Source organism: Sciurus carolinensis, chromosome 2, assembly GCF_902686445.1.
Source record: "Sciurus carolinensis chromosome 2, mSciCar1.2, whole genome shotgun sequence".
NCBI lineage: Eukaryota > Metazoa > Chordata > Mammalia > Rodentia > Sciuridae > Sciurus > Sciurus carolinensis.
Genome location: NC_062214.1, coordinates 168,644,001 through 168,716,089, shown reverse-complemented (window position 1 = coordinate 168,716,089; position 72,089 = coordinate 168,644,001). Strand labels below are relative to the sequence as shown.

General features: G+C 41.1%; 3 protein-coding genes and 1 pseudogene across 6 annotated transcripts; 1 reads left to right on the top strand and 3 right to left on the bottom strand.

Moving 5' to 3' along the window:
• The first annotated feature begins 35,508 nt into the window (after positions 1-35,508).
• Slc10a1 (solute carrier family 10 member 1) lies at positions 35,509-51,655 on the top strand. The gene is made up of 5 exons (XM_047538997.1): positions 35,509-36,025; positions 43,233-43,443; positions 47,406-47,584; positions 49,114-49,310; positions 51,294-51,655. Exons 1-5 carry the CDS (start codon positions 35,670-35,672, stop codon positions 51,398-51,400), a joined length of 1,050 nt encoding a protein of 349 aa, XP_047394953.1. The 5' UTR covers positions 35,509-35,669; the 3' UTR covers positions 51,401-51,655.
• LOC124976171 (40S ribosomal protein S29-like) lies at positions 41,085-41,362 on the bottom strand. Its single transcript, XM_047539003.1, has one exon. It carries the CDS (start codon positions 41,345-41,347, stop codon positions 41,177-41,179), a length of 171 nt encoding a protein of 56 aa, XP_047394959.1. The 5' UTR covers positions 41,348-41,362; the 3' UTR covers positions 41,085-41,176.
• LOC124976170 (adenosine 5'-monophosphoramidase HINT1-like) lies at positions 44,109-50,431 on the bottom strand (annotated as a pseudogene).
• A 2,475-nt stretch (positions 51,656-54,130) lies between the features above and the next one.
• Srsf5 (serine and arginine rich splicing factor 5) lies at positions 54,131-59,103 on the bottom strand. Of its 4 annotated transcripts, none has more exons than XM_047538999.1 (8): positions 58,948-59,103; positions 57,873-58,017; positions 57,486-57,556; positions 57,263-57,361; positions 56,915-56,984; positions 55,612-55,685; positions 55,045-55,155; positions 54,131-54,942 (listed from the first exon to the last, which is right to left on the bottom strand). In XM_047538999.1, exons 2-8 carry the CDS (start codon positions 57,996-57,998, stop codon positions 54,681-54,683), a joined length of 813 nt encoding a protein of 270 aa, XP_047394955.1. In that variant the 5' UTR covers positions 57,999-58,017; positions 58,948-59,103; the 3' UTR covers positions 54,131-54,680. The 4 variants fall into 4 exon arrangements, with proteins under 4 accessions (XP_047394955.1, XP_047394954.1, XP_047394958.1 ...); XM_047538998.1 differs by having other exon boundaries at positions 58,944-59,100; XM_047539002.1 differs by having other exon boundaries at positions 54,131-54,939; positions 58,944-59,100.
• Between the last annotated feature and the right edge of the window lie 12,986 nt (positions 59,104-72,089).

Genomic DNA, 72,089 nt, shown 5'->3' with positions numbered 1-72,089 from the left:
AATCTATTATTAAAAGGTGGGGGTAAGAGAGTGGATCCAGGAAGATGGTGGATAGTTTTTGATCTCTCATAACCTCCCTTAAACATAGATGGAACAACCAAGACAGCAAAAGCAAGAGCCCACAAACAATATTACAGTATTAGGTGACATAGTATCCCCATAAGGCAATAAGTACATGTACATGGGAACAAAGCTTCAATAGCACAAGACTGACTTGGCATGCGTTTCAGCAGGAATGAAGGAGAGAGAATGCCAAAATTCACTGGAAAATTCAGCAAGACAATCTAAGAAGAATAGCTGAAACTGAAGAGGAACTTCAGGCTCCAATTTATGGGTCAGACTGAGGGGACCACAATGCAGTGCTGGGGCAGCCTGGGCCCTATTAACTCTCAGAACTGACAAGCCTAAGCTCCTTTCCAGAAAAAGCCATACTAAAGAGAAAATACTGGAAATAGTATCCAAATAGAGCAGGACTAGACAATAGGAGCAAAGAATAGAAAAGTAGGGAAGTGGGGCAGAGAAAACAGATCCCAGAAAACACTTTTTTGTGTGGTGCTGGGGATTGAACCTAGGGCCTTGTGCATGAGAGGCAAGCACTCTACAGCTCTACCAACTGAGATATATACCATGTCATTTTTATCACTTTGCAAAAAGAACAGAAGAGGGAGCTCTAGAGCATAGAAACTCTCTTGACACTGTCCCCACTCCAGATTTACTCAATTCACTGGGGGCGGGGGTAGCAACAAAAAGTGATAGTTTGAATATCCAAGCAAAAAGACCAAATCAAAACCCTGGGACACTTAATCACTGAGCCACCCCCAGCCCTTTCTCTGTTTTATTTTGAGACAGGGTCTCGTTAAATTGCTGAGAGTGGCTTTGAACTCGAGATCTTCCTGCCTCAGCCTCCCGAGCTGCAGGGATTATAGGAATGCTCCACCGTGCCTGGTGCCCATGTTTCTTTTAAATTGAATCTTAACATTAGCTTGAAGTCAGATCCATTCCACAGATTTTTGTTTCTCCTGGTTGTTTTGGTTTTGTAGTACTATCTTATACCTGTTTCTTTCTTTTGTGTGTGTGATATTGTCAGCCATTAATGACCATTACTTAATAGATTCATTCATCCATTTGGGGTTATAAAAGTATTCTATCCATCTTTCTTTGTTGTTTGCTAGAAAAGCATTAGGAAGAAAACTATCTGGAACCAACAAATTAGCCACCACACCAGGTCCAAATCACTTTTAAGGGAAAGAAAATGATATTGTCACCAGACTTTTTGACAGAATGTTGTTTTATACCAAAACCCAATGGAATAATATATTTAAGATAATCAAGAAAAGAACATGTGAACTGCAGATTTTATATCCAGCGAAACTGACCTTCAATTAGAAAGGGCACCAGCAGACTTTTTTCTTTTTTAAACATTTCTATGGATCAAACAAACCCAGGGCCTCCCGCACACTAGACAAGCACTCTAGCACTGAGCTACTTCCCAGCCCTACAAACAAACTGTAAATACAAGAATTCAGGCATATGTTTGTTATGGTTCTTTCTAGAAGAAACCACTAGAAAATTAGTTTCAAAAAACAAAATAGATAAGCCAATCTCAAAAAACCAAAGGACGAATGATCTCGCTGGTAAGTGGATGATGACACATAATGGGGGGTGGGAGGGGGGCAAGAATGGAGGAAGGAGGGAAAGAAAAATAGGGTTGGGGTTGTAGCTCAGTGGTAGAGCACTTGCCTAGCATGTATGAGGCACTGGGTTTGATTATCAGCACCACATACAAATAAATAAAACAAAGGTCCATCAACAACTACAAAAATATTTTTTAAATAAATAAATAAGAAATTTTAATAAAACAAAATAATTGGAAAGCACTGGCAGTAAATATTAAAAATATCTGTAAACTTAAGACCAAATGGTGGTTGTGAAATAGGATAGCATATGATGATCGTATGCTCAGGCAATGTAAATAATACAACTGTCACACAACGGGGAAAATGCAGTGTATATAAAAAGAATATGCTTGCTGATTGCCTTGTAAGTAGATCTGAGTGCAAGAGTGTATCACTTCTAATGCTGGTGGAAAAGGAAGAGACAGGGAAGAGAAGTTACTACCTAATTTAAATGTTAATCATATTATGGCACCAAGAAATAGCAGGCCACCTCCAAAAAGAGAGAGAATCAGGTACTAGGGAAATTATAGAAAAGTATGAAAAGATAACTTTTTGGACAAAAAAATTTCCTAAATAAAAAAAGATATATATGAGAATGAAAAAGTTCATATCTTTCACTATGTGAAAGATATGTAACCAGATAAAAGAGATAAATTGCCTTTATCATAATAAAGCAGAATTGAGTCAAACATACTTAGCATGTCAATAGTATAAATATTCATAACTTACCTATTAAAATATTTTTAGATTGTGTAACAAAGCAAAATAAAAACCTACAATAGACACAAAAAACAGATTCAGATCTCTGAATCTTTGTCTTGGATGGTTAACAATTTTTAAATGAAAAAATGTAAATAATACAACTATTGCACCATGGGGAAAACGGAGAGTGTATATAAAAAGAATTAGCAAAGTGAAAAGACAAATAAAAGAATGAGAAAAACATTTCCAAATGATATCACAATGGGTTAAAAATTTCTAAAATGTAAAAATCTTCTAAAAATAAAAGAAAATGCCAACAGTTCAATAGAAAAAATAGGCTAGAAGTATGAATAAAATATAAAAAGAAAAGAAAATGATTCCTCCCCATTTAAAAATATGTACAACCTGCTCATAATGAGAGAAATATAAATTGGTAGTACACAGGGATAACATTTCTCATCTGTCATTGCAGGAAGAATCCAAAGTGTATCATCTACATTAGTTATCTATTGCTGTGTAACAAATAACCCCCAAACTCAGTGGCTTAAAGCAACAATTATTTGTCAGGGTTCTACAGGGATGGCTCTTCTCTACTCTATGTGGCTTCAGCAGTGGCTGTTCCACTAGGGGCACTAGGGCTAAAGAATCTATTTTTAAGATGGCTCACTCATAGGCTAGCAAGTGGTGCTTGCTGCTGCCTGGGAGCTCAGCTAAGGCTGTAGGCCAGAGACTCGATTCCTCTCTATGTGGGCCTTTTCATGGGTTGCCTAGGTTTCCCCTTAGGATGGTAACTGGGTTCCAAGAACAGCATCCCAAGAGAACAAGGCAGAAGTTCATGGCAATTTTATGAATCAGTCTCAGAGTTCATACAGCATCACTTCTACCATGCTGCATTGGTCAAGGTAATTAAAAGGCCCACCCAGTTTCAAGAGAAAAAGAGACTTCACATCTTCATGAAAAAGTGGACTCCAGAAAAGCACTTATGGGATGGGGGATATTGTTGCAGCTGCCTTTGAAAATTCTGTCACACAACCTTTTCTGTTGGCGAAGCTGTGGGGAAGGGCATTGTTATCAGATACTAGTGGGAAAGAAAGATGGTGCAGTCTCTATGGAGGGAAACATGGCAGTATTTAATGAAAGCCATTTAACCATTTGACTCAACAATAACAATCCAGAATTTATCTCAAAGATGGGCTGGCTAAAAGATGAAAAGACATATGCACAAATCTTTTGTTTGCAATTCTGCTTGTAATAACAAAAGATGAGAGGAAGAGGAACATTCATCAATAAGGGACTGCTAGTATAAACCATGTGATATCCACATGGTGAAATACCATTCAGCTGCAAAAAGGAATCAAAATAACAGTACGATAGTATGTAGTGGTCTCTAGAATGTGACATAAAGGGAGAAAAAAGAGGATTGAGGAATGCTTACAATGTTTCAAAAAAGAGTAGAATGCAAATACACATATTTACATATTTTTAATGGAAGGATAAATCATAACACTTTTTAAAATTATTACCCACGTAGCAAAGGAAACAATTAAGGAAAAAAAAACACAAAGAGTGTGAAAAGAGAGACTAAAGATTAGGAGAAAGGGCTGGGGATACAGCTCAGTTGGTAGAGTGTTTGCCTCGCAAGCACAAGGCCCTGGGTTCAAATCCCCGGCACCCCAAAAAAATAAAAAAACAAGAATAGGAGAAAATCTTTACCAGCTACTCTTCTAATAGGGTATTAATATCCAGAATATATACATAACTCAAAAACCTTAACACCAAAAAACCTCAAATAACCCAACTGATAAATGAGCAAATAAATACAACAGATATTTCTCAAAAGAAGAAATACAAATGGCCAGTAAATATATGAAAAATTGTTCGACATCCTTAGCACTCAGGGAACTGCAAATCAAAACTATACTGAGATTTTATCTCACTGTAGTTAAAATGATAATCATAAAAAATACAAGTAAAAATAAATGCTGGCAAGAATATGGGGGGAAATGTACACTTATACATTGTTGATGGGACTGCAAATTGGTACAGCCACTATGGAAATCAGCATGGAAATTCCTCAAAAGATGAGGAATGGAACCACTGTATGACCCAGTTCCACTCCTTGGTATTTATCCAAAAAAACTAAAATCAGCACACTACAGTGATATATGCATATCAATGTTTATAGCAGTGCAATTCACAATAATCAAGTTATGAAACCAACCTGGTTGTCCATCAACATATGAAAAGATAAAGAAAATGATAAATATACACAATGGAGTTTTACTCAGTTATAAAGAACAGCAAAATAATGGCATTTGCTGGTAAATGGGTAGAACTGGAGAACAACATGCTAAGTGAAATAAGCCAGGCTCAGAAAGTCAAGGGTCGAATGCTTTCCCTCATAATCAGAAGCTAGAGAGAAAAAAATAAATTGAAAAAAATGGATCTCATGAAAATTCTAGAAGACCAGTAGAGTAGAGGAAGGGGATTAAAGGAGAGGGAGAAGTTGGCAGGGTTGGAAGAAAGTCCTGCCAGGCACAGTAGGACATTCCTGTAATCCCAGCAATTCAGGAGGCTGAGGCAGGGGGATGGCAAGTTCAAAGCCGGTCTCAACAACTTAGTGAGGCCCTAAGCAACTTAGCAAGACCTGTTTCAAAATAAAAAAAGGTTGGGGATGTGGCTTAGTGGTTAAGGGCCCCTGCGTTCAATCTCTGGTATCAAAAGAAAAAAGGAAAAAAAAAATTAAGTGAACCAAATTATGCTTTGTGTATGTATGAATATATCACAATGCATCTCACTTTTAAACATAATTATGATGCATAAATTTTTAAAAGTAGGAAGGAGACCAGTAGAGTAAAGGAAATAGACTAGGAGAAAAAGGAGAGGAGGTACTGGGGAATGAAATTGATCAAATTGTTATGTTCTTGTATGGATATGTCACAATGAATCCCACTATTATACATAATTATGGTCTGCACTTATTATACATAATTATAATACACCAATAAAATATTAAAAAGAGCACTGCCTATGGAGGAAATGAGATTGAGATATAAAATTCTTTTGACAATATCTTCATTTATCATATTTGTGGAATTACAAAATTTATATAAGCATAAAACAAAAATATAGCTATAAAGTAATACCTAGAACTCAAACGTAAAATATAACAAATGAACCCTACTATGTAATCAATTGATAGCCTAAGGAAGGTCTAAACAGTAATACAGAAATTCATACATTCCTAGTGGGATGTACCCTAAGGACAAAACAAAACTTACAAAAACCCTTTTAAGTGGTTCTCAGTATTCATAATATTGGTATTTAACTTGGTATTCATGAGATTGGTCTGTGGCTGGTGTGTGTGATAAAAAATAAACCAAATAAGTAATTTGTTGATGTAAGATTAATAAAGTTGTCTGAAAAAACATAATCTTGAATTTGAAACAACCCATGATTAATTTTACCATAATTACATATATATACACTCATCTTTTGCAGTCTGTCTACTCAGAAGGCCTAGCCATCATAACCAACTCAACAGTGACGAGCACCCAGGCACAGATTGTGATGACTCTTGGGAAATGATGATTCCAATTCTGAGGCAGGAAATGTACAAAATAAATCTGGAATATTTAATGGTACCCCATAGCAAGGAAACCATTAAAGACTATTTTGAGATTGTGGCAAAAAGACTCAGGAGACAACCTGAATTTATTCTCCCTGGTCAAATATGGGGCAATTTGACCACTGGTAAAGACAATGACTGTAGGATTGAAACACATCAAGTATATTTAATTCATGAGTTCATACTGATACTAAGAAAATCACTGCGACCTTTGGAAAATGCAAGGGAACCAACTTATTATCTTCAAAATTATGAATAAATGGAGGGCTAGGGTTGTGGCTCAGTGGTAGAGGGCTTGCCTTGCAGGGGGAAGGCACTGGGTTCAATCAGCACAACATAAAAATAAATAAATAAAACAAATGTATCATGTCCATCTACAACTAAAAATATTTAAAAATAAATAAATAAATGAAAAGTAAAGTGTTCATCCTACCTTCCCTATAAAATTTATACCTAGGGTAGTTAATAGTTTATTAGTTCCAGATAGTTTTCTGTATAGTATTATTCTAGCTAAACAACAAAGAAAGATGGACAGAATATTTTGCAACCCTAAAGGATGAATTAATCTATAAAGCAATGATCATTAATGGCTGATGATATCAAACTCACAAAGAAATAAGCACGTACAAGATAGTCTTGCAAAACAAATAACAACCAGGAGGAAAAAAAAATCTCCAGAATGGATCTGATTTCAAGCTAATGTGCAAGATTCAATTCAAAAGAAATACAAGAATAGAGGAACATGTTAAATGACAACACAAATATGAAATCAGCAAATAGTAGGAAACTTAACAGGGTAAAGAAGTAACTTCTCCAGCAACAATACAATGATGAGAGAAAAATAGAAATGGACATGGGACCTACAGATTAATAGAAACTAAAAACCATATCAACCAATTGCAAGGCATAGGCTTTTATAATCTGATTCAAACAAACCTGGAAAAAAAAATTTTTTTTTGGTACCAGGGATTGAACCCAGGGGCGCTTAACCAGAGTCACATCCAGACCTTTTTTACATTTTATTAGAGACAGGGTCTCACTAAGTTGCTGAAACTGGCTTTGAACTCTCAATCCTCCTGCCTCAGCCTCCTGAGCTGCTGGGATTACACCGGGTGCACCACCATACCCAGCCAAAACTGGAAAAATTATAAGATAATCAGGAAAATGTGTGCACTGATAATTAAGATGGTGTTAATTTCTTTAGATGTGAAAATGGTATTGGATTATTTTTGTTAGTCCTTAACTTTTAGAGATACATATAGAATATTTACAGATGAAATATATGATGTAAATTTACTTGAAAATAAGGGGTAGGGAGAGTAGATGAGGTATAGATGAAATGAAGTTGGTTATTTTTTATCTTTATTTTATTTATTCATTTTTATGTGGTGCTGAGGATCAAACCCAGTGCCTCATACATGTGAGGCAAGTGCTTTACCACTGAGTCACAACCCCAGCCCACAAAGTTGGTTATTAATGGCTGTTGAACTTTTTTCTATTTTTGTATGTATCTCAAATTTTTCACTTTTAGAAATTTTAACAGAAAGAGACAAAGTGGAATCAGGGGCAGTATTGATCTGCTAACATCTCTGACAAGGACATTCCTACAAAAGCAAAGTAATTATTAATCAGTTCCAGTTAAAATCATGATCAAAGGTGTAGGCCAGTTCCTATCCATAACATATGAGGTGCCATATAGACCCGAGATCTGGGTTATATATATCTGGTCCTGGGTTCAAGTTCCTCACTTTTGTGGATACCTTTGCCCATATGGCAGCTTCCTGGTGCTTGATTCAGCTTTAAACCTTGGTAGGATTCTATTTTCTGTGATCAAAAGTTTTGCTACCCATATTCATGTTGACTCTCAACTTTGGCAAAGTGTTCAATACTTAATTTAATTACCACATTCAGCCTTTCAGAAATTTCAACCTACATGATTAATAAGGAAAATACACAGGGCACAGAGCACAGCAACCGAATCAACATCAATACACACACACACACACACACACACACACACACACACAGCAACCCTGGACCCGGTGATAGACAAATAGAAAATGGATACAAAGCAGATTTACAATAGCAGCAAAAACACTGGGCAGGTTTCCATGCATTGCTTGTATCATTAAATATAATTTTTTTCTAATGTGCAAAATTTAAGAATAAATTTTAGTTTATATAAATAATATGCAGATCTTATGCAAATGTCGGTCCCTGAGTGTGGACGATGGCAAACCAAACTGATTTTCCAGGACTGTTCACCCGCACCACGCCTCTGCCCCCTGCAAGCCCCCAGGCTTCCTGGCCAGCCCTGACAGCACGTAGCTCTGCTCCAGCCGTGCGGAAGCACCGATTATCCTTGGCAGCAAGACCCAGGCTTATGACAGGCCAAAAGAGGTCTCAGGGTCATTTTGGTGTGAATTGTTTGAACTATTTATTCCAAGCAAGATGAGGGTGGGGGTAGGGATGTGTCCAAGATTTGGAGAAACCTTAGATTCATTTCATTCCCCTGTCTCAGACTAAAACCTACATCCAGGGCTTTCCATACAAGTCCCCAGGAATTTTAGAAGTTCATCCCAAAGGGAGAAGGGGCAAGTATACCAGGAAGCAGGTTGGCCAAACCCTCAGCTTTGTCTTGGAAATGGGAAGGGTTAGTTGGAAGGGAAGTTGCAATCTGAGTGAGGCTTCATATTGGAAAATCCCTCATTTGGGGGTTTTCATTTATTTATCTATCTATCTATCTATCTATCTATCTATCTATCTTTTTAGTGTGGTACCAGGAATTGAACCCAAGGGTACTTAACTGAGCCACATCCCTAGCCCTTTTTATTTTACTTTATTTTATTTTGAGACAGGGTCTTGCTAAATTGCTTAGGGGCTCGTTAAATTGCTAAACTGACTTTGAACTTGCCATCCTCCTGCCTCAGCCTCCTGAGCGCTGGGATTACATGCACACCCAGCTATTTGCAAAACAAAAAACAACCAGGAGGAAAAAAATATCCCTGGAACAGATCTGACTTCAAGCTAACGTCCAAGATTCAATTTAAAAGAAACAGGGAATAGAGGAACATATTAAACAACAACACAGATATGAAATCAGCAAATAGCAGGAAACTTACAGGGCAAAGAAGTAGTTCTCCAACAACAACAATTCAAGATTATGAGAGAGAAAGAGATGGATATGGAGCAATTTAGGAGACAAGGAAACCCGTAGCCTGCCTCATCAAAGCACCATCATAACCACTTCCACCAGGGCAATGCCACGTGACACAGTGATGTGCATGGGTTACACAGCCCCATTTCTAAATCATCAATTCAGAAAAATACACTGATTCGTGTAGAATAATAGCCTCATGAGCATGGGATTTTATTTTGGGTGACTAAATGTTTTGGAACTAGCAGAGATGGTGGTTGTACAACATCGTGCAGTGGTTAATTTTATGCTATATGAATTTCACCTTAAAAAAAAAAAGATGGCTTACTTCAATGGCTAAGTAGAAAATTAATACCCAAAATCAATTACCTTGACATAGAACAGCAATTTCCAATTAGGAAAGGAAATGGGTTAGGGGGTCCATTTTAAAGCAGCAACCAAACTATGAAATATCTACAATTAACTTAACAAGAAATGTGTGAGATCTATGCATTAAAACAATTTTAAACCATGACAATTTAAGGACAGGGAAAAAATAACTTGAATATATGTGGAAATATTTACCATATTCCTAGATGGGAATTCTACATATTATGCAGGTGGTAATTCTATCCACAGTATTCTGTAAATTAGATGCAATCATAATCAAAATCTCAATTTTTTGGAACTAGACAAATATACTCTATAATTTATTTAAAAACATGGAAAATACAGAATGTAATCTCTGCATCTTGCCATAATTCTAAACAGCACAGACAACTTCTTTCAACAGTCTCGATGTATTGTCTTACATGTGTATATATTTTTGGAAAAGTATACTCTGTAATCAGAGTCCATTCCAATTCTGAAGCTTAAGGTCATGTGCATGACCTTGACTATGTTATTTATCCTCCCGAAGTCTACGTTCTCTTTTGCAAAAAGGAAAGAATATTAATACTTACCTCATAAATGTGAGAATTAAATTAAATCATCACGTATGTGTGCTTTAGAATAATATTTGGTGCACAGTGAATCCCCAAAACATTTATACAAATATATGAGAGCATATATGTGCTTATAAAATACACTGTGAGCTGATTTTTTTAAACTTTATATTCTATGATGTACATCTTTGCAAGTCAAAGTATATGTTTGTATTATCTAATGCTTAACCTGGCACCAACACATAACTGTGCTCCAAAGATGGTTGTTATATGAATAAATAAAGAAATCAATCTGACTTGTCTTTTTACATTTGCTACTGGTTGCAAGGATTGTCTTGGTTTCCAGCATGTGGATATACTATAAATTAATAACCAGTCCTCCATTGATATACATGTGTTATTGATAATGTTCAAAAAATTGAAAGCAAAATTATACATTTTCCTTGATGGAGATGCAGATAGACTCTGAACTTGAAGTAATTCCAAAGGAGTTTTAAAACATTTCCACATCTGTATAACTTGTGAGAAAGTATACTTGAAGTTCATTTCAGTGTGAATTCCTGAGTTTTTCCATTTGGGGGAGGATGAAATATGTGGTTTTGACCACTCCTCCACCAGAGGGCTGTTGTGGGGAAGATACCTCAGCTGGAGAGAGCCTGGGAGAGCACCACTTCTCCAGGAACCTTTATTGATTTGACTCCTTTCTACTCCAGGAAAAAAAAAATTGCAACTGTTCTTTGTGGGAAACAAATACAGTGAAACTTTCTATTCAGGAACAAGATTCAGAAGACAGTGTGAAGCCCCAACAGCCTTTCTGTGTTGGAAATATGACAATTCTGAGGCCTTCACACTGATGTGTCAAAAATGTATTACCCATCATTGGTGCATGCCTGTAATCCCAGCGACTCAGGAGACTGAGACTGGAGGATTGCAAGTTCAAAACCAGCTTCAGCAATTTAGTGAGACCCTGTCTCAAAAAATCAAAAGGGCTAGGGATGTAGCTCAGTGGTAAAGCACATTTGGGGTCAATCTCCAGTATAAAAAAAAAGTGTCCCCTTTGACCCATTTCCCACCAACTATTCCAGCAGAAAGATCTAGAGCAGGTCCACCCTAATATTACAAGCTGAGTTAGATACAAGTGAGGTTCCTAATCCATATCACATCTCTCCTCTCCTCCTACCTCCACCAGGCATATCTGAGTGCAGACAACCAGTTCACCTGTCTGGTTCTATGCACCTCCCTTCCCACTCAACAGACTCCCTTGACCACCTCTCAGGGGTGGAAGTGCACATGCCAGCACTCAGGAGAACAGGTAACATGCCTGTTTAGGCCCTAAGAGGTAGAATGGTGAGGTGCTGTAGGTAGACAAGTCTTCTTGGCTCTGTGGACTTTCTCTGAATAAGGACCCATCTTTCTACTCCAAGATGACCATAGTCTACAGCAAGCAGAAGTCCAGCCAGAGCTCCTGTACATTAGTAGCTCTCACCTGATGATAGCTTTGCAGCCCAGAGAACATTTGCCAATGAATGAAGATATTTCTGGTTGTCACAACAGAGGGGAGAGGATGCTATTGGTATCTAGTGGATGGAGACCAGTGATGCAGCTGAATGTCCTGCAGACCACAGAACCCGCTTCCACAAAGAATTATCCAGTCTCAAAGGGCAACAGTGTCTCAGTTGAGGCACACTATGATAAGTGCATGCACAGGGAGGCCAACGGACTGGGGGTTCAGATCCTGTCTTTGCCGCTGCCTTGTTCTCAAAACAATTATTTTATTTCTCAATTGTGAAATGGACTTAATATTGTCATTAACATAGCTCATTGTGAGAAATAAAAGTGTAAAATGTCTGACACAGAGTAGGTGCTCAAAAAACATAGGTGTTCCTGAAGTGGGGAAAAAGAATTTGGTATTCTTATATATATGTTTCTTTTTGAACCAATTACAAGTCTTGGAGTTTTGAAGAGAAGATTTGGACCATGTAAGCAAGAGAAGTTTGTATTATTTCAGAATTATTGTGGATAAAACATGAAGAGAAAAATATGGATGCACAGGAATATAGTCCTAGAAAAATCAATGAGAAAAATCAGTGCTTTAAGAAGTTGTGAATTATGTAAAGCTGAGTTATACTTCTAGAAAGTTTTTCCCTATTCCACAAAGGAATCTCCATATCAAAGTATCATTCCTACCCCTTGTCTTGCATCTACACACACCCCTCAACCCCAGCAGGACAATCCTGCTGTCTAGGTCCGGGACAATCTATCGGTGGTTATTTACTGCCATCTGGTGGCCAAATTGGTCAAGGCAGTTTTGTCCATTGGTTTGCGTGTTCACAGAATGGGATCTACCACGTCCTGCACAAAGCAATATTTTTTTTACATTTTTTTTAGAATTTGATAGACCTTTATTTTATTCATTTATTTTTATGTGGTGCTGAGAATCAAACCCAGTGCCTCATGCATGCTAGGCAAGCGCTCAACCACTGAGCCACAACTCCAGCCCCACAAAGCAATCTTTATTTAGCAGCATTCCAGGAACTACAGGGAATGTGATGATGGACTGACCCACACTCCTTCCCAGTATAAGAGAGACATTAGCACTTCTGTGAAACTGATGGTAACTCAAGGCCCCTTCAAACCTGTTAAATATATGTTCAGTTGGGATAGGGATTCTCTATTTAATAAAATTAAAACTAACTCTTCTTGCTCAAACAAGGAATTCCATACATGAACTCATGTAAAGTTTTAATCATCCACACTCAATTAAAGAGGAGCATTTACAAACTCAACTCTAAAGCAATGTCCAAATGTGCTCAAAAAATCTTTTTCTGACTTTGTCAGCAAGATGTTCCCACCTGTCCTGTATTTCTTCACTCTTCTGTTTTCTTTTGCAATTCTCCCACACAGGCAACTCTTTGAGAGACTTTTTTTTTTTTTTTTTTTTTTTTTTTTTTTTTTTTTTTTGTACCTGGGATTGAACCCAGAGGGGCTTAACCACTAAACTACATCCCTAGCCCTTTTTATATTTTATTTAGAGACAGGGTCTCGCTGAATTGCTTAGGGCCTCACTAAGTTGCTGAAGTTGGCTTTGAATTTGCCATCCTCCTGCCTCAACCTCCTGAGCCACTGAGCCAGGCTGAGAGGCAATTTTAAAGATTTAAAATATAGATAACAAAGTAACCCTTACTGATAACACCATGCTGTGGATTTTGGGTTTCAGAATTTCTGCTGAGTTTCCATGACTTTCAGGACTATGGTGTGACCTCGTGTCACCCTGAACAAACTCATTTCCAGATCACAGAAACACTTGGTCCAGCTGGGCACTGCCAAGGACTTTTTTTTTTAATTCCTGATCCAAAATGATAAATCAGTTTACTTTTTCTTAGATATTAACAGAGTTATTTATGGAAACCTGAGTTAACTGACCCAAGATTTCCAATTCTTTCTAGTGGTTTTTAAAATTTGCTATATTTAGGGCTGGAGGTATAGCTCAATGATAAAGCTCTTACCTTGCATGTGTGAAGCCCTGAATTTGATCCCCAGCACTACAAAGAAAAATAATTGGTTATATTTATTACAACATATTTTCTACATATAAATAATGTTTATATATGCATATATAGTTTAAAGAACAATAAAATGCCTACCAAAGTACATATAGTATGTATTGAAAAAGAGAAAATGGAAATTAATTTTGTAATTTTTTAAATTGAATCCAGGGGCACTAAACTACTGAGCCACATCCCCAGTCCTTTTTATTTTGAGACAGGGCCTTGCTAATATGCCAAGGCTGACCTTGAAATTGAGATCCTCCTGCCTCAGGCTCCTCAGGCATGCACCCTCTCTGCTTGTCCCTCCCTAACAAAGTTGTTGAAAGAAGAGAAGCGTTCTCACAGAATTAACAGGAGGCTGGAGGATTCGCCTTGGGCTAGGCGGGACCCTGAGAAGCTCAGACCCTACCTGTGGGGGCAAGAACCCATCTTACTTTGTCTGTACATCCTTCATCCACAATAAAACAGTTTTCTAAACCTGGGTCCTGTGCCCACACCTGGCAGGGTCATGGATGGTCAGTAGCCCAAACACTGAGAGCTATCACTGTAACTGGGGGCCCAACTGGTGCACCCAGACCCACCTCTCCCACCTTTTAGAAGCTATTCTCTAGTAGAGAAGCCAAGACAAGATACAAAGAACTGAACAGTATATGGAAAAGACCCCAAGAGGCTTCCAGATGTTTCTTGGGCACCTTCACTGTGTACACAAAATGTGACACATATTCAAGGAAAGAGAAAATACACCTGTCCACAGAGCATTGAGCTCCAACAAGTTTCCAAAACAGGCTTGAATCATGGCAGGTCTTGTACATCTTGCTGAAGAATTTGGTTTTAATCCTGGGCACAAGAAGGACTGCCAAATGCTATATGTGTGTTTGTGTGTTTTAGTCAGTTTTTTCGCTGCTGAGACTAAAAGGATCCAACCAGAACAACTGCAGAAGAGGAAAAGTTTATTTGGAGGCTTACAGTTTCACTGGTCTTAGTCCATATGAGGGTGGCTTCATTCCTTAAGGCTTGAGGTAAGGCACAATATCATGGCAAACAGTGTGGCAGAGGAATGCAGCTCGCATGGAGATCAGGAAGCAGAGAGAGAGGTCTCCACTCTCCAGACACAAAATATATACCCCAAAGCCACACCCCAAGGAACCACTTCCTCCAGTAAACACTCAGTTAATTCCATTAGAGATTAATACACTGATTAGGTTAATGCTATGATTCGATCATTTCTTCTCCAAATCTTCTTGCATTGTCTCACATGTGAGCTTTTGGGGAACACCACATCTAAACAGTGTGTGTGTGTGTGTGTGAGAGAGAGAGAGAGAGAGAGAGAGAGAGAGAGAGAGAGAGAGAGAGAGACAGACAGACAGGGGAAAGAGCTCTGCTCTCACAGCACAGTACAGAATGAACTGGAAAGGGTAAAACTGGAGAGCGACATGGAGAGCTGTAGGTGCGGGGTGAGCTGACTCAGCTGTGCCTTGGATTCTCAGAAGAGAAAGGAGTACAGGTAGCATGTGGGGCCCCTCCAAACCCAGGGGCTGTGGCGCAGCTCTCTTGTCCAGTCTCTTCCCGTCATCCTCTCCTGATGGGAAGGGTGATCCAGCCTCTCCAGCCTCCTTCTCTTTGGGGCCCTCTGGGGCATGTGGCAGCTTCGGCAGGGAGTTCTGCACCGCGCCCTCCCTGCGAGGCTTCTGCTACTTACTCCTGGCTCTTTTCCTTCCCTAGCTCTAAAAGCTGAGGTGCCCAAGACTGTGACTCAGACCCCCCTTGTACTGCCCCCTCCCTCCCCCACACTACGAATACCATCCAACCCCACAGGCCTCTCCGCTCCTCTCACTCAGCCTTTCTGAGAGGTAATCAGGAATTTCCTTTCTCCAGACCCATTCCTTCCCCAGCTTCCCTTACCTTTGTCAAACCAATGAACGACTTGCGCAGCCCTGAGTGCTTCTCCCTTGCTCTCCTCGGGCAGATTTCAGTCATTTCTGGGCACCCTGGTATTAACACTCTGGTCCAGCAATGCCCAACAGAAATACACCACCAGCCACAGGTGTGGGTCTTCCACCTGTTAGATTTAAGAAGTAAAAGGAAGGTGAGATTAATTTCAGTAATACATTTTATCTAACCCAACATAGTCAAAGTAGTATCATTTCAACATGTAATACATGTAATCAACATTTGAATAGAAATATTTCAACATGTAATCTATTATTATTATTATTACTGGGAATTGAACCCAGGGTGCTTAACCACTGAGCCACACCCCAGTCCTTTTCTTTTTTAAGAAAGGGTCCACTAAGTGGCATAGGGCCTTGCTAAGTTTCTGAGGCTGAACTCTAACTTGTGATCCTCCTATCTTAGCCTCCCAGGTCGCTGGGATTATAGTTGTGAACCACTGCGCCTGGCATAAATCAATATTTTAAAAACTATCAATGTGATATTTTATTTTCTTATTTCTTTACTAAGTCATTGACACTTACAGCATATCACTGTTCATACCAGCCACATTTCAAGTGCTCACAGCCAGCAGGCGACTTTCGATTGCACAGCTAGGAACAAGTACTGCTTCTCAGTCTAGGTTATTGCGATCATCTTCCAGCTTCCACTCTTGCTCTCCTGAAGGCCTTTTCCCACACAGTAACCAGAGTGAAGCTGCTGATCACGTCACTTCCCTTTTCAAAACCTTCAGTGATTTCTCACCAATTCTGAGAATAAAATTTAAGGTCCTCTCCCTGGACTAGCAGACCAGCGTGTCTAGCGGCCCTCTCCTCCCTCACCAACTATTTCTTAGTCCCTCCCTCGCTTCTTCACTGCCTGGCCCCACCCCCTTGCTTCCTGCAAGTCTGCCAAATGAGCCTCCAACCCAGAACCCCCACCCCAGGGCTATTCCCTCTGCCCAGAACACTCTTCCCACAATCTTGGCCTGTATTCCACCCGCTTCTCCTCATCCTGACCCAGCCGTCCCTTCAGATCTAGCAGGTGTGTGCTGTGGGGGCTGCAGGGGGCTCAGAGAGGACTGGCTATCTTGGGCCCTCTCAGCCCAGAGGCACCATCCTGCCTCCCCTACACAGCTGGAGAGGATCTCAGCTAATTTCCTCAGGCCGTGCCTGGGAAGGAGCACAGGTCCCCTCTGCTATCAGAGTACACAGAGACTGCCCCCAATCTGAGTGGGATAATGGGGACAGGGGACAGGGACTTCTCAACTTCTCCTCTGATTTCCCCAGCCCAGATCTTCGGCTGAGACCAAGGTCTTAAATGCCATCAAGACTCCTCTCCAGCTGGGCGTGGGGGTGCACGCCTGTAATCCCAGCCACTCTGGAGGCTGAGGCAGGAGGATTGCAAATTCCAGGTCAGCCTCAGCAACTTAATGAGACTCTATCTCAAAATCTTAATTTTTTTAAAAAAGGGCTGGGGAATACAGTGCAATGGAGAGCACCCCTGGATTCAGCTCCAGGTACAAAGAAAAGGAAGGAAGGAAGGAAGGAAACAAGGAAGGAAGGAAGAAAGGAAGGAAGGAAGGAAGGAAACAAGGAAGGAAGGAAGGAAGGAAGGGAGGGAAAGAAGGAAGGAAAGAAGGAAGGAAGGAAGTTAGTTAGTGCTCTGTCTTGCATTTCCATTTAAAAACTGAGTATCCAGCCAGGCACGGTAGCACATGCCAGTGATCCCAGTAATTTGGAAAACTGAGGCAAGAGGATTGCAAGTTCAAGACCAGCCTGGGCAACTGAGCGAGACCCTGTCTCAAAGTAAAAAATACAAAAGGAAAGAAACTCAGTCATAAAGCACATCAGGGTTCAATTCCCAGTGCTGGGGGGCAGAGTGGAGCTGAGTATCCTCATGCGTCTCTGTCTAGCATTTCTGGATCCTATTCTAAAGGCGTGAGATAGCTTACCAACCAGGCACAAGAGGAGCCACAGGATACAGGACATTGCGGCTTCGGGAATGGGAGAGGTATTCAGCATTATTATCCCACCATATATTGATAGGTATTTCTATTTAGAGGTATTTATCATATCTCATAATAAGATGAAATCCCAGTGGCTCGGGAGGCTGAGGCAGGAGGATCACGAGTTCAAAGCTAGTCTTAGCAATGGCGCAGCACTAAGCAACTCAGTGAGACCCTGTCACTAAATAAAATACAAAATAGGGTTGGGGATGTGGCTCAGTGGTCGAGTGCCCCTGAGTTCAATCCCCAGTACCTACCCCCCCCCAAAAAAAGAAAGGAAGGATAAATGCCAAAAAGATCCATCATACCATGGAAGCACCCTACTATGTGTTACAAAGTCATTTCTCACTGCAAGTCCGTGAGCTCCCAGTGAGGTAAGAGTACCTGTGCAGAAGGGCAGGCCCTGAGCCTGTGGTCAGGCCGCAGTTCTACCTGCTCCTGTTATGGGGCAAAACTTAAGAACAGACCAATCACCACTGAGAAGTCCAAATTTGAGAGTCTTTATTAAGCCCCCAAAAAAATGGCTACTGGGAGAACAGCACCGACCACAGGATCGTAGGGGTTCTTATACCAAAAATCACATTAATCATAAGTGTCTGTTGCTATGATTCGAAATTGCACATTAACATCTTGAGATCATCGACAGAGGGGGAAGTGGGTCAGAATGACCCTTACCTAGGGACAAACTAAAGAATGGTTGCTAACATCCACACAATCACTGTTCACGTGGTACATTGTTTAGGAGCAATAGGAATCAAAAGAGAGCAATTCTTTACTACATAGGAGTTGCCATTGTATATTATTAAACATGTCACACCAAGTAACTGATTATGGGCACAGAGGCGGGGTGTTCCCATGGGAGAAGCTTATTTCCTACATAACATGGAGTCTCAGAGCAAAATGGAGTCTGTTTAGTCATTTCCCTTAGAGTCTGGCCTATAACATTCTCATGGAGTCAGATCTGTCAGCCCCTCACACTGACTTAGAATCAAACCAACTGGCATCTGCGAATAAACAGGGGGACAGCAGGAGGGGCTGCCCTGGAGGCTGACTAAGGGACACACATGTTCGTGTGTTCATACAGCTACGTGAGATTATTGCTGATCCCTCCTTGCCTGTACACTTGCTTATTGCAGCTTTGTATGTTCAAAGTCTCTTCTGTTTCTTTGATTAAATTCTAATTGCCATTTATGGAGTCTTGGAATCACCACACAGAATCCTGGGGCTCCTAGCTACCCAGTTGGAAACCACCAGACAAAAACGTTACCAGTGCTTATCTCTGGGTGGCGAGATTTTTGTTGTCTTTGTCCTGCTTATCTTTATTTTCTGCCTCATCTAAAATGAGCCCGTGTGACCTGCCTCGTTTTGTTTTAGCGGAGAGAAATCGATGCTGGAAGGACTTTTGACACTGTGGTCCTGCCGCTCTCTGCCCTCTGGCGTACTTTGTTCTCTCCTGCCACCGAGTGTTTGCTTGAATTTGTCAAGGGGGTCAGAAATGCTTCAGAGTGGACCTCACCTCCTCTCCACCATTTTCCAGGTTGAGTGGCGTGGGAACATTGAGAGCGTGGCAATGATCGCAGCTTGAGTGACTCCAAGAGGATAATTGAAACAACTTCCTCAGTAAATGAAACACAACACTGATGGTTGTTCCTAAAGAGGCAGAATGAGTTTTAAAAGGGAAAAAAGGCTTGTTCAGTGGCAGAGCGCGTGCACCAGGCCCTGGGTTCAACCCCCAGCACAAATAAATATTTTTTAAAAGGGATTAACAGAGAAACCCAATAACACTCAGGAAGCCCCACGCACCACAAAGAGGTCACTGACACATAGCAAGTAGCACTGACCAGCACTGAAGTTTCCAGCTCATATCACCGAGTCAGGCATTCCTAAAGCCCTTCACCTACCCTCCTTCCCTCCCCAGCATCCACTAAGAGCTCTGAGCTGGGCCGAGTTCTCTCCTATCAGAGTCACCGGACCACCACCTGAACAGACTGTGGTCCCGGCTGCGCATTGTTCCCCTCCCCATAATAGGAACTGAACCCAAGAATGATCTGCCATGAATTGCATACACCCCAACACCCACAGCGGGTTTTTTTTGTTTGTTTTTTGGTTTTTTTGGTTTTTTTTTTTTTTTTTTTTGAGACAGGGTCTCACTAAGTTGCCCAGGCTGGCCTTGAACTTGTGATCCTCCTACCTCAGCCTCTCAAGACACTGGGATTACAGGCATGTGCCACTCTGCCTGGATCCCTCCCTTTCTCTAACCCTCCTCTCCCTCAATTAGTCTGAGCCTAGAATCAGGTTAGAAAAGAACTCTAGTTGTCTCCTTGTCCAGCTTCCAACTGGATGCTTGAATCCTCTGAAAAATGGCCATCTCTGCTTGGACCTGTCCCACCCACCCCAGCCCCAGGGGCAGGCACTCCCGAGGTACTTCTTTTTTAGTCAGTTATATGTTAAAAGTTTTCCCTTATGTGGAACCAAATATACAGTTATCTTCCAAACTCTGCAATTCCTAAATCCAAAATGTCCTAAAATCTGGAAGTGTTTCAAGTCCTTTGAGAGTAAATCCAACTCTGAACTGATCGGAAGCTATTTAGCATTATCATTTACCCCATCACAAGATTTATTGCAGAAATATCAATATGTTTGTGGATACCAATTGAAATGTTACATAAGATATACGTATGACATCATCTTTCCAAACTCTGAAAAATCATAGTGCTTTGGAAAGGAGATTGTGGACCTATACCCGCCTCTCTAAAGATATTCATGTATTCTGTCTCAATTTATTTTTTCCAACTGATCTTAGAGAGGCAAATTAAAGTCTTCTGTTTGCTCACCTGTATTTTCTGTAATTTTGGTTTATAAATGTTGTGCTTTGGTATTTTATACATAGATATCATGACTGGCATCCGTATTGTGATTCACATTATAAAGTACCTTTCTTCATCTCTACCTTATGTGATATTAAAATTATGACCACAGCTGGAGCTGGAGCTCAGAGGTAGAATAAATTCTTAGCATGCCCAAGGCCCAAGATTCAATCTGCAGCACCAAAAAAGAAAAAAGGAATGAAAAGAACTATATGACCTGGGCACCTTTTTTTTCTTTCTTTTTTTCTTTTTTCAACTTTTCTGAAAACACTTTGTCTTAGTTTTTTTTTTTTTTTTTAAAGCTATCACTAGCCAGGTGCAGTGGCAAATGTCTTTAATCCCAGTGACTCAGGAGGCTGAGGCAGGAGGATCACAAGTTTGAGGTCAACCTCAGTAATTTAGTGAGGACCTAAGCAATTTAGGAAGACCCTGTCTCAAAATTAAAAAAAAAGAAAAAAGAGCTAGGGATGTAGCTCAGTAGTAAGGTACCCCTGGGTTCAATCTCCAGTACCAAAAAAAAATAAAAAGCTATCACTGTGTAATCTGTTTTCTTTGTTTCTATGAATAATTCTCAACTTTTATAAGGTTTTTATTTTTCTTCTAGCTTTTAGTTTATCTTATTTTGGGAGTTACCAGGGATTGAACCCAGAGGAGCTGTACCACTGAGCTACACCCCCAGCCCTGGATATACATTCTTTGGGAAACACTTTTTTTTTTTTTCTTTAAAGACCTTTTAAGTATCACACCATCTTCTGGCATTGAAAGTCACTGGACAGAACTGAGACCAGCCTGATTTTCTTCCCTCTCAGTGACTTGATCATTTTGCTAGATTATCTTTGATTGACTTCTAGAATGTATCTATAAGGTGACCCTCCTGAGTTAATTTTTTCCCTGATATATGGTATAATGTTTTTGTTATTCTATCTTTATTCTAGCTGTATCATGTTTTGATTTTCTTCTTTGGAGGCTTCAATTTTATATATGTTGAATCTTCTTTGCCTATACTCTATGTCTATCTTTTTTTTTTTTTTTTTTTTTTTTGCAGTGCTGGGGATCGAACCCAGGGCCTTGTGTATGCAAGGCAAACACTCTACCAACTGAGCTCTCCCCAGCCCCTATGTCTATCATTAATCTGCTCTTTTGTTAACTCTTTCCATTCTACTTTGCCTTTCTCATTTCTTTCCCTCGTGTCCATTACTAAATATTTTTAAAATTATCTGTTATTCAAACTCCTTCTATTTCTATCGCGCTCCCTCTGCCCGCAGAGAGAGACACGACAAATGTCTGAAGCTTTGGAAGTTTATTGTACACAGTCCCTCTCCTACACTTCTCTTACTCCTAGCTTCTGCGCACTCCCAGCTTCTCTTCTCTCAGCTTCTCCCAGCTTCCGCGCACTCTCAGCTTCCAGCTCAGCTTCAGCCTCCGCCTCCGCCTCCGCCTCCGCCTCCGCCTCCACCTCCGCCGCTTCTTCCGCTTCTGCCTCTTCTTCAGCCCCCCTACTCTCTCACCCACCAGGCTTATATACACTTCAACCAATCAGGGGAGAGTACACGAGGTAAATGCGGACAGCTGCAAGCCTAGGATAGGTACACGAGGGGGGCATGCTCTAATCACATCGTTAACTAGCCAATCATTGGAATTCGCTGGTTGTTTACTGTATAGCTGGCCGCTTTTGGCTCAGCGTCAGGCGCCATCTTGACCATGTCCAAAGGCTGGGGGTCCCGGAAACCCCGACATATCCCCCTTCTTTACTATTAAACTAAGGCTCGGGACCGTGTCTGTCTTAGGCTGAGTGGTCAGCATATGTCCTTACCCGTCATCAGAGTCTGCAGAGCATGCTGCAGCTCCTGTCTTAGGTTGGTACACAGCCACCTCCTTCATTACCCGTCTTTGACTACCGGTCCAGCATCAAGAGTCATACTAATGGGGGGCTATCGGCATTTAGGGCGGTCATGGCCTGATGAAAGATAATTTGATCTCTCTATTGGCTAGCTTGTAGATGCATGCCAAAACGAATGAAGAGAAGGAGGCCAAGGCAGAGGAATACCACCATAGCTCCTAAGCTTGCCCGCTGTTTGACAAATCTATAAACAGAAGAAAAACCATATAGCCATATTAAATACAGAAACAATATACATCCCAATGGAGTTACAATATGGGCAACACAAAACAGCTCTCAGGGAATAAACGCATCCCAGTCCCAAAAGTTCTTGCAAGGTATCCACTTGTTCTTATAGTGAGTCCATTCTCTGATAGAGTCTCTATGGTCTGTAAGGCTGCAGCTGTATCTTCGACCAAGTGATCGTTGTTATGGTTGTGTCAATGCTGTTACTGCAAGGACTGTGGTGGCAATGATCACAGCTGTTGCAATGTCAAAGCCTCTTCTGTTTCTTGATAATAGCACTGGCAATTCTATATCTGCAACAGAAACTAGGACTGGTAGGAAGATAGAAATGTGCAAATTGCACGGGTGGCAAAAGAACCATTCCAGTATTGTGAGAGATAGCACATGGTTAGTGAACAGTTAAGAGGTGTTATTAGAAATGTTAGTTGGTAGAAACATAAAAGGGAGGAAATACACAAGCTGACGTGGGAGGAAAAGCAATATTACAGCTAGGGTCAGCAGAACGAGTTGCTCTACTCTGGATCTGATTTGTAGTATGATTCCAACGGCAAAGTGCAGAAATTCCTCCTGTTAAGGCAAAGAAAGCCTAGAAATATCCTTGTCACCAAAAGCAGCACGACCTGAAAAATCATCAGTAGAATTGACAGGCTTATAGGGGAATTGGTGAAAAACAAGAAAAGGAAGGATAAAAAATGTGTTAGTTAGAAGTGAAAAATATGGCCAGGCTAACAATGGCCCATAGGTTCCGGGTTTGCCTTTCCGTCTGAGTTTTTGTTATTGGAGGAAGGCTCAGACTCGCCATTGTGAGGAGGAGCAGCATCACTTGCATGCTGTAAAACTCTGATTAGCCTTTCTGGAATCCAGACTGGAGTCTGTTGATCCTGTGGGAAAATACAAACAGACCCTCGGACCCAACGAAGGACTGGATCCGGTCCTTTCCAACAACCTGTCAGGATATCTTTCCATTTTACCCATACTTGAGGAGTATTATGGGGATTATAATGTCGATCAGCTGCAGAATGGCCGTCCCTATCCAGAGTTAAGAAATTTAGAATGAAAAGAACTAAATTAAGTTTATCTTTAGGAGACTTGTAGGAGGCTCCTATTCCCCCTTTTTGTTTATTTAGACAATTTTTTAAAGTAAGATGTGCTCTTTCCACAATGCCCTGTCCCTGAGGATTATAGGGGATGCCAGTGACTGATTGGATGTTAAATGTTTGTAAAAACAACCGGAAGCTTTTGGAAGTATAAGCAGGACCATTATCTGTTTTAATAACTTTAGGTATGCCCCAGCCAGCAAATGCTTGTAGGCAGTGTTGAATGACATCTTTTACCTTTTCTCCAGAATGAGCGGAAGCCATAATGACCCCTGAAGCAGTGTCTACTGACACATGTACATACTTAACAGTACCAAATTCAGAAATATGGGTTACATCCATCTGCCAAATATGACCAGGCAGCAGTCCCCTGGGGTTAACTCCAAAGGATTGTACTGGGATTAAAGGAGCACAATGTTGACAATTTTTTACTATTTGTCGAGCCATACATTTAGATATAGGAAATTTTCTGCTCAAAGTAGTGGAATTTACATGGAATTTTTCATGAAAGAGTTTTGCTTGTTCCTCTATGGAAAAAACAAAAATTGATTTGGTGGCCATATCTACCAAGTCATTAGCATTGGCCAAAGGTCCTGGTAAATTAGAATGAGCTCTAATATGTCCTACATAGAATAGATGTTTACGCTGTAGGATAAGGTTTTGTAGTGTAGTAAAATAAGAAGCTACCGTGGACATGGAAGAAATATGGGGTACCGTTTCAAGAACCTGTAAAGCGTTAACGATATATAAGCTATCAGATATAAGATTGAATGGCTGATTATCTGCTAATTTAAAGGCTACTATTACAGCTGCAAGTTCAGTAACCTGTGCAGAGTTGGGTGGAACTATTATGGTGTGAAGTTGTTTACTGATAAGTACTGCACCTACTCCATTTTTGGAGCCATCAGTAAAAATGGTTACACAGTCTTTAAGAGGTTGGACACTAGTCACTTTTGGAAAAACTATGGGAGTATTTTTACAGAATTGAATCCAGGGATGTTGGGGATAATGGTTATCGAACTGAGCTGAAGTGGAACAATATAATACTGACCAATCATCATCATTATTAATTAGCCATTTAATTTGCTGAGTGGAAGAAGGAGTTATAATAATAGACGGATGGATTCCAAAAACAGTAATGCAAGATTCTATTCCCTTGAATATTACCTGAGCAATAGCTTGGGGATATGATTGCAATGTTTTAGCCGGAGAGCTAGGGAGATTTATATTTTGCAGAGGTCCTCCTTGCCAAACTATGCCAAAAGGGGTATGTTTCTCTGAGATTATGATTAAACTTAATGGTTGAGTAGGATCACAACGATCAACGTAACACTGCTGAAGTCTATTCTCTACTAGCTGTAAGGATATCCGTGCTTCAGGAGTAAGTTTCCTAGGGGAATTCAAGTCAGGATTACCTTTTAATATATCGAATAAAGGTTTTAATTCCCCTGTGGATAATTTTAAATAGGATCTGATCCAGTTAATGTCACCTAAGAGTTTCTGAAAATCGTTCAAGGTATTCAATTGATCTGTCCTGATGGTCAACCTTGTTGGTCTGACTGTAGTAGCAGTGAGCCTTGTACCCAGATATTCTTGGATCTCCTCTAATTGTAATTTTTCAGGAGCTATCATTAGTCCTCTCTTTTCTAATGCTTGAGTTATAAATTGTAATGCTTCTAACAAAACTTCTTTTTCTGGATGGCAAATAAGTATGTCATCCATATAATGATAAATCAACAATCTCTTAAACTTTTGTCTAGTAGTTGTTAATGCTTTATCTACATATATTTGACATATAGTAGGACTGTTAGCCATACCTTGAGGCAACACGGTCCATTCGAATCTCTGGTCAGGCTGAGTGTGATTAAGAGAGGGCAAAGTAAAAGCAAATCTCCAACAATCATTTTTGTGTAAGGGTATAGAGAAAAAGCAATCTTTTAAATCCAGAATAATAGTAGGCCAATGTTTTGGTAGTGCAGTGACAAGAGGGAGTCCACATTGGATGGGTCCCATAGGGTACATTTGTTCGTTTATGGCTCTTAAATCATGTAATAACCTCCATTTTCCTGATTTTTTCTTTGTTAAGAATATTGGAGTATTCCAAGGAGAAGTAGAATGTTGTAAGTGACCTGCTTGTACCTGCTCTTGTACTAACTTATGAGCTGCCTCTAGCTTCTCTTTTGTTAGGGGCCACTGTGGAATCCAGCGAGGCTTATCATCTTTCCATATTATAGGGATTGATGGTTTATCAGTGGCTCCTAGGAAAAACCCAATCCATGAGAATCATTTTTTGGTGGAAGTAAAGGCAGTGGTTGGGTAGATCCTTGACTATGTCTTCCTAATCCTTTTTTATCATCATAGTTCATATTTTGTAACATATTTCTTACAGGAGTCCCTTGGTAAATCTGATCAGTGGTGAGTTTCATATCCATTTGCTGCAGGACGTCTTGTCCCCATAGGCTAATAGGAACATTACAGACATATGGCTGAAATATTCCTGTGTGTCCCTCTGTATCTTTCCACGATAATGAGGAAGCACTTTGATTGGGGCTCTCTGCTACTCCTAAGCCTCTCAAGCTCTGAGCTGCTGTGATCAATGGCCAGTGCTTTGGCCAGACCATTGCGCTAATAATACTTTTGTCTGCTCCCGTATCTAATAAACCTGTAAATTCCATATTTCCCACTTTTAATTTTAGGAGGGGCCTCTGTCCCATATCCATAGTAAGGTTTATTAAAGTGGTTCCTGTTGATCCAAAACCTCCTTGTCTTTTATTTGCATTTTTACTGGGCCATAAAGAATGTCGACTGGGCAATATAAGCATTTGTGCAATGCGATCCCCTGAAGAGATGACCGTAATTCCTTTTGGTGAAGAGACCAAGGCTTTTATTTGTCCAGTGAAATCAGGATCAATAACCCCTGGGTGTACTATAAGTCCTTTTAGTGTTGAGGAACCTCTACCTAGTAATAGTCCTACACTGTTCTGTGGGATTTTTTCATGCCAATCAGTATCAATCATCTGCACCCCCATATCTGGGGTTAGTATGAGTCTGGAGGTGGCACAGATGTCCAATCCGGCACTTCCTGAGGTGGCTCTGCGCTCCCCTTCTCTGTGGGAGGATACCACCATCGGGGAACTTGTTGAATTACCCCGTATATTTGTTGCGGGCCCGGGGGAGGGCCCTGTCTCCCGTTTTTTTGAAGTTTAGGATTCAACCCTAGGAAATTATCCTCCCTATCTCTAATAGGCTGACAGGCACTATTCCAATGACTTCCTCTTCTGCATCTTGGACATAGCCCTGGGGCATAAGGTGTAACAGATTTTACTATAGTTATCTCTTATCTTTTGTTAGGGCATTATCTCCCTGCTGCTGATTTAGTGCATCTATTGAAACGTATTGGCCTTCTCATCTCAACATTTCTATCGGGAAACCTTGCCACTATGTTTCTGCAAGCAGTTTCAACAGCTATTTCTTGCCACTGAGCTTCTCCAATTAGACATTGTCCTCCAGATAACACTGCTCTGCATACCTGTTTCCAAATAGTCTTAACTGCCTCTTTAAAGTTTTTCTAATGGTTGATGGTATCTCCATTTGCTCCTCAAATACGGGCAGGTTCTACAGATTTTGAAGCTCTTTTTATTAGGCTTAGGTTTCTCCTACCTTTTCCCCTTGTTCTTAAGTTTTCACTACCACTTGGTTATTCCTTTTGGGGGTTCTTTGTGTTAGACTTAGTTCCCTTTTTTCCCTTGTTCTTAGATTTTTTGAGCAATTATTTTCTAGGTCACCACCACTCAATTTTTCCTCACTTTATTCTCTTTAAGAATTCTTTTCTGTTACTATTAGATCCTGTTCATGAAGATCCCCCTTGTGGCACACTGAGCAACTTTTCTTACTTTAGCTGTTTTTTCCCTCAATGGCGTCCCATGGTTTTTTAATAGCCCCCTGAGGGGTTGCTGCATTCAGACCCCATTGTTACTAATTTGAATGGCTTTAGTTATGGCAGTTACAATAACAAACAGTGGCCTAGCTGCCAGGAGCAACGAGATTACTGAAAGGAAAACTATCAAGTGTGCATTAGAATTTTTATAGTGGCTTTTCACGTACTACCTACACCCTAATTGGACCGCTTCAAACGTGTTTCTACTTTCACTTTAATTAGACCGCGTTCCACGCGTCAGGACCGCCGACGGCGCATCCCGATACCTTTTAGCCCGCGTTCTACGCGTATCCCGATACCTTTTGACCCGCGTTCTATGCGTCAGCATCCCGTTACCTTTTAACCCGCATTCTACGCGTCAGGACCGCTGATGGCGCGTCCCGATACCTTTCAACCCGCATTCTACGCGTCAGGATCCCGATACCTTTCAACCGGACCGCATTCCGCGTGTCCCCAGGACCGCCAATGGCGCATCCTGACACCCTTTAACTTTTTTATAACCGGTTTAACTTGTATACAAAAAAAAATTTTTCAAATATCTTACCTTGTTTTCTTTTATAAGGCCTTCATCTTTCCTTCATGTCCCGGGTTTCGGCACCAGTTATCGCGCTCCCTCTGCCCGCAGAGAGAGACACGACAAATGTCTGAAGCTTTGGAAGTTTATTGTACACAGTCCCTCTCCTACACTTCTCTTACTCCTAGCTTCTGCGCACTCCCAGCTTCTCTTCTCTCAGCTTCTCCCAGCTTCCGCGCACTCTCAGCTTCCAGCTCAGCTTCAGCCTCCGCCTCCGCCGCTTCTTCCGCTTCTGCCTCTTCTTCAGCCCCCCTACTCTCTCACCCACCAGGCTTATATACACTTCAACCAATCAGGGGAGAGTACACGAGGTAAATGCGGACAGCTGCAAGCCTAGGATAGGTACACGAGGGGGGCATGCTCTAATCACATCGTTAACTAGCCAATCATTGGAATTCGCTGGTTGTTTACTGTATAGCTGGCCGCTTTTGGCTCAGCATCAGGCGCCATCTTGACCATGTCCAAAGGCTGGGGGTCCCGGAAACCCCGACATATTTCCTCTTTATTTCCCTGATACTTTGTTCTTCCCAATTCTGCAGCCCCTCCTTCATCTCCTCCCATCATCTCAACAGCTATTCCCTATGTTCTGTTTCTCTTCAACTTTTTATGTTTTAAAAAATTGCAAATCTACAGATATGTTGGAAGAACAATACAATGAGAATCCATATACAGGTTCACCAATTATCATTTTGCCATATCTACTTTTGCTGCCTCAATACACACAATGTATATATGCATTTTCCAAACCATTTTAAAATGAGTTGCCAACACCACGACACCTCATAAAAATTTTAGCCTAAAGTGAAAAAATTCTCCTATATTACCACCATCTGAGTCCATTTGAGCTGCTACAACAAGTTACATAGAAGGGGTGGCTTATAAGCAACAAAAACTTATTACTTACAGTGCCAGAGAATAGAAAGGCCAAGGCCAAGGCACTGGCACATTTGGTGTCTGATGAGAGTCACATTCTGGTTCACGGATGGCACCTTCTTGCTGTATCCTCTTCCGTGGTGGGAGAGGCAAAGCAGCTTTATAAGGTCTTTTTAAGGCCTCAAATTCCATGAAGCCGAGCATGATCCAAGATCCCACCTCCCAGTACATTGGTGATTAGGTTTCAACAAATGAATTTTGGGGGAGACAAAAACATTTAGATCATAGCAAACACAATACTATTTAATAATAATTCCATAAAATCATCTAATATATATTCAAATTTCCAATTACCAAAAATGTTTTTTAGATGTTTTCAATTCAGTATCCAATCATACATTCATATGGTTGTATCTTTATTCTCTTTTAATCTTGAATAGACCCCCAACATGTTACATTTAGTTTTTTTAAGAGTACATGTCAACTATTGTAAAATGTCCTGTCATCTAGATGTATCTGGTTGCCTCTTTTATATTCTATTTGTTTTGTTTTTCTACTATTTATATTTCCAATAAATGACCAGCTATTTCTAAAGACTTGGTTAGACTCAGATTAAGCATTTTGACTCCGATGATATTGTATGCATTCCATCAGGAGCATGTGAAGTTCAGCTGTCTCACTATTAGTAATCCCAAATTGGATCACTTGGTTAAGCTGCGTGACTGCCAGTTTTCTCTGATGTAAATGTATGTACCTTCCCTCTTTAACTACTAATTAACCTATGTGGTGATGCCGTGTCACCCTATCAACATCCTATTCACCAATTACATTTCACCCAAGGATTCATCATCTATTGATGATCCTGACCTTAAATTAATGATCATATTAAGGGTTAAAAATGGTGATTTAAATTTTTTTCTAGCCTTTTCTTCTGTTTTGTGATCTTCCTTCATAGAAACAAGTACTGCATTCACTTTTTTTTTTTTTTTTTTTGAAGGGGATTACCAGGGATTGAACTCAGGGGCACTCAACTACTGAGCTACATCCCCAGCCCTATTTTGTATTTTATTTTATGACAGGGTCTCACTGAGTTGCTTAGCACCTCACCATTGCTGAGACTGGCTTTGAACTCGCGATCCTCCTGCCTCAGCCTCCTGAGTCACTGGGATTACAGGCATGCGCCACCGCATCTGGCTACATTCACTTCTTAAAATTCAATTGCATAATGCTTGGAGAGTTTTCGTCTACTCCAGGACAAGGTTTTTCAAGTGAGTATTCTTCGGTTGTTGGAAGTCTTTGCTACTCTTTTCTTCTTTCCCCCTTTGGGTGGATTTAATTTGATGTTATGCATCACCCATCACTGAATGGGCAAGTGATTTGCAAGCATCTCTGCCAGGATAGCCTTCCCAGGGGGCAGAACTTCCCCCATCGCCATCCCCAGACAGACTGCTTCACCCAACACTGCTCCCCTGGGATTCTTTGTGGAGTCCCACATGGGGAGTTAGTGATGGCGCAAACTCTCGCCTACTCTTCTCATTCAGAGGTGGGGTCTGTTCCTCCCTTCCTTCAACTCTGAGATGCCCTTAGTAACTTGGTTGGCAAACAAAATGTGCTAAAAAAATGACCATCACCAATCACCTTGGAATAGACATTTAGGTTGTTCCCAATAGTTCACTATTCTAAGTAATGCTGCAGTGAGATCCCTCTGCATAAATCCTGCTTGTGCTCTAATACTTCTTTAGGATAATTTTCTACAAGTAGAATTTCAGGGTCAAGGGTAACGGCAATTGGTAATGGTCAATTAAAGATTTTTTTAAGTGCCTCTGGCTTTAAGTTTATTCAACTTAGTAAAGTTCCTCCAAATTTACTAAGGTGGATGACCATGTCTACAACCAAATCCACTTCTTATTTTGTTTGCCCACTTTTTGTAATTAAAAAAATTTTTTTCATGCATATATGTATATATATATATATATATGGTAATAATGTCTGTCTCATTCTACTGTCCTTCCCATCCCCACCACCCCAACCCTCCCCTCACTCCCCTCTGCATAATCCAAAGTTCCTTCATTCTTCCCTACCCACCCCCAACTCTGATTCAGCACCCATTTATCAGAGAAAATATTCAGCCTTTGGTTTTTTGGAATTGGTTTATTTCACTTAGCAAGATATTCTCTAGTTCCATCCATTTACCTGCAAATGCCATAATTTCCTTCTTTAAGGCTGAGTAATACTCCACTGTGTATATGTACCACATTTTCTTTATCCATTCATCTGTTAAAGGGCATCTAGGTTGTTTCATACTTTAGTTATTGTGAATTGAGCTGATAAACATTGATGTGACTGCATCACTGTGGTATGCTGATTTTAAGTCCTTTGGGTATAAACCAAGGAGTGGGATAACTGGGTCAAATGGCGGTTCCATTCCAAGTTCTCTTAGGAATCTCCATACCACTTTCCAAAGTGGTTGCAGCAATCTGCAGTCCCACCAACAATGTATGAGTGTACCTTTTTCCCCACATCCTCGCCAACACTTATTATTGCTTGTATTCTTGATAATTGCCATTCTGGCTAGAGTGAGATGAAATCTTAAAGCAGTACTGATTTGCATTTCTCTAATTGCAAGAGATGATGTACATTTTTTCATATGTTTGTTGATTGATTGTATTTCTTCTGCAAAGTGACTGTTCAGTTCCTTAGCCCATTTATTGATTGGGTTATTTGATTTTTGGTGTTAAGGTTTTTTTTGTTTTGTTTTTTACAGACTGCATTTTGATTCATTGTACACAAATGGGGTTCATCATTTCGTTTCTATGGTTATACACAATGTAGGTTCGTACCATTCAAGTAATTATACATGTACATAGGGTAATGATATCTGTCTCATTCCACCATCTTATATCCTGGAGATTAGTACTCTAGCTGAGGTGTGTGTGATAAAGATTTTTTCCCATTCCCATTTCACGTTATTGTTTCCTTTGCTGAGAAGAAATTTTTTCGTTTGAATCCATCTCATTTATTGATTCTTGATTTTACTTCTTGCACTTTAGGAGTCTCGTTAAGGAAGTCAGGTCCTAAACAGACATGATGAAGATTTGGGCCTGTGTTTTTTTCTATTGGCACAGGATCTCTATTCTAGTGCCTAAGTGTTTGATTCACTTTGGTTGATTTTTGTGCAGGTTTACTTTCATTTGGATTTCCAATTTTCCCAGCACCACTTGTTAAACAGGCTATCTTTTTTCCAATGTATATTTTTGGCACCTTTGTTTAGTATGAGATAACCATATTTATGTGGGTTTGTCTCTGTGTCTCCTATTTTGTACCATTGGTCTACGTGTCTGTTTTGGTGCCAATACCATGCCATTTTTTACAACCAAATTCTCTTCTGAACGGGAGCTCAGCTGCTGTCCCAGACCCAGCTTCAGCTTTCTTATGTTCAGCAAGAGGACATGGCACTCGTCTGTAGGTATCTCTGCTGAACTCCCCGCTTGCAGGTTCTTGTGGGTCATTCACCCTCCAGAACTTTGGCTAAGCCCTGCCAGGGTGTAGGCAAGATCTCAGGGGCAGTGGAGGTCATTGTGGACATACATGACACCTTTCTGGTAAGTACCTGTAGCCTTGAGATCAGACAGACCATGTGGCCTTCATGACGTGTAGGCCGGGCACATTCCTGTCTGCCAGCTCCAGGCATAGGAATATGGACATTCTTTCTGGCTACCATCATGCCCTCCTTAAAAAGGGGTTCAGAAGCAGCAGCTTGGTTCTTCTTGGGCACCGACATCATGGTGGCTGCCGGATATGGGAAGATAGTTCCATTTTGCCAAAGCTGAAACTCAAGCCACTATATATATTCACTCGGTCACCACTACCCCCATGAAATTGCTTGATGACATGTTGCATGAAAGGAGCAGGCCAGGTTCATGTGGAACAAATATGTAATCAGAGGGACTTTTCCAGTCAAATTCTCAGATCTCAAAAAGCAAGGTAACTGGGCTAGGACTGTACCTCAGTGGCAGAGCGCTTGCCTAGTATGTGTGAGACAACTGGGTTTGATCCTCAGCACCACATACAAAAAAATAAATTAAATAAAGGTATTGTGTCCATCTACACCAAAAAAGTTTTTGTAAAAGCAATACCCTGTCTCAAAATAAAAAATAAAAAAAGAACTAGGATGTTGCTCAGTGCTTAAGTACCACTGGGTTCCATCCCTGGTACCCCCTCCCTGACAAAAGCAAGGAGGTAGGGAGATAAGATGAGGTGGAACAAAGATCACAGCAAAGGAGCAGAGCAGGTGGGCATGGAGCCAGGCTGGGTGTGAATACCAGGTCTACCACCCAGTTGTGTGGATTGGGCAGATTAAATAATGTCTCTGAGCCTTTCCCTCTTCATCTATAAAACAAGACTAGTTATAGTAACTACCTCATGACATTCTTATGAGGACTAAATAAGAAATTAAATCAGTGTCTGTGTATGTATTCATATAACATAAGAAAGAGCTCACCCTGCCTCCTAAATTTTATGAAATCAGAGTAGATACAGAGGGCATATGGAGAAAAGGAAGGAGGCTTCTTAGAAGAGATTTTCCCATTCTCTGCAAAGGCACATTGCTAGGAACAGAGTTGGTAGGAGAGGAGTAGAAAGAAGGGTGACCAGGGAAAGAAGGTGTTTCCCAAAGGGCAAAGGTCACAGCAAGAGGTAGGAGAACTTTGTGATTCTGAGAATAGGCAAAGAGGAACTGTTAGTGGACACTAGATACTAGAATCCAGTTTGTAGATATATTAATGAGATCCCTGCTCTTTTTATATGTACACTATGAGCAATAGACATACCCCAAGGTTGTTCGTTAACAGATAACTGATGGATCACTCCTCGCCCCCTTAGGCATCAGCAGATATGTGAATACTGTCTTTCTTTGGCCTCAGGGTCGTGTAAGGTCGCACAGGACATCTGTGCAAATGCCAAGCCCTGCACTGGGTGGGCAAAGCCTGCACAACTGCATATGTGGCCCCCATCTTCTGCTTTGCATGCGTATCATCTGTCCACCCATGGCCCCATGTGGACCATATGGTCCCCAAGGCAGGATAACGGATTACATGGTTTTTATCCTTCTACAGTGCCCTCACTCAGCTGACGATCGATAGTCCTCCCCAAGCAACTCTGAGGGGAGGGGCAGTTCTCCTGTCTTGCTAGAAGAAAGCAGCCTCCTTTGGGCTCCCTGTCCCACCACCCTCCAGGCACCACACATCCCCATCAGCCCTCTGCCTTCCCTTCCCTTGAGACCAGTTCAACTCTAGCATCAGGAAATCATTAATGTCAGAGACTAAGAGGGAAATGGCTTTCAAGCACATGCCACCCTGGGCCACAGTATGCATTCTGTGCACTGCACAACTCCAAGAAGCAGCCTCCTTGTGGACCTGATGCAATGGATATGAAACCTGTTGTCCTTCGTTTGTCTACGCAGAATTCCAGAGGCCTCCAAGGCCATTGTCAAAGAGCTGTGAGTTTCAAGTAATTCCTCACACCAAGCCAAAAATCTGTCACCATCCCACCTCATGGTGGTTCACACCCTGGTCCCTTGTCTGCCCTGTGGAATCCTATACACTAAGCCTAATCACCTGTTTCAATAAATAGAAAACTACAAGTATCTCTGAAGGACGGCTCCTGTCCCACCCCTTCAGCAAGGATGGAAGGTGTGAGGGTCAGATGGCCACGCCTGTCTCTTTCTGCTGAGACACACAGACCCAGTGCAAAAGCAGAGCATCAGGAAATCAGAAAGAAAAGACTGTGCACTCCTGCTTTTTTCTCAGCAATTTCCCAAGCGATGGGGCGCCTCAGGCACAGAGTAGTGTCCCAAGCAGGGAGCTGTCCCTGTAGGGAAAGAGTCTCCAAGCTTCCAAGAGCCTGTCTGCTATCCCAGCAGGTTCTCTCCTCCGAAGTAAGCACTGCATCGCAGGGGATGTCAGTGTTCCCCCAGGACCCGCACAGTCCAGGGGATAAGACACAGGCAAGAAGGACACAACATCCTTGTCTGCCAAGAGGAAGGTCATGGACACATCCTGTCCTGGAGGCCAGTAATACCACCTGCCCCTACCCTGTCCCACAGCCCCTTAGGCTATATTACCTCCATTCAGGAACCAAAGGTAACACAAATGGCAACCTGCTGGGCATGGGGAGGACACCTTCCCCAACTGCTCAGCTGGAAACAGGAGCCACAGGGAAGACACAAGGCTGGCCCTGGGTTGGTGCTGGCCCAGGAATGGTTCCCAGGGACAGAATACTGTAAGCCGTGCTCAGTGGAGGGCCAAGACGAGAAAAAGGCCCTCAGTCCCAACAGCAGCCAAGTGGTAAGGGAGGTGTTTGAGTGGCATCTGAAGCAGCAGAGGTCAGGGCACTTGGGAGAGGAGGGGAGGCCAGGCAGATAAGGCTCTGGGCTCTCTTCCCTGTGGAGTCACACCAGGGGAACAGCTCCACGAGTTGCATCATCTTCCTATTTGCCCAGAGCTACATTTTGCCCAGAAACTCTGTCCCAAGAGGTGATTAAAGAAGGCATCCGGCAAGGACTGGAAGGGAGGCAGAAAGGGAGGCATTGGGGAGCGAGGGTGGTCTTCTGCTGCCTCCCAGGAGGATGGAGGTGCACAACGTGTCTGTTCCCTTCAACTTCTCCCTGCCGCCCAACTTCGGCAAGCGCCCCACGGACCGGGCGCTGAGCATCCTCCTGGTGATCATGCTGCTCCTCATCATGCTCTCTTTGGGCTGCACCATGGAGTTCAGCAAGATCAAGGCTCACTTGTGGAAGCCTAAGGGGCTGGTCATCGCCATGGTGGCCCAGTATGGCATCATGCCCCTCACTGCTTTTTTGCTGGGGAAGGTCTTCCGGTTGAACAACATTGAGGCACTTGCCATCCTGATTTGTGGCTGCTCACCTGGAGGGAACCTGTCCAACATCTTCAGTCTGGCTGTGAAGGGGGACATGAACCTCAGGTAGGACTAGGGCTGAGGAGGGAGCAGCATGGGACAGAGCCATTGTAGGATGTCACAATGAAGGGGAAGAGCCTGGCTAAAACCAGGAGAGGGTGGGAGGGGGGTTGTGGACGTTATGGGGAGGGTCATGGCATTTGTTGTTAAGAGCTTATGCTGGGCTTGGGGCAGGGACTGGGGTCCACCTTGGTTTAAGCACCAGGCCAAAGGGCTAAGCTGGTCGAGGATTATTCCCAAACCTCTGCACTCCCAGAGGTATCTCAAGCAGGGCACAAGGATTATCTTAAAGGAGCACTGATTTCCACCAAAGAGCCTCTGAAGAACTGCACCAACCTAACTGGCAGGGGCAAGTTGTCAGCTCTGAAACTGAAGATCTAAAAGGAGGTGCAATAAACATTGCCAGGGAGATCAAGGTGACTTGGCACCAAAAAACCCCTTCAAATTCCTGCAGAGCAGATAAGAATTCCAAATGTGTTCCCAAGTATCTGAGCATCTGAGATATCTTCTTTTAAAGATCCATCATCCCAGAAGCCAGGCATGGGGGGGACACACCTCTAATGCCAGAAACTCCACAGGCTTAGGCAGGAGGATCTCAAGTTCAAGGTCAACCTCAGATCCTGTCTCAAAATAAAAACAAATAAACAGGGGCTGGAGTTGTGGCTCGGTGGTAGAGCGCTAACCTAGCACATATGAGGCACTGGGTTTGAGCCTCAGTACTGCATATAAGTAAAAAATAATAATAAAGGAAATGTGTCCATCTACAACTAAAAATATTTTTTAAAAAAACAAATAAACAAAAAGGGCTGGGGATGTAACTCAGTGGGAGAGCACCTCTGGGTTCAATCCCCAGAACCAACACCAAAAAAGTAAGAAAAGAAAAGGAAAAAGAGAAGAGAAGAGAAAATCCCTCATCCCCCTACCTGATGAACTGACACTTTCAGGCAAAGGCACAACCAGGTATGGTGGAATGTGACTTCCCAGTGCCTGCCCAGGTTGTGCCAGGCTCCACCTCAGCCTCACTGGTACAGAAGTCAGCAGGGCCTTCTCTTAGAAGGCACAGGGGGCTGGCTGAGTACCTGTCCTTCCAAACAGATGGAACTCTAGTCTTTAAGCACCTTCCAGAGGAGGCCATCTCAGACCAGCAGCCAGTGCTGGGCCAAAGAAGCTCAGTAGCAGAAGCTCTTCTCTTTTATCTAAGTCTGAGTCTCAAGCCAGTTCCCTCTGATTCAGTCCTCAGTGGAGACATTGTACAATGCCAGGTAAAACAGCCAAATTTAGAGTCCACCTGCTTGTGTCTGTGAGCACCCTGCCCTTGACTGAACTTTACTAAGAAAACTAACCAAGATGGGCTGGGGTACAGCTCAGTGGTAGAGCTCTTGCTGAGCATACGTGAGGCCCTGTGTTCAATCCCCACTACCAAAACCAAAAAAACTAACCAAGTAAAGAATTTCCCCCAGGAAATGCAGAGTGACACTAGGACAGTTGTGTTTTTGTATTTTTTGTTGCTGTGCTGGCAATCAAACCCAGGGCTATGTATATGGTAGGCAAGTACCTACTACTGAACTGTCCTCAGCCTATGGAACAGATTTTTAAATTTTATTTATTTATTTTTAGTCATGCTAGGGATTGAACCCCAGGCCTTGGGCATGCTAGGCAAGCACTCTACCACTGAGCTACACCTCCAGCCCTCTTCGGGACAGATTTTTAAATGAAAAAGCCTAGAGCAAGTTTACCAAGACCTGTACTCTGAGAGGCCCTGGACTCTACCACAATTCAACCCTCGCTGAGGTAGTGGATAGGGAGAGAGACAGAGGGGATTCCACTTGTACAAGGTTCCCTTGGGAATATATTTTGATGTTCAACAACCTCACAATGAGGAAATTGTTCCCTCTGCCGAATGCAAACCTTCTTGCTGCAAAACAAGCCAATGGTCTTTGATCTGGCCTATGAACAAAACCTGCTGCAGCTTCTGTGTCCCAAGAAACCCAGACTATACCTTAAGTACCTTAGAAAGAATGCAAAAATCAGATGTGGGAAGGGCGGCTGAGAGGGATTTATGTAACTATGGGAGATGCAGAGGTGATGGTATGAAAGACAAGGGATGGGTTTTTAAAATGTGAGTGACCAGATGTCCCAGCCTCATCAGCCAGTGGATGCTAATGAGGCCTTTCCAACAAGACCTGCACTTCTGTGATTTGAGAGCCCCACAGGACAAGCCTCCAGTGACTCAAGAACATGATCCCTTCTGCTTTCCTGCTCAGCCTCCTTGTCCAGGCACCTGGAGACTGTCACTTCTCCCTAGACCCCAGGAGAGATAACACTCCACTGGGACTGCCACCTTCTGTCATAAAGTCCCTTACCCATAAACAAACCTCACATGCCCATTAAACCTTAGACCCCACTGGTGGAGCATGAATCTTGCCATCTGTGATTATGTGCTGCCAGACTTCAAATTTCAATTTGAGTTCATCTGGGACAAATGGTTACATCTTTTATAATGACAGTGACAGTAATAATAAAATAAAAATCTGCACTAAACACCGGGTAAGTACTTGAGATCCTCAGTGCCTGGGTGGGGCTGCTGTAACTGGCCACATATGAAGATGAAAAAACTTCAGTCTTAGAGAAGCTAATACCTTTACTGAAAGTTCAGCCTGTGCTCTGGTTCAAATATCTTCAGGGCCAGCATGTCTATAAAAAGGATGGCTGTTGACCTGCCAGCCTCAAAGGCCCAGGCCCCTCTGCTGAGAAGTAAGCCTGTGGGAACTAGGCCTACTGCTGTCACAGCTTCCTGCTTTACTAGAGAAGGTAGAATCTCCATTTTAACATGGAATCTCCAAATTTTTAAACATCAGCAACTTATTAAAATTTGTCTGAAAGATTGTACAAACTAAACAATGTGTGTCTAAGGACCAGATGTAGCTTCAAAGCCAATTTGAGAGCACTCCCTCAGCACAACACTACTATGTCCCCCTTAGAGTCAGGAGGAATCAGTAAGACACTGATTTCAGTTTACTTATGAGGAAGCAGAAGTCTGGAAAACTGCCATAGGTTTCCCCCAAATTGTGGGAAATTTGTGTCTAGAACCAGTTCAGGGATCTCTCCGGTTATTCTGCCTCCTGCTGGAGTGAGTCTTAGGCCAGGCCACCAGGCAGATTCCTTGAGACAGTTCCTTCTTAGAGGTCACAGAGGCAAGAGAAAATGCCCTCCAAGTTGAAATGAACTTGGTTGTCCAGAACAGAGAACAGAATGCCAGCAGGAACTGATCTCTTTTGACTGTCCTTGCTGTCCCTCAACCCACAGGGCCCACAGTGGAGATTAGAGAAATGGCAGTAGGGCAGCAGGCTTGGACAAAAGCCAAGGATTCCCACAGGTCTCCCCACATGAGGTAGGAAGACTAACCAGGACAACATGGAAGCCACTGGGGTTCCTGAAAGTTTCTCTCTTCATCGTAGGACTGGTGGGTTCCCTTACATCTCCCTCAGCTTCTGCCTCTGAGCTCTCCATTGACAGAAGCTCAAAACCAGATTCTTGAACATGGTGTACAGATTTACAAAGCAGGGACTATGCAGTGTTCTGAGAGCTTAAGCAGGAAGGAAAAAGGAAAAGTCAAATGTACCTTTTTCCCAAAAGGCAGCCAGTCCACAATGTTATCATTGTGGAAACTACAGTCTGGAAGTTATCTCCCATCCGTGTCCCTCAAGGTAAACTGAGGATCACAACAGCCACAGAAACCAGCAGGTTAGAAGATGGATGTCTCTGTGCACATGGAGGAAGTACCCCAAGGTCTGGGAACATGTCCCTCACACACCCATGAGGATAAGGTACAGCAAGTCCCAGAGCAAACTTCAAAACTGACATGCCAAGCCAAAGTAAGCATGACTTTTCTACTCTAGAACAGCAAAGCAAACATACTAGATGCAAGTTATTCTTTTACAAAAATCAATAACCAGCACTGAAGTCCCCGCATGCCCCTCCCCCATCTCATTCTCTTGTTCTCCAAAGGAAACACCTCCTGGGATTTGGTGTTCTGCATTTCCTGGGATCTTTATAAACTATTATCACACGTATACATCCATAATAAAACATACTGCCATATTTGCATGTTTTAAATTTTATACTGTCATCATTTGTTTCAAGAAACTTGTTTCAAGAAACAGGCATGTATGTAAAATAACTACATGCATTTGAACTGCTGTATAACTTGCTTGACTTGATCCATTCTGTGGTCAGTCATATCTGCAGATTTCATCCACTCCATGAGTGCAGTCTTGTGGATGGTCCCTTGCTCCCAGGTGAGTGCATATGAAATAAAAGCAAGCCTGTTGCTGAACCATGGACTCAGTTCTTCAGCAAATGTAGTTGCTCTACTTCATACTTCATAAGGATCCCTGTTTCTCCCTATATTTATGTTTGGAATTATCAGACTTTTATTAAAGTATTGCCAACTCATGAATGATTTTAAGTTGCATTTCATGGGAGACCTGGCAGCTTTTCATCTATTTACTGATCATTTTTGTATCCTCCCCTGGAAATGTTATGGGCTTTGTTTATCTGTGGGATTGTTTTAGTGTATTTTTTAATTATCAAAGTCATTTGTATATGGTGAAACAGTCTATTCACTGCATGGGGCTTATATTTACACTTTGATAATGATATCTTACAGACTGCTTATTCTCATTTAGTCAAATTTACCACTATTTTTTCTTGACCATTTAAATTTCTGGGTTTAAGAAACTGCCTGTTATCTGCAAAGTGACAGGTTCTCTATTTTCTTTGAAAAGTTTAAATTATTGCTTTTTGTGCAGAGATCTTCAAACTAGGATTTATTTTTATGTGTGGGTGATCTATCTTTCCACATGAATAAATTCCCAGCACCACTGAATTTTTCCCAGTAATTATATAATGCCTCCTCTCTCATTAAATGTGTTTGTATTTGAAATCTTATTGGTTGATATGGCTAGCCTTGCCCCAGGACCACATTTTCCTAATTACAATCAACTTATGAGTCTCAATATCTGAAATGTTAACTCCCCCTACATTTTTTTTTTTGTTGTTGTTGTTTAAGTTTTTAGAATTTTATTTTATGTACAAAGAACTAGCATGTTCTTTCATTAGGAGGCTGTCTTGGGCAATCCATTCGAGGAAGATCACTTAGTCCAACTTAATGAAGCCTATATCCTTCGCGTACTGACGGAAACACTGCCGGCACATGTTAAGGCCGTATTTCCGGATCAGACCGTGCCGGTTTGAGCATACGCAGCAAGAGCGAGAACCCTGGCCGAATTTTCGCGGGTGGCTCCAGTAGAGCTGTTGGTGACCCATGTCGCTTTCAAGGGTGCAACCAGGCAAAAGGCCCCCTACATTATTTTTTAAACATTTTTTTAGTTGTAGATGGACACAATACCTTTATTTTTGTGAATTTTTATGTGGTGCTGAGGATTGAACCCAGTGCCTCACAAGTGCTAGGCAAGTACTCTACCACTGAGTTACAATCCCAGTGCCCCCATACATTATTCTTGAAATTGATGCTAGCTACTCTTACCTTTCTACTCCGCCTCCCCTACTGGGGATTGAATCCAGGGGCATTTTACTGCTGAGAAACATCCCCCCACCCCTTTTATTTTCTGAAACAGGGCCTCATGGCCTTGAACTCATGAGCATCAGCCTCCTGAGTTGCTGGGATTAGAGGTGTGTGTAACTGCACCCAGCTGCCTTTTATGTGTTCGCCTTAATTTATCAGTTTTCAAGTCTACCAAAAAATTTTCTGAGTTGGGTATAATGTAATCCCAGCAACTAGGGAGTCTGAGGGAGTTTTCAGGATTGAAAGTTTGAGGCCAAACCCAACAATTTAGATCCTGTGTCAAAATAAAAAGTAAAACTAGGAAAAGGACTGGGAACATAACTCAGTGGTGGAGTGCCCAAGTTCAATCCCCAGTACCAATCCAATAAAAATAAAAAATTGGGGAAATTTTGTCTAGATTTGCATTATATTTATAGAGACCATTTTTACAATAATATTCAACCTTCCCCATCCATGAATATGGTATAGTTTTTCTTTGCCTTGGGCCTTTTTTCATATCTATGAAGTTTTATTTCTTCTATAGATTTTACATCTTGGAAAAAAAAAAACAAAAAAAAAAAACACCCAGATCTTACATCTTCTAGATCTAATTTTTTTGTTTTTGTGAATATAACTAATGGCATTTTTAAAAAATTACCTATTTGTTATTAGTATGTTGGGTTCCATTTTTTAACATTATGAATGTATTTAAAAACTTATGGATTCTCTTACTAGTTACAATGGAAACTTTCCTCTATGAATAATCCTATTATTGGCAAAAAAATTAGTTTTCTTCTTTTCCCATCCTTAACATTTCTATTTGTTTTGCTGTGCAAGAGGACCTATAAATTTATAATTATAAAAGTGAGAATACCATTTTTTCCTTTTGTTAAATTAAGTCCTTATTTCACCACCAAATATGATGTTTACTGTAGAATCAGGAATTTCCATGTTGTTAGTGTAATAATTAAAAGCACTGAATTTTGTTGTTCTGCATCTATGAAATTTTTCTTTACTCTGAATAATTGGGGCCTCTTCTATTGCCCCACAACCTTCAAATTATTGATTTGCTCCTATTTCTTACAGTCCTTCTAATCATACCATATTTTTGGGGGGCGGGGGGCGTCTCCTCCCATGCCACCTATCCCCAAGACCACTCATGGTCTTACTCCTCAAGAGGTAAAATGCACTTGTTAATACAAATTATCTGTTGGACAAAGCTACTCCATCTGGCTATTCCCTATCCCTAGGCTCTAAGCCAGACATTTAGCAACTCTATCAGGTTTCCATGATCCTATGTGATAGTCAGGGTGATGGGAATCAGCTGTATTCAAAATGGGTCGTGCACAAGGTGAATGCTCAAAGCAAAAAGGTTCTATTACAGATAGGATTGGTATGGTCCCTTTCTCAGTGAAGCATATAGGACTAATGAAGTTGGACAGTGAACTCAAATTCTGTCACTTAACTGAGTTGAGGCTAATCACAACTCATCAGCTTCCCTAAAAGCCAAAAGGAGATAGTATGCTTACTGCTTAAGGAAATGAAGCAGTTTGTAAAGCACTTAGCGCAGTGCCTCGCACACGGCAGACCTTCCTTCCACAAATAGTCTGTTAATGGGCTCCCTCTGCTCTTATGTCTCCCACTCAGCATTGTGATGACCACCTGCTCCACATTCTTTGCCCTGGGTCTGATGCCTCTCCTCTTGTACATCTACTCCAAAGGGATCTATGATGGCAGCCTGCAGGATAAGGTGCCCTATATAGGCATCATTATATCATTGGTCATGGTTCTCATCCCTTGCACCATAGGAATCATCCTCAAATCCAAACGGCCAAAATACGTACCCCATATCATGAAGGTAAGAATGTGGGAGCCCTGTCTTAAGAGAGCAACATGGGAAGGAAACGATAACACCACACAAAGCTACTTATGGAGTAAAGCAGTTTATTTCAGCTCACACTTTTGGAGGCTCAAGTCCAAGATCAGGTAGTTCTTATCCTCCAGTGAGGGTGGATGGTCATTGGCAGGAATAATATTGGAGCAAGTGCTTACGTCTTTGAGACAGGAAGAATGTGGGTGTGGAAGAGAGCACACACATAAGCACGGTGCCAGGTTCCCAGTCCCCTTCAAGAGTATGATCCCAAGGACCTAAGGAACGCCCATAAAGCCCTACCTCTGTATGCCCACAGTACTTCCCATTCATGCCACCCTAGGAACCAAGCCTATCACACATGGACCTCAGGAAAACACTCACGCAAACCACATCAGTTTCCTTAATTAGGAGAAGAAAAAACAAAACACAACAAAACAAAACCACCGCTGCAGTGGCATACACACCTGTAATTCCAGCAGGTTGGGAGGCTAAGGCATGAGGACTGCAAGTTCAGAGCCAGCCCCAGCAACTCAGCAAGACTGTGTCTCAAAATAAAAAAAAAATAAATAAGGCTGAGGATGTGGCTCAGTAGTTAAGCAACTCTGGGTTCAATCCCTGGTACAAAAAAAAAAAAAAACAAAATAAGCTTGGTACTCCTAATATTTCATGGGATCATAAGGTGCCCAAGAATACATTTGAAGTTAGAGGGGAAAAAAGTATAAGGCATAACCATTATTTTTTAATGTTTTCAGTTGTTGATGGACCTTTAGATTTATTTATATGTGGTGGTTAAGAATCAAACCCAATGCCTCACACATGCGAGGCGAGTGCTCTACCACTGAGCCATGCCCCAGTTCCCATAACCATTACTTTAATGTTTACATTATCCTCCTCTCACCAGATGCTAGTTTATGCTGCATACTGAGTAAAGTCTTCATAGTTTGATATTTGTACAAAGTGACATGAGAGAAATAAGGCCCAACAACTGCATAACAGGTATTGGCAGAACGTAAGGAAACGCAATTTTTGAGAGCTGGGGGTGGTCAGAGGTTTCTTGGAGGAGAGGTTTGAGCCAGACCATAAAGAGTAAGTAGGTGTTAGCTAAGATTGAGAGAAGTCTGAATAGAGTTCAGAGGGCACTGAGGCAAACTTGACTGACTTAAATAGCAAAGGGTGCCAGGTGGTGATGTACTCCCAGCATTTCAGGAATGGAATGGAATGAAGTGAGTAAACTTCAGAGAATTTATAGTATTGTGGTCACAGAACACACAAGAGGAATCTCAGAATCTACAATCTTGAAAGCACAGCTGTGGGCCCTCCACCAACATTTTTTATCTTGGTCCCCGTCAGCCTCCTCTCTGACTCATTATTCATCCCCAAGACCTGCAGATCATTCTGGACCTCAGGGAGAACTATGCCTCCCCACATCCTTGGGACCTGTTCTGTCTGTCCCTAGATCTAAGCTTAGGGGTGGTCTACAGCGCATGCAGCTTGGAAGCCAAGGCTTGGCAGCAGGTTTTACCTGTTGAAAAACATGAAGTGTTTGTTATTCTACCTCCTGTCCATGGTTGATCACCTGAAGTGAACCTTCCAGGTCCTATCCTCTCTGCCCTTGTTCCTCAGAGGGCCTCTTTTATTGATTATACACCCTCCTCTGACAGTCTTCCCCTCTCCTGATTTCTCAAACGTCTCTGGTATTGTTTCTTCACAATCAGCTCTGATCAAGGTCCTCATTTCCCCTATCTTTAGGGGGGCGGGGGGAAATCCCTTGCTCAGATATTTTGTAGGACCCAACCTCTCATTCCAATTAAGACCTCCTTTGCTCCTCTTTCCAGTCAGGTTTCAGGAAAGCTCTCCTTCATTCCCATTAATTTACTTCCTCTAGAACACCTTCCATTTCTACTACACTACCACAATCTTCTCATATCTAACCAGACCCTCAACAATTAGTCTGTTACCTTTCTTCTCCTTGGTCTCCCATTCACTCAGCATCTTAGTGATCACCCGCTCTACTATGACAAATCCAATAGACGTTGCTCAACGCTTTCTTGACCTTTCAGCAGAATTTTACACATTTGCCCACTTCCTCCTAAAAAGCTTTCTCCCTTGGCTTTGGAGACTGAGCTCTTCCGCTTTCTTACCACCTCCCTTCACTTCTTTTGAGACTCCCTTTAAGTTTCTTTGGTAAGTTACTTGTCTGTATTCAGTCCAAGTCCCCAGGATCTTTCCACCACGAGAGCTGGTCCATCTCAGGTCTAAACTTAATAGGGAATCCAACTAGTGCCTGAACAGTTTAAGCAGATATCTTTGACCAGAGTCAGCTATTTGAAGTTGGGTTTATTTCAATTTAAAAGGTCATAGAAGGGTTAAGTGAGCAGTTTTGCACTCACTACACTCTTTATGGGATAGGATGACAAAGGATGAACACAGCCACTTAAAAACAAAAAAACTCAGCCTTTGCCTTTTCCTTTCTTTTTTTCTGAGCACTGGGGATTAAACCTAAATTTGAGAAAAGTCTGCTATATATTCCTTTACCTGGAAAATAAGAGTCTTAAATTTACATATACGTGTTGATTTCTGGAGCATGTTGAAAGCTGACATCCTTTTATGCTATAGACTGAAAAACCTGAACACTAATTTCATCATAAATTCACCACTGAAATTTTTCAATAGTAATATGCAACCATAAAATAAACTTTTTTTTAACCATGCAACATCTTTATTAATGTATAGGTGTTTAAAAGTATTTCCTTAATACCTCCAGACCCAGGCATAAATAATCATGTGCTCGACATATTGAAAAATGCCAACATAATCATTGCCTAGAGAAGGGAAAACTGTCCCCAATATGAGCTTAGCCAGGAGGCCAATTCATCCGCTGACCTCCAAGAACATGTAGATGAACATGATAGACCAACTGTCCACCTTCTGCACCTTCAATCACCACCATCTGATAACCCCTTCAGGCCCCAAAAGGCAGCAAATGTCTTGCCAACAATCATTAAGTTTCCAAGATTTTCATCATCATCTGTAGCAGAAATCTGGGCTATATGTCTCTTGGGTATCACCAGAAAATGTGTTGTTGCTTGAGGGGAAAAAGTCATGGAAAGCAAGACACTGGTCATCCTTGAAAATTATTTTGGCGGGGATTTCCCTGCAGATGATTGTCCCGAAGATGGTGTCGCTGCCAGGCTGGGTGACCTGAGCCTTGGCGATTTCATCTGCCATCTTGGCCTCCCTCCCGCGCGGTGGCCAGGGGAGAAGTCCAAGAAAATAACTTTTTATAACAAGAACTTTTGATTGTTCCAAGTACATGTTGCCTTTGCAGCACACATGTCCATCTTCCTGGGACAAGATGAACTTGCACAGTGCTGATGATGCTACACAAGACATTCCGGAACCTCCTTTTGGTAACTTTGTTCATACCAAATTTGCAAGTCTTGCAAGAGAGCAGGCTTGTTCCTTCATGGTTGCATGTGATTTGCTATTGAAAACAGTACTACCTGGCTCACCCAACTACCTTTTTTCACTAACTTTTCTTTCCATGACTAGTCATTTCCAGAAGTTATATTCATTTTAAGACAACAAAGTCCCTGCCTATAATGGAGGCTATTTGAGACAAGTACGACAAATTCTACCAAACACTGACAGTAACATAGGAAGGTGCACGAGACTCCAAATACAATAACTTTGAACCAAAGAGTACCCACTTTTACAGGAGGCCTGAATAGTCTCAAGTCCTCGAAACTACAGCTGTTCACTGAAAACGTGCCATCCAGAACAGGATCAAAAAAGGCCATGTGGATGAGTTCTAGTGTTAAGTTTGTCTTCCAAGCATACAAACCATTAAGTCTAAAAGTATACTTTATTTTTCCCCCAACCCCTATCTGTGCTTCCCCATCCCTTCTACCTCCCACAGTGACTTTTCTTCTTGTCCTTGTGTCCAGGGAGGAGCGATCATCACTCTATTAATTGCTGTGGCTGTCACAGCCCTCTCCATCATCAACACAGGCAAGAGCATCATGTATGCCATGACTCCACACCTGCTGACCGTCTCCTCCCTGATGCCTTTTATTGGCTTCCTGCTAGGCTACATTCTTTCTGCTCTCTTCTGTCTCAAAGCACGGTAGGTATTAGTGCCCCTGGGTTCAATTCCTGGCACGGGGAGATAAAAAAAAAAAAATCTGGGCAAAGCATTTTCCTAGCTGTATGTTCAAAGGCACCGAAGGAACAAAGAGCCCTGGACTGAGAATATCAAGCAGGGGAAGTACTGAATGGGTTAGAGGCCTAGATTAAACCCAGACACCAAAGGTATCTAATCATCCAAGCAGCAACGGCTAATGGCAAAGTACCCCTCCCTCCAGAGTCTAGATTCCACCTCTTAATAAATTCCCTACAAGTTAATGGCCTTGGGAAGCTTCATGGCTAAATGTTCCTCTCCTTTCCCACTTTTCCTTCTCTATACCTAGGCTTTGGTCCTGAATAGGACATAACTGGGTCACAGATCTACCAAGAGGCACTCAGAGCTGAAGTGACTGTGAACTTCGGTTACAGTCCCATCCAATTCACAAACACATCTGCTACTTGAGAACAATTTTGAGAGCATGGTGTGGGAACAAGGACACCCATCTCTACACAGTAGTAGAGGGATTTTCCCTCTTTTCAGCCTTGGGGACAAATGCTTATGAAGAAATCTAATCAGCATCACACCCTCCCACATACACACAAAACAATTATTTTCAAAATATAATTTAAACAATAATTATCCATTTCAAAAGTCATACTAATTACTATAGATATAACACAAAAGGCTGTCAATGGGGGCTGGGGTTTTGGCTCAGTGGTAGCACACTCACCTAGCACACATTAGGCCCTGGGTTTGATCCTTAGCACTACCACAAACATAAAATAAAGGTATTGTGCCCACCTACAACTAAAATATATAAATATTTTCAAAAAGACTGTAAATGACCAGTGATGCATATCACAGTAAATGGCCACAATACTGAATGTCATCACAGTAACCTCCCTCATAACAAATGTGATTTTTAGAAGATATTTTTTAAAAACTAGGAATTCAACACATTGAACATGTGTAAATGTAAACGTCCATTCTCTAATCCATAAAATGGAAAGCAAATACTGCGAAAATATCTTCCCAAGAAAGAAAAGGACTGAATCAAATTAGGGTTGTTTCAAAGCTAAGCCACAAACTTGGAGCTAGAAAAACCCAGGGCATTTCAGATAATTTACCTTCTACTACACCTGCTGAAAATGTTGTCCTACTGACTTGGCCCAACAAGCCAGCAAATGATACCAATTGACATCTTCCTTTCATCCCTCAGCAGCAAGAAAATTTCTCGTATTTAAATTCTGTAATCCTGCAAAAGCAGATAATTTCCATGGTACTCAAAAAACTTCATGAAAAACTTCATGAATCTTCTAGGCACCATCCTCCATGGGGTTGGATCAGACACATCGATTTGACTTTTCTTAAATGATTGTGCACCCTACACATCTGGTTTCCTCCCATTCTTCCTGCTTTGAACTGCAAAGGGTCCCAGTTTATCTGGGAGTTGGGGAGGGCAACTGAAGTCACACACTCAAGTCCCTTGTGAGTGTTATGTAGTGGTTTTGTCTTCTTCACCTATATAGATGCAGGCGTACCATCAGCATGGAGACAGGATTCCAAAACATTCAACTCTGTTCTACCATCCTCAAGGTGACCTTTCCCCCTCAAGTCATTGGACCACTTTTCTTCTTTCCTCTCCTCTACATGATTTTCCAGCTTGGTGAAGGGCTTCTCTTCATTATCATCTTTCGGTGCTATGAAAAAATCAAGCCTCCCAAGGGTAAGTATTAATCCCCCTCAAGGTCTGCTCCCATATTGCAACTGAGTCTTTCAACAAACACAATTCTAACAGGAATTTTAGAATAGGGCTTTATCTCTAGATATCAAGTCACAAAGAAGCAGGTAGCACACATACAAGAGACCTTAAAGAGCCAAAGCTACTTCTGAATGCTCTGCCTGCCTTCTAGGTGGAAAGATCAAACTATGGATGTGCAAAGTGGGCTTGCTTTATCTAAGCAGGGAGACCATTATTCAGTATGAGAAGATAGGACAGAACTGCCTTGGACAGAGACAGTTCTAAGATATTAGTTGGGTGGAAAGGTCTCTACTTAAAGAGTTCAAAAAGTTTCTGTATTTTTTAAGATTAGGTTTTAGCTCCTGGAACCAGGCCAGAATCCTTTGAACCACTGGCACCCCCATGTGGGGAAAACACATCAAAGCAATGCGGCCCTTATATCCAGAACCCAAAAACAAGTATTTAACCCTGGTTACACAATAAGTGCAAGCCTGTTAAACAGTAACCGTCACAATAAACTTGATTAATACAATTTATATTTTAACCTGATCACTGCTCAATTAACATGGCATCCCTTAAAATGTTCAGTATGTTTCATTACCTCCAAAATGTAATAAAACTTCAAGAAAGTACAGAATCCCTTTCTAGAGTGCATTTTAATCCCAAATGCCACCCCACTCCCATGCTGGGGACTACCGAGGGCCTAATACATGTTAAGCAAACTTATAAACTGACCTATAACCCTGGCCCACAAATGTCTTTAAACCAGAAATCTACACCTTGCTTTCTAATGCATCTCAATTATTTAACCCTCAACATCACTGTATTTTTCCCAATAACTCAATTCCTTCCGCTGCCTAATTTTTCACACAGCACTGAAGTCTCCAAGAATTTTTTCTTGCCCTGGAGCTTGTGATTTATATCCAAAGAGAAATACCCAATTTTCCCTGGTAAAATTCATATTATATACTAGCAAATGCAGATTCTTTCCCTTTGCAATTAGCTTAAAGTATAACCTTTGATTTTCCAACACCCAAAAAGTATAAGGACTGAGCTGGGATTATGGCTCAGTGGTAGAGCGCTCACCTAGCACGCATGAGGCCCTGGGTTCAATCTTCAGCACCACATAAAAAAATAAAATAATTGTGTACACCCATAACTAAAAAAAAAAAACAAAAACAAAAACAAAAGGACTGACCACACTACAGAACCACATTACAAGCATTGATTCAAAACTACTGTTGTGGAAAAGAATCTTAAGTCTGAAGCTTTTTTTTTTACAACAGCTCAAGAGATTTTTTTTGCCCAATAAGATAATCACCTTAACAATCAGAGAATGGAGGGGAGAAACACCTACATAAATGAACTCCAATCTTAAAAGTTTTAGTTCAAGGAAGGACTAGAAATGTCCTTTAAGGGGCAATATTCTATAGATCTATACTCTCAAGATATAAAAAAAAAAAAACTTCCTCACAGTACGCCTAAGATGACCAACCCAGTGGCAATCTCCCTTTGGAGCAAATGGTTTCAAGCAACTTAATTCTCAGAGTAAACAATGTGTCACAGAAAGACCTGTACTCTTGACCCCTGTACCCTTACAGAGATGGGACAAAAAAGAATTCCCTGAAGTTCATCTTCCCTGCCCTGTTATCTCCAGAATGTAAATCATCCTTATTTCCATAAACTCGCTTCTATTATTTTATGTTTGAAGTTTCTAGAAGTGAAGAGATGAAAACTTGATATTCCACAGGCATTTTATTACTAGTAATGAAGTACCATTAGGAAGATTGAGGAGAAAAGTAAATCTTTGTCCTCAAGAGTTTGAATCATGAGAGGAGGAATTAAATATAAGATGGTAAACATATATAGCAAACCTCAGAAGTATGATGCTATTATTTTCCCAAACAAACAGGTTTATATTATTCTGTTGTACTCCCATCACATCTTTAACCTTTTTGGACTTCACAGACAAAACAAAAATGATCTACACAGCTGCTGCAACTCAAGAAGCAATTCCAGGAGCTCTGGGAAATAGCGCCCACAAAGAGGAAGAGTGCTCCCCTCGCACTGCCTAGCCCTTCCCACAGTAGCCCGGATTCTGGGCAGATGGCAACTCAGAAAGCCAGTGTGATCAACTACAGAGCAACAAAAATGAAATACCAGGTTTGTCTTTCTCTAGCACTTCCCAAGCAACCTCATTTCTTGCAAAGAAGATTCACTTCAGCAAAATCAGGGTTTGGACTGGAGGACAAAGGGACATCTACCCAAGAAGCCCCATCTATCCCTTGCTTGTACTTGTTTTTAAAAAAAATAAATAAATAAAAGACTTATTCAATGATTGTAAACTCTATGAAGGCAAAAACTAATCTGCCCGTTGCCCTGGATCTCTAGAATATTGCCTGATTAGCATATAAAACTCCATTTATGGGCTAATGGATAAATAGCATGTTTTTACCCATTAATCAAATACCCAACTCTTTTCCAAAAGTTTTTGACCCAAAAGGAAATAAATGCGCTAAAAAGAGTACTACAGAATTAGTATACTACTAAAGTTCTAACCTACAAACAGAACAGATCCTATTCCGTTCTCTTTGATATCATTTGGATTAAATTTTGTGAGAATAGTCATATATGACGCTGAGAATGCAAAAGTGGACATGATAAAACACAAAAGCAATTAAGGCAAACTCAAAGTAGCATTTGTACTCATAATGAAATGTGCATATTTGAAGGGTATCTAAAGACCACCAGTAGTGAGAAGCTGTAACAAGGTAAAGCAAAAAGCAGCATTTCATTAACAATCTATTCCATCAGGTCAGTGGAATGAAGCACCCCAAATAACTTGGAGAGATACTGCGAATTACTGCCAAGAATGGATTCCCAATTCAAACAAAAATCTGAAATACTCAAAAATTTAAAAAATTTTCTCTTCTAAAGATATTTAAGCATTTTGGGTATCATGTGAGAACAAGCATTAACAACTAACACTTGCATCTGGCAGAAAACACCAGACTGATTATTCATGGATTTCATACTACTACAAGCAGGTCAACTAAAACCATAAACTACTAATCTTAGGGTACATTTATGCAGGATTAAGAGTACTCCCAACAACAGAACGAGAATTACCAATAACGGTAACTAACATCCTCTAAGATTTATTACCTAGCAATTTTTAGATTCTACCTGTTCAAACAGCTTCCTCTAATATCTAGCTGATAACATCTGCTAGGATACACAGCTACCTAGAACAAAGGATCGTAAAAACAATTATGTTTAGCTTTTGAGAAAGATTTAAGGTTGAACTTGAAATGTATTACTCTCAAATAATTGTATCAGAAATATAAACACAATACTAAGGTAATATCATGCCCTCATGAAGGCTGGTTCTGAAACCTTTTTACAGTATTACATTCAATCTACTCATGACTTCTCAAGTCAAAAACTTAAAATTCAAACAAATTCCCTTTTTTGGAACATAACCCAGTTACCTGCCATTTTAAAGTTGGATTTTATTCCCTCATCAACACTTGTAGTAAACATTAAATGTAACAAGCCTCTACTTCCTAACTTAAGGGTGGGGGGCAAGAATAAAAGTATATTAACTGGTAAAACATCCAGTTACATATAACCATAATGCCCTGAGAGTCCAACTGAAGAGTACAAGGGGAGCAGAGGGTTGATTCAACTACTTTAGACTGAAACTATAATTATAATTTTAGCTTCCACCACAGATTTGAACAAACCCACAGATGACTTCACGGGTTCAGCCTACTAAAAGTATTAACATTATTTCACGTCCCAAGTTCTAGTCTTAAAACCAGCGAGAAGGGGTCTTTACACAAAAGTATCAAACTCTCCATATCTACTCCCAGAAGGAGATTCCTACGCCCTGACTTCTACATATTTGGGCATAGCAAAGTCTGATTTTTTTCTTGCTACTTCTAATTCCGTCTTCCTGAAAGAATAGGGCAGCCAAAAATGTGATATTCTGGGGTACCTGGAATCAGGCTTCCTAGATCTTGGTACTCCACCACCACTGACTTATCCTTTGACAAAGTTCCTGAATTTCCTCCTGTCATATAGTGGTATTATAGTTTTAAGATTTGGTGAATACATGGGTAAGCACTTAAAAAACAATGTCTGACTACTTTAGGATGTAAGTGGATGTTTTTGTGTGTTCCCAAATAATTATCTAGCCTAGCACTCTGACAATACTAGAATAAAGCTTTTTTTTTTTTTTTTTTCATTTTTTCTTATAGAGAAAGGAGTTCAAATGCTCAGGTAAAGGGCCCTGACACTTTTAAAATACATGGAATGTTGGCCCTTAAGCAGTTTTCACTATTACTCCCCCTAACCAAGTATAGCCATGTCTCAGAACTAAAAGCAGTAGCATGTGAAAGTCCCTTTCACTTTCACATTGACTGATAAGTTTTCATCATCTCTGACCATCCAAATGATGTATTAAAAACATTAAGGTGGCATTAGATTTTATCATTTGCTTCCCAAATGCATTATCCTCTTAATTGTTAGTATAAGCAACCTACTGCATAGTCAAGCAACAAAGGAAAACCATGAAGGAGCACACACAAGATCAACTGTCAAACCACTTTTTAACCACCATTTATATTTAAACAGTTCATAGACTTCTCAGACCTTATAACTAACTTAGAAATGTCAAAAATACTATTAAAAAAGCCCATACTAAACTACTCCAAGATTCTAGATGTGTTGTCTTAAAACATATTACACACAGAAGAGAATGGAAAAGTAGTATAGGACTTCTTCAGACAAACAGACAAAAAGCAGTTTTATAATATTTTATTATCAATAACAAACAGCTGCTTTGTCTGTCCTGCAGCTGTTAATGGGGTGGATGGGAGGACACCCTTGACCCTAACAAGGAAAACTCAAATTAAGCCTTTATATACAAGCAAATTTAGAGCTCTTTTAAGTGTCCAAAGCTATTAATTAGTTTAATCAAGGCATTAAACTAATTCTGAATTAACATATTTGAATAACCAAGAACTAAAATGTTCAATTTTTCTAGTACAAAAAAATTAAATTTGCTTTAGTTATAAAAGAGCTCTGTCAATATACACAAACTATATACTTCAGACATTCACAAAAATGTGAGCAGAAGGCTTATCAAAAGACATTTAATACAATTAGTTTTCAACAACCCCTTGGTGGTCCACATCTACAAAGATATCCAGCCCAGCCCAACCCCCCTCCAAACCCCACCCCCACAGAAAAGCACATACTTACCAGAATTTTTAGCAAGTATGGTTTGGGAATTTGTTTTTTTTGTTTTTTGTTTTTAAAAAAAGGCCCCCTGGGCAAGTTATTTACAGTTTAATTGCCACTGTCAACTGATCTGGACCTGGACCTGGACCGGGACCTCTGGCGATCCACAGATGCTGGAGACTTAGATCTACTTGAAGAACCACGTTTCTGGCTCTTCTCAGGCACAGGAGACCTACTAACTGAACGGGACTTGCTCCTGCTCCGGCTCCTGCTTCTTGACCGGCTGTAAGACTTGCGACTACGGGAACGAGATCGGCTACGTGACCTAGAGGAACTCCTGGTCCTCGATCGAGACCTGCTTCTTGACCTACTATGAAAAGTGCGAGAAAGGGAAAAGAAAGGGGGAATGAGCCTTTATGATACACCCTAACAAATCCATTAAGTAAAACTTGACTTAAAATATTAAAGATACCTGTGCCTTTTGCTGCCTTCAATTAATTTGATTTTTCTCCCATTTATTTCCTTTCCAGAAAGTTTTTCAATAGCATTCTTTAAATCACCATAAGAGGCAAACTCAACCACCCTAAAATGAAGGAAAAAAAATTTTTTTTTAGAAGACAACACACACATCCCACAGTTGCATGCACTAGATATAGTAACCTAGGTAAGCAGTAGTTCCTCTATTCATTTTGCTATCATTATGTTAGGTCTCATTTGTGACAAACAACAGCATAGCAAAGTTTGGGCACTGCTGACATTCTGAGTCAGAAAATTCTTTGCTGTGGGGAGTTCCGTGCACTGTAGCATGTTCTGCAGCATGCCTGGCCTCTACCCTCTAGATGTTATCAACACCCTCAACCAGTTGGGATAACCAAACCTGTCTCCAGATACTGTCCAATTATCCCCTGGGAAGCAAAACTGTCCCTCATGGAGAACCATCACAATCTGGCATGTACAAATTATTTAAGTTCTTAAACACAGTCACAATAAAAACTTACAGGGTATTTTGAAAAGCTTTCAAAATGTCCAGTACACTCACCCTTCATTTAATTTAGGTCGATGTGCATCCGCAAAGGTTACTTCCCCAGCTTGTCTCATGAAATCTTTGAGATCCTTAACATAAGACAATTGTGTCAAGCAAAGAAGAGGAAAGGTGACACACAAACAACCACATGGTATAAAAACAAGACTACTGAAAGAGAAGTTGTTAGATAAAGTACAAACATGGCATATACCACACTTGTATTCTATCAGAATTCAAAATTATGTCAGGGCACGAAATAAGCAAATAGCATATTGCTTTTAAGCAAAATGCTAGAGGAAATTCAGATTTTAACATTAAAGTAGTATTAGTCTATATTGAGCTCAGTACAAAAGGAAAAAAACAAACAAGAAAACAAAAAAAAAAACAAAAACAAAAAGAAACAGTACAATTTTTAAAGTAAAGACTAAGTAGAAGTTTTATATTTAACAGAACATTTACAAGACACCAGTTATTTTGTGCCCCATATGTCATTAAAAAAGTTTACTTTACCTTTATTAATATTTCCCTAGGCTAGTCAAGCAGCAAACCATTAATCGGTCGGAGAAACCTTCATGACATATGCCCGACTGGCTCTTCGCCACCCACTTGAAGGATACTACCCAATCGATGGAAGCCTTTAATCGCACAGCCCTCCCTATTAGCAGACTACTGGCGATGCAGACATGTTCTACTCTTGTGCAGTTACCAAGGACCACTTTACTGCGATCAGGATTCCAACGACCACCTAATTTCGTATCTTTCAACTCTTTTCGACCAGGACCTCTTATTCGGAAGCGTTACAGGAAGACAGCTCTCAACTTAGGGATCAGATCACGTTATCAACGCTCTGGGATCGCTGCAACCTGGCACTTCAATAAGTGCACCGATTACGTCTAGACCGGCAAACACAGATCTAGAGGTGGCCAACTGATCACTGTAGGAGCTGACTGGCAAAGTCAACCAGGCCCAACCAAGAGTGACCAAGACAACGATTAGGATAACCCACAGGCACTCCTCGTCATAAGGCCAACGACACAGATAGGCTGGCAAATAAAGGGTTTAATATTTGGTTAAAATTGATTTTAAAAAACAAGAAAAAATATCCTCAAAACATTTACATTTGATCACATATTAAAATTTGAAATATCCCCCAGTTACATTTAATTAAAATTAAAATTACAAATCAATTAAATTCATTAATTTAATTAAAGATAAAACTACTTTTAATAAAACATTAATAAAAATTAACTACCCATTAACTTTATTTTTTTAAAAAAAAAGCCACATTAAAATAACTCAAAACTGTATTTCAACAAACCTGCCAGCTGACTCTTGAGGATAAATTCTCAACTATAAGTCGATTTTCTGTTCTTACAGGTGGAGCATTTCTGAGGAAAAAAATGAGTATTCACAACAGAAGAAATGCAGTGTTAATGTGCAGCGACATGTGCATTTCTTGTGTTCAACTGTGGACAAGTTCAAGCAATCAGACATGACAAATCATTCAAACGAATTCCATTGTTATTCTATGATTCATTACTCATCAATCAGGAACAGCACTTTAACACAGACTAGAAAAGAAGTTCCAGAAACATTTATGCTAACCGTTACTAAAACTTAAGTACTGCCCCTTATAGTTCAAAGCAGCCATTCAACCACCACATACCGTCTATCATTTCGAGGTCTGCGACTACTAAAACGGTCAGAGTAGCGTCCTCTACCTCTTCCACCTCGTGATCGTGCCCTAGCATGTTCAATAGTAACCCTATAGAAAGGGAAAAAAATATCCATTGATATTTAAGCTATCTCTAAGATCTGTTTAGAAAAATATTCAAACTGACCTAATCTGCTCTATTTTCCAGGGCTAATGATAAACCTAAGACTCTCACCTTTCACTGCAAAGTTCTTTTCCATCGAGTTCATATACAGCATCATCTGCATCCCTGGGATCCTCAAATTCCTAAAATTTAAGCATTAAGATCAATGGGGCTTTAAACATGCTTTCTACAACATATTAAAAGCACCAAAATTATTAAGACAGGATGAGAAGAGGAATCTTAACAATACAGATAAACCTAACCAAGGGGTGGCTGGGAGTGGCTTCCAGACAGACAGCAATTAGATTATTCTAATTCTAATAAAAATCACTGCCTCATGGCTACCTAACGTTTATAAAAACAAGTCTTCTACCTGGGCTCATTAAAAGTGAAAACAAATGCTTATCAAAAGTCTCACCTACTACTAAACAGATAATTTGCCTAGTTAGGAATACTTACCACAAAACCAAACCCTCTTTTCAGATCAATATCTCTGATCCGTCCATAACCCTTGAAGAATCTTTCCACGTCTTTTTCCCTCGCTGCTGGGTTTAGCCTCCCGATGAACACTCGACAGCCACTCATGATGTCCGGCTAGTATTTCCTGTTAAGAAAATAATTCAACCGAAATAATATCAATTAATGGCACAGAGATCAAACACCTGGTCAAGAGATCAAACATATAAATCACATAAGAATGTTTTACCTACAAATGTTATAAACAAGATTGCCAACTGTGCCTCTAATTAGGCCAGGTCCCTTGCAGACAAAAATTAAAGCTCGCCTGCCAACACGATCCCCCCCCCCCTCCCTGGTACCAGACCGCAGCAACCGCAACGCCCACTGCCACTTCTCGAACTGCGCAGCCGCACTCTCTCCCGGCTCCTGGGCCCCCTCCCATCTGCCGCAGTTAGGAAAGGCCGAGAAGTGCGGGCGGAGCCGACCCCGCCCTCCGCAAGGCCAGCCCAATGGCGGCCGGCCGCGCAAGCGTCGCCACCTCCCGGGAGCGTCATAGGGGTGTATGGAAGCCGGAATCTCGCGACGCCACGGCTGCGCTTGCGCAGGCGGTAGCGGGCGGGCACTTGGCAGCACAAAATGGCGGCCGCGGAATAAGCGGCAGGGGAGAGGCGCGTGAGCCAAATTCCCTTCTCGCTCTCCCTCCTCCGACGCCACCGGGCCGGAGTCTCTGTGTCAACACACGGGAAGCCCAAAAGGTACCCAGGGCAAAGGCTGACCCGCAGGAAGCCCTAACGACCCACTACGGGAAGGGTCCGGAGAGGGAAGACATAAACAGTGGCAGGGAGGGGCGCGCAATCTCTCTATAAAAACGACCAGAACCATGACCGCCCTTCCACCTTCAGTACCCCTCCAACAATACCAAAAGGGAGACGTGCCCCAGCGCCCACCTCAATCAACTGCGCTCATTAGACGCCGTCCTCCGCAAAGAGAGCAGCCCCAGCCGCTCGCGACCTGAGCGGCCATGAAGAAGCCTCGATCCGAGAAGCCTTGCCCTCAAAGTGAGCCACTCACCTACCGGACAGGATCTTTGGCAGCTGAGACCCAGAGAGGTCCGTAGTCTGCGACGGAGCCGTCTGCCTCCCCGCAGACCAGGACTCAACTCGTCTACGTCTCTCGACAACTGACGCACTTAGCAGCTCTGGCCTTCCACAAAATGGAAGGCGCGTCTCTGCGTCACTTCCGGGGCCGCCCCTGGGATTTGGAGAGTGCACCCCGTTGGGTGGATCCAGGGACGGAAGTTTCCGCGGGGCTGGAAGTTTCCGCGGGGCGGGAGCTTCCTTACAGTGACCCAGAGAGCGACCCTCGGTTCGCGGTGGGTGGGGCTTGGGGCGGGAACTGGCCGGGGTGTGGCTGGAGCTGGGGGACGTTTGCTCTTCCTGGGATGTGGAGTTGTGTTTGTCATCTCGAATGAGAAGATCCTGACGAGTGAGAGTCCTTTTTGTACCCATACCCTGAAGATAACTGGGTAAAAGAAATCCAGGCTTTTACAGTGACCCCTGTACTTCTCCGTTCCATTGCTGAGTGTAAATTAAGCAAGGGTGCTCCTTGATGCGGGTGTGAGTTCCTTTTTTACCTGTGCCGCAGACAGGTGGTTTAGTTGTACTGCGAAGTCTAAGGAACTAAAGTATTTTTCTAAAATGGAATGGAAGGTTTTTGGTTGATGAAACATTGAATTTGGGACTGCAGCAAGAAGACCATATTGAATTAAGACCAAAAGGCAAATGTCTACCTTTCCACTACCACTCTGGGACTGAGAGGTTTCGAACTGTTTTTAAGCCCAAGTGGTATTTGAAAATCCTCCCAGTTCGGGTTTCTGTAAAGTAACACATCAAAGTCGACAGTTCTTCTGAAACTAGAGAATGTTGTGGTTTCTTGGTGTGAAACACCCTTCCACGTTCTTAACTCCTGCGGTTCCCCAATAAGGTTAATAAGGCATAAAGAGAACGATGATGAATAGGTACATTTAGGTGGAACTCAATGCATCCCATTTTTGATAAGTGCCAGAATCCAGGGTTGCATGCTTGCAACTACAGTTACGTTGTGATAAATAAAGTAGTTCAGGAAGGAGGAAAGCAACTAGTCCTTACTCTTACCCAAGGGACCCTTAGGTACTAGGATGGTTTGTGTGAGCTCCATTCACACTGTTATATGTGCAAATAAAAAGAGCCTCAGTGAGTACACAGTAAAGTTGTAGTTATCTATGGTGTGAAGAGTTAAGGATCTATTTAAAATAAATATTTGTTAAAAAAAAAAAAAAACTTTAGAGTTGGCCTAATATCAACATTTTATAATACATAAGTTGTCCCCAAACCAATTTAATTACATTTGTATGATTTCTGCATATTTAAAGGCATGAAGAAAATAGTCTTCTGATTATTTTCTACATTTTGTATTGACTGTGGAAGCAACTATTTATGATTTTACTATCTGTTATTTTTGCTTCAATAAGAGAAAGTAATCTGGAAGAGGTTTTCTGGGGACGAGAAACAAGGAAGATGGTGCGTACACCATGAAAAAAGTTGCTACTTTCAGCTCACAATGGACTCACAATCAGCTCACAATCAGCTCACAATCAGGACTTTTTTTTTTTTTTTTTTTTCAGTGTAGAAATTGAACCCAGGGCCTTAGGCATGCTAGGCAAGTGCTTTTCCACTGAGCTACATCCCCAGCTCTCAGGACTAATTTTATAAACCCTTTTTCTTGATTTATTAACTCTTGAAAAGTTCGTGAGTTCCACAAAAAAGTAATTTTTCCTTAGTGCTATTAATATTATGATCAATATTAACAATATTTTAGAATACTGTCTTCTGCAATGTTTTTTTTTCCATGATGACCATGTAATGTCAAGTCTTCCTACCAGACTTTCTTACCAGTTACTCCAATAAACACAGTTGTCTTCCATGAAGATTTACTTATCTTTTTATGTGATCTTACAATATTGTTTATACCCCTATAATTCCCTCATCACTGACTTATATTAAAGATATGTGCTCTTCCTCCTCCCAGAAATACCTAGTACAGGAACAACTCAGTATTGATAGTTCTGTATTTACATCAGCATTTTTACCAGGTTGCTCTGTTCCTCTATGACTTGGCAGCCTTTTCCAAAGACATCTAACTAAATAGCAAATCTTTAGCTAAGAAAAATAGATGCAGAGATATCACAGATTAAACATAAAGTTTGTTGTCCATGTCTGTTGGGGGCTTTCAGCATTGCTGGTATGTTTCATTCCTCACAATCCTGATTTCATCTAACTCAGAAGTCCACAAATTATAGCCTGTGGGCTTCATCCAGTCTCTTACAGGGTGTGAGAATGATTTTACGTGTTTAAATGTTGTTGATTTTACATTTTTAAATATTGGGCAATACATGAAAAATATATGAAACTTAAGATCAGTAACTATAAAGTTTGTTTAGAACACAGACACTTCTGTTCATTTACTTGTCTACATCTCTTGTTGCATCACAGTGTCAAGGCTGAGTAGTTGTGAGACCAGGTGATTCAGATATTTACTATCTGGCCCTTTAATAAAAAAGCATTTGCCAACGGGAAATGTGGCTCAGTGCTTGCCTGGCATGCATAAACCCTGGTGTTCGATTCCCAGCATGACAAAAAACAAAAAAAAAAGTAAGAAAAATGAAACCGAGAAAGCTTATGCCAACCCCCTAAATTGATTCCTAGACCTTAGACAGCTTTATGAATGCTCCATCCAAATCTCTTGGTCAGATAATAAAATTGTAAGCAAGAAAACAGGTTTTGATCCTTATTTTTAAATAAAGTTTCTTTGATACCAATTATGACTAAAAATGCTTATATAATGAGGATAATTAAAAGAAGAAAACACTCCCAATTCTTTCTCACCAAATCAACCTCTGACTATATTTTGCTGTATATTTTCTTCTCATATTTTTCTGAGTACTTTGTTTTTTAGTACAAAAGTAACATCAATTTTTTAAACATAGATATGACATTTAAAAAAGTCATCCCTATTCCTAACTTCTAAGGAGTAACTACTTAGCATTTTAAAATTTTTCCTTTAGTGTTCTTCTACAGGCACAATTGTGTTTTCAATATAGGAATTGTCCTCATTGGTGTAATGTGGCATTACAAGGGCTAGTTTATAAAAATTATGTATGTACATTTTCCAGATCTCTCTGTTTTATTGTATTCATGACTATAGGTATCAAGTGTCTACTGTTTTTCTTCTTAACCTCACACTACTACATGCCTGGAAAAATATTCATTCTGACCAGCTATTCCTTATTTCTGAAAATCTCCTAAATATCACCAAATGCTTAAAATTTTTCCTATCCAAAAATCCCAACAGTAAGAAAAAGTGCTGTTGTTTTCTTACTTACAGTCATGATTCTAAAGACTTTTTGAGAGAGTAAGTATCCTGAAGTAATTTCTCTTAGAAATTAATGGTTTTTTAAAATGTTATGTTTTCAATTCAGTTTCACCCCTACATTCCTGACTTTTTTCTATTCTTACACACTGGGTTTTTTCTGCTGATTTAAAATATGTGCACAATATTTAAAATATTGGTGAAACCACTATAGTCATGCAACCCCTAACATTTCATTTTAGTCAACCACAGATCATATATATGAGGGTAGTCCCATAAATTATAATGGAACTGAAAAATTTCTATTGCCTAGTGCGATAGTAGCCAGTGTAACATTGTAGCACCCTGTGTCTCTCACGTTTGTGGTGACGCTGTTTTATTTTCTTTTTTCCATTTTCTTTTTTTTTATTTGTTCTTTTTAGATATACATGATAGTAGAATGTATTTCGACATATTATACATACTTGAAGTATAACTTATTAGGATCCCTGTGGTTTTGCCTGATGTGGAGTTTCACTGGCGGTGTATTCATATATAAGGATGGGAAAGTCATGTCTGGTTCATTCTACTGTCTGTCCTATTCCCATCCCCCTCCCTTCTCTTCATTCTGATGATGTTGTGTTAAACAGATCTACTGCAATGCCAGTCATATAAAAGCATAGCACATATACTTAGCCATAGTACAGAATACTTGATAATAAACAACTGTGTTAATGATTTAGGGATTTACTATATACTAAACATTTTATCCTCAGAGTGTACTTTTACTTATGAAAAAGAATGAAGAAACTTTGCTGTAAAACTGTTGCCATGTTACACCAATAGCAGCCTCGTACATGCAGGGTTGTATCTAGATTTGTTAAACTACACTCTATGATATTCACACAAAGTCAGAAATCACCAAACAGGGTGGGGTTGTGGCTCAGTGGTAGAGTGCTTGACTAGCATGTGTGAGGCACTGGCTTTGATTCTCAGTACCACATATAAATGAGTAAATAAAGGTTCATCAACAACTAATAATTTTTTTTAAAAAAAACACAAAAACAAAAATCACCAAATGCAGTTCTCAGACAAGGTCCCCATCGTTAAGTGACACATGACTGTGCTTTGAGTGCCCCAATGAGTGTTTCTCAACACCAGCGACATGTTAAAATTCTCTGTGCCGTGTTTATAACATCCTGATTTAAATGGCCTGGAGTGGGCCCCTATTTTTTAGGGCTCTGGTGGATCTAATACTCAGCTGAGAGTGCAAACTGCCGAACTAGATCTATGAACACACTCTCTTGTGTGGCTGGGCCAGGAGATTGCAAATTGGAGGTCAACCAAGCAACTTAGGGAGGACCCATGTCAAATTTTGTAAATAAATTTAAAACTTTTTAAAGGGCTGGAGGTGTGGCTCATTGGTAGAGCTCTTGCCTGGTAAGTTTGAGGCCCTGTTTTCAATTCCTAGTACCACAAGATAAATAAATTAAAAAATCTCCTCTTACCCTATGTCACTTTTCAAGTTGCCCCACTTCTCCTTTCCTAAGCCTGCACATTTCTTAACAGAGCAGTTAGTCTTTATACTCGTAGGTGCACTTTCTCAAGCTCTCATTCACCTGGAACCGAACTTCCTCCCCGCCTCCTCTGAAACTGCTCTCAACGTTCACCTTCAACCCATTTGAAAATCCAGTGGCATCCTTATAATCCTCATCGCATTTGATAAAAACTTCCATTCATCTTACCTTGCATGCCTGGCAAGGTGTTCAGGGCTCTGGATTTATTTGCCTGTGCAGCCTTTTTACACCTCGCTATCAGTTAATAGTCTCCCTATTTTTTTAAAAAAATGTTGCAACCAAAGCTCAAAGTCACACAGCTGGAAAGTGGTGGAGCCTCAGGTTGAACCTAGGGAGTCTTCTCCAACTCCGTGGTTCTAAAAGAATTTTTTCTCAGAGTTAAGTTACTCAAAGGGGATATCAAAAACATGATAGCGTTTTGTAAGTCAGAAGAGAAAATTTCACATCGTGGATAAATTTAGGTATGGTTTTTGTCTTTTTGTTACAGAACTGTGACCCAAAATGTACAAATTCAGCACAAGCCATTGCTAGAAAGGACCAGAGCATCTAGACTGGGTTACAAATGACATCCATATTCCCCTCATCACAGCAGGGAAGCACCTGAGCTTGTCAGCTGAGCGTGTAGGAACTGGGCTCAGATATGTGTTGGAAGTTCAGGTTCAACACTAACTATTAAAGCTCTGACAACATTTCTTAAGGAAGAAATCTATGACTTTAGGCATGCTGCTGGATCTTTCTAATCCACATGTAAAAAAGAAGTAGGTCAAAATGGGTCAACCATAGAACTTTATTCATGCAGTTGTTGTGAGGGTGAAGCAGGGTAATGAGGGCTTGGTGTTTGATCCAGAGCCCGGCATACTCAACACACTTCAGCTCTAATGAATAATACAAGCAGTCCTGTCTCCTAGTCTGAAAGGACAAAAGTCACAGTGGAGGCTAAGCTGGTGTAACAAAGAGACGCAAGACAATGGCTTTAAAAAATATGAAATTTTCTTTCTCGTGCCTCCAAATCCTCTGTAGGTAAAATATAAAGGACTGAAACATTCCCAAAACCAAACCACTCAAGGGATTTATTTTTTAATGGGGTTGGGGGCTGGGGAGAGAACTGTACAAGAGTCATACCCACCCAAGAACCAACCTCAGTGTCTACCCTCTAAACCTCCTTCACCCCACAAGCTGTCAGGAACTGGGAACTGACTAACTGCTGGGCTGTTTCCATCTTTTATAGCAAAAGGAAGCCTCCAAAGCATAATCTCTCTAATCCACAGCAGAACTATCGTAGAGACCGGCCAAATCAGTCCAACTCTCAGAAATAATTACATCCATGATACAATTATTAGGGCTGAGACACATGGAACCAACCCAGTGAAGAACACTGTTTGATAAATCAGAGTACTCACAAATGGGCCAAGTTTAGTCCAGAAGAAATTGGCTTTCTCTTGGACCAAGAGTGTAGAAAGGAATGCAAAGCCCTACCTTATGTTTTTTCCTGGTTGATGTACCTCAAATAAAGCTTCCTGTTTTAAAAATATTATTGCAAATGGCCCTTGTCTTGGGTTAAAGAGAACTGGACTAAGACATCCTACTGGTGAAGCAATTAGCCCATGCAATGAAATCCACGGAGACCTGACTGAATTCACAGTGAGATATCATTAGGGATACAGAGACACAGAAGCTTGGATCCTGATGGAAAGCCTGTGCTAGCTCATTTGTGTTGCTCTAACTGAATACCACAGACTGGTATAAGAATAGGGAAGTATTCCTCACCATTCTGGAAGCTGGAAGTCCAAGATCAAGGAGCTGGCACCCAGTAAAGGTTGCTTTCTGTTTCCAAGATGGTGCCTTGAATGTTGTGTCCTCTGGAGGGGAGGAACACTGGATCCTCACATGGCAGAAGACAGAGGGCGAGAAGGACATACCCCTCTGTGAAGTCCTTCTATAAGAGCATCAATCCACTCATGAGGACAGAGCCCTCATGATCCAAACAGCTCCAGAAAGGGCTCACCTCTAAATACTTTTGCATCAGGGATTAAATTTCCATCCTATAAATTTTGAGGGACACATTGAAACCATAGCAGCTAGTGACCAGGACATCATTAGCACATAAAACTGGTACAACATCTGGGTTTAGGTATGGGACACTACCAGTCAAGCTGCTTCCAGATTCCTAACCTCAGAAACAATACTGTTTTAAATGACTGATTTTGAAGTAATTTGTCGCAAAACGAAAGGTGACTAATATAGATGATGAGGCAAAAACAAGACTAGAACTGGTAAAGCTCTACTTTTGAGTATGGCAGGGTGTTGGGGGTGGTTCCTGGGAAGATTGGTGAATCTATCAGCTCAACATGGCCAGGCACCATTCATTCAGTAAGGGCCTGGAAGGAAGAGGTAAGTGGAGCAAGGGGGAAATTCGCCCTCCTCTGGCTCTTCCTTCGAAGCAGGTTGTTTCTCCTGTTGCTGCCCTTGGACGTTAGACTCCGGGTTCTGTGGCCTTTGGGTTCTGGGACTCACAGCAGTGGCCTTCTATCGGTTCCCTGGCCTTTGTCTCAGGTTTGGGGATGCACTGGTGGCCTCCTTAGCGCTGAGGCTTCTGGCTTGTTGGACCGAGCCATGCTACTGACTTCTCTGACTCTCCAGCTTACAGAAAACCTACCATGGAACTTTTCCACCTCTGTGATGGTGTGAGACAATCTCCCAATGAATTCTCTCTTGGTTCTGTTTCTGTGGTGGACCCTGAATAATACACGTGGGATTGATGGGGCAGTAGTAAAGGGCAGGGACAAATTGGAGAAGTGTTGAAAAACAACTTAGTGATCAATTTGACATGGTGGATTAAGGAGAAATAAGAATCGAATTTTACTTCTAATAAAAGGTACAGTATGGGTGCAATACAGACTCCAGCGACTAGGCAACAGAAAATGAGGGAGGAAATGCCCAAGAGTCCCTTCGCTTTTATTGAGTTGGAAGTATGTGGGACATCCTGAGAATAGATGTTTCAGAATGCATCAGGCAGATGTCTCAGGATGCATAAATCCAAATCATAGGAGATAGATATGAGCTAGAGCAATTTTTAAAATCAAGTTCAGAGGAATTCCCACATGGGTGATGACTGAGACCATAAAAACAGATGAAGTCACCCAGGCTTTGTTGAGACAAAGATGTGGAGGAGTATACTGTGAACAGATTAAGAATGTGTCTGCCTCAGAAAGACCCTTTTGATGACCAGTGGAGACAGGGCATGAGCCCAGGAGAGCCAGAGGGCAGACACTCCAGTGTTGTGGGTGAGAGTTCAGGGGAGACTAGCTGAACAGTGGCTCAGAATCAGGACTGAGACCAAGGATTACAGGATTGTGATTTACTTGCTTAGAATTCAGACAGAACCCTGGCTCAATTGTTTTGTGTTTGCTTTTCATTTGGTACATTTGCTTAAATCAGTGTGACTCACTCTATGGATTAGTCCTCCCAAAACACAGTCTTGTTTCATTGCAATTTACATTTGATCATACACATACACACACATGCACACACCTACATACATATACATATACTTCTTCTACTTACTATTAAGTGTATTTTTAGTATTTTGTTCAGGAAGCCACTTGCCAACCTTGGCCTGACATCTGGGCCGTAGTCACCACAGCTCAAATGTACCTGACCTTCCTAAATCCCTGAAGCACTTTATGCTTATACATCTCTTCCAACAGTTGTCACAGGCTGCCTTGAAGTATTACTATTTGTGGGAGGTTATAAATTCTTTAATGTGAGACACTGTTGTACAAGTCTATGCACCCCTCTTAGAAACACAGTTTCCTGCTCCCAGCAAGCTGTAGGCAGTCGCACAAACCAGCTTATAGGAGACATCATTTGGGCTGGCTGAACCATACACACTTGCTTTTCCTAGAGAAGGTCCCAGAGCTGCCCTGGTACTAGCACTTCCTGAAACCAGGTTATTCAAACCTCCCAGATCTCATGAGATTTCCCCAGCACTTTCTATTAACTTCATCTTTTTGCTTAAACTAGCTCAAGTTGTCTTCTGCAACTTGAGAGGAAAAGAGCTTAAAGCACAACATGACCCAGCGTCCGCAATAAAAGTGGGCCCATCAGTAAGGACTCAGAAGTGTCTCATGAAATCCAAGGCCTCAGAATGAGTCTGAAATAAGAACTAGGAACTGTGGAAACTCAGAAATCTACAGTTTCTACCTCTCCTCTCTGATGTTTTCTCTCTCTTTTTTTTTTTTCTTTCTTTCTTTTTCTTTTTCTTTCTTTCTTTTTAATCTTATTTTTTCACTCCCTGCAATTGGACATTCCTCACCTCTCAATTCATATGGGAAAAGATGGTCACACCATATCACCCAGTTTTTTATCCTCTTCATTCAAAAGCAAATCTCAGAACATGAAAGGAAATTTTAACCCCAAGTTCATATTCCCTGGTGAGGAAAATCTGATTGGTCCTGTTTGGGCCAGGTGTCCATCCACACTGGTGGAATCAGAGGGGATGAGGTCACATGGTATAAGCATGACTGCCAAAAAGCCCAGCTCTTGAATGAGGATGATGGGTTAAGAGAGTAATGGCCAATTAGGCTGGCTTCCTGAATCTTGAATAAACAAGGAGCTCAACTTCAAAATGGCCTACATCCAACTAGCCCCTAGTTTCCTGCTTCCAACCATCTACCAACCTTCCACCAGAGCAGAACAAACCAACTTATCCATCTTTCAGCACCAGGCTCTGCTTTAGCAAAGACATATGAAACCATCTTATCTGCCTAAATCATTCCTATTTTCTTCACTATGTCTAGTACAGGAAGATATTCTAATAATTACACACTATAGTTTGTAACATTCAGGAATAATTGGAGGTCTGCTGTGTGCTAGGTATTGCACAGAAATTTTCACTGACTTATCTTATTTGAGCCTCTCAACAGCCCTAAGATGGCCATTGTTAACTTTAGTTTATGGAAGAGGAAATTTATTCCAAGAGTTTTATTTCCCAGGTTTGGTCATTATTAGTGGCAGTGTGGGATTCAAACCCAGGTCTCTCTAAACTAAAAGTGCATTTGCTCTTTGGAATAGCTTCCAAAGTTCAACAGCAAGTAAGCATTTAAACCCAAGCAGAGCTCAAACTTTTACTACCATGACAGAGAAAGAAATTCTAGCTATGGGCTGAAGAAAAGCTTAAGGTCATAGCCAGGGACATTTAAGAAGAAAAAAACATCACATAAGAGGAAAGAGGAAAAAAAATGTTTAAAAAGAGGGAGGATGAGGCTGAGTGTGGTGGTGGAGAGTAAGACCTTCAGTAACTTAGTGAGAGCCTGTCTCAAAATAAAAAAAGGGCTGGGAGGATGTAGTTTAGTGGTAGAGAGACCCTGGGTTCAATCCCCAGTACCAGAAAAATAAAAGAAGAAAGAAAGAGAGAGAGAGAGAGAGAGGGAGAAAGAAAAGAAAGAAAGAAAGAGAAAGAAAGAACAAAAGAAAGAAAGAAAGAAAGAAAGAAAGAAAGAAAGAAAGAAAGAAAGAAAGAAAGAAAGAAAGAAAGAAAAGAAAAGAAAAGAAAACCAGCATACCACCTGGCAGCTCTGTGGGTGGTGAGTCTTGAGACACCCTGACCAGGTGAGCAGCCTCCACCACTTCTCCAAGAGGCCAAGGTTATCTTCATATAGAGCTTTAAGCTGCAGCAGCTGCTCTGCTCGGCTGGCTGGATGTGAATGTCTAGGGTGTGTGAACCTCTGAGGGACACAGTCTTTCCCCGGGATACCTAGAATTCCAGTCTAAGGCACCCACCTGCCATTCTAGATTCTGAACTTGACTTTGAAATGATCTCTTTCCTAGGTTGACCTGATCATGAATACTCCTGTGATCCAGGCATCTCCCGTCTAGCAGTCCTTTTCCCACTAGACATAGATTTTGAAGTGGGTAATGGGTCGCCTTTCTTTTTGTCAGAACACTTCTGAGGCCCCCAACAAAGAGACAACTAAGAAATACTGGGTGCATATTGAGAAAGCCAGTGAGTCTCATGATGGGGCAGCAAATCCTTTTGAGAATCAAGTGGTTTCCAAGCCATCTTGTCCAGTGGGGCCAGAGCAGTGAGCTAGGCTATGGAAAAATCAAAGCAAGTGCCAGGGCGCAGCATGGGAGACATATGCTTTACTGGCAAAAGCTTACAAAGGACCAGAGACTGCTCCAAGAAGAGTTCAGTGGTGACAAGTTGAACAGATAGCACTTCTGTCCCTCAAGGTGCTTCATCTCCTCTGCCTCACAGCATGTTGCACAGTGGTGGCCAGCTGGAGGAGCGACACTTAGCCTTTCCCCAGTGCCCTTAGTTCTGTGCTGTCCCCACTCAGGGAGGGGTTTTATGTGTCAGCTGTAGAAGCAGTGGCTTCATCAGCATTAGCTTGCTTAGTTGGCTGGTATGACTGACATCCTAAGGAGCAATAACCCTGGTATACATGCAAGAAAGTAGCTTTCTACAGATTACACTATCTTGCCCTAGTTCCCACTGTGCCTAAAAGAAAGCTGGTGTCCTTCAAGATAATATGTATCTGGATGTTCCAGCCCAGGCTGGCTCTCATTGTTCCTTTAAGTTGGCTAGGTTTTGGGAACAGCAAGGGAACATTCGGGGACATGGTGTTTTACGTCTCCTGTTTCTTTAGGGGTCATGCACAAATCTTAAACTAAATGGAGGGAAGATATAGTCAAGTTGCCAGCTAATACAGCATTAAGTATAATTTTTTTTCATTCATAAAAAGATTTTTGACATATAACTCAGAAGGAATTTTAAAGTTGAATGGCATTGCTTTAACAAAACTTCTCAGTACTTACATATGTCTTTTTGCAATGAATATTAGTTATCCACAGTTACATAAAAAAATTCTGTCTAACCCATGAAGAGATGAATTTTTTATAAAAATTACTTTTGAAATGGAAAAATCAAAAATAAACATGTTGATTTAATCATGGACAGTTAAAATTTTTAATATGCATTTATATATATAATTTTAATGCATAGATTTTGAAAGGATGTTTTAAGACTTTTTAAATATTAAAACATATTATATCAGGGTAGAATTCTGGAGGACTGGGATATAGCTCAGTGGTAGAGTGCTTGCCTAGTATGTATGAAGCCCTGGGCTTGACACCCAGAAGTTAAGAGAGAGAGAGAGAGAGAGAGAGAGAGAGAGAGAGAGAGAGAGAGAGAGAGAGAGAGAGAGAGAGAGTTTATTTTAAAATATCAATACTCAAAAATATTAGGGCTGAGTGCAGTGGCGCACACCTGTAATCCTGACAACTCAGGAGGCTGAGGCAGGAGAATTGAAAGTTCAAAGCCAGTTTCAGCAACTTAGCAAGGCCCTAAGCAATTTATTGAGACCCTGTCTCAAAAAAAAAAAAAAAAAAAAAAAAAGGACTGGGTATGTGACTCAGTGGTTAAGTGACCCCTGAATCCAATTCCTGGTACCAAAAAAAAAAAAAAGAGAGAGAGATTATATCCTCGGTAACTATGTATTTGTTATTTTGTTGTTGTTGTTGTTTGAGATGGGGTCTTACTATGTTATCCAGGCTATCCTTGAACTCCTGGATCAAGTGATCCTTCTGTCTCAATCTCCCAAGTAGCTGGGACTGCAGATGCATGCCACTGTAACCAGCTATTTAAATCGATGACTGAAAGTTTTAGATGTCAATCTAAAATGTAGGAAAAATATGTAGTTTTCCAAAGTTCTTTTAAAGGGTAGGTAAGCGGTAAAATTAAACCACTAACCTGAGCCATAGCACTCAACTCACTAACCCAGGGAAGGGGTTCAAAAAGGTGAGTATTATGAAAATTATCCCACCCCAGGGAGAGTCCAGAGCCCTGGCCCTGTACTAAATCCTGATGATGATGGTCCATCAGACCATGTTCAGTAAGCAGACGACTTTTATCACAGGGCTTTTACAGTGCCCTCTCCCTCCTTCCAAGGGGTCACAAACCCTATGCAAGGACCTTCTAAGTTGACAATTCTCAAACCCAGAGAACCACCATCAAAGGGACTGGTTAACAGTGAGACTTCTGAAGCCTTCCTTAAAAGTCTTGGAACACATTCTCTGAGACTTTGAGAAAGACAATTGCAAAAATCCAAGTCAGAGTGGCCCTCGGGTTTCTGTGAACTTTGCCTTTCTAATAAGGACACTTGAGCAATTTTCTGATAAACTTTAATGGACTGAATAAACTTTCTTCTCTCTCTCTCCCAGTGCTGGTGTTTGAAGTCACAGACTCACACAT

Coding starts and splice junctions, on each gene's coding strand:
- Slc10a1 (XM_047538997.1), top strand. CDS start 35,670: ATGGAGGTGCACAACGTGTCTGTTCCCTTCAACTTCTCCCTGCCGCCC. Junction 43,444..47,405: donor ACGTACCCCATATCATGAAG/GTAAGAATGTGG, acceptor CCTTGTGTCCAG/GGAGGAGCGATCATCACTCT. Junction 47,585..49,113: donor CTCTTCTGTCTCAAAGCACG/GTAGGTATTAGT, acceptor TCACCTATATAG/ATGCAGGCGTACCATCAGCA.
- LOC124976171 (XM_047539003.1), bottom strand. CDS start 41,347: ATGGGTCACCAACAGCTCTACTGGAGCCACCCGCGAAAATTCGGCCAG.
- Srsf5 (XM_047538999.1), bottom strand. CDS start 57,998: ATGAGTGGCTGTCGAGTGTTCATCGGGAGGCTAAACCCAGCAGCGAGG. Junction 57,362..57,485: donor AAAGAACTTTGCAGTGAAAG/GTGAGAGTCTTA, acceptor CCCTTTCTATAG/GGTTACTATTGAACATGCTA. Junction 56,985..57,262: donor AGACCTCGAAATGATAGACG/GTATGTGGTGGT, acceptor TTTTTTCCTCAG/AAATGCTCCACCTGTAAGAA.